Raw genomic sequence first — 72,089 nt, forward strand, 5'->3', positions numbered from 1 at the left:
CCGGAATTATATCTCCATAATTTACATTATTACCTAAACATATGTTAAGGAATTCACAACTTTGGACAGCTACTACTACCCTCTTTCTAATGTTTTAACAATGGTTGGCACCTTCAATGATTTGAAGCTATGGTTATGTATTAGCTTACAATTTCAGAAGCATCTTCCACAGTAATACGTTTAGAGTTTAGACCCTAATACGTTCAGTGAAGATACTAAATAAACAAAACACTAGATGAAAAAAGTTTCAAAATATGAGATGAAAATTTTCATTTTTAAGCAAGGTGGGAACATTTTAAGATAGCTTGAGGAGTTTTAGTTTAGTTTTTACAATATTTATTATAGCTATTTAAGATATTGTATTAAGAAGTTGTAAACTTGCAGAATGGGTAATAAGTGATTGTGCTTGCTGAATAAATGCATAGTGAGTAATGTTCCTTTGAGCTTGCTTGGCCCAACAAGTGCAAAGGTAGCTCATCTTGAATAAATGTTCTGTGCCACTGTTGTTGCTAAGCCGTATTTGTACATAAATTTATATGAGAGGTCAATACGTGATAATATAACCACTTGGCCAACTCTTTATTAGAAAAAAAAATCACTTAGCCAATTGATTAAAGGATCATGCAAGGAACATTTGAATCAAAGCCTCGAGGTGAGATGCCTAAGGCAAAAAAGTACTCAACCAAAAGAACAAATAGTATGACAAAAATTGATGGCCAAATCTAAAATAGTATATAGTCTAGGTGTTGAATATTTGGATTGAACTTAACTATTACCAACCACTTAAGTGAATGTTGGAATGATCTAGACTAAAAGTATGGTTAACTTCACAACTTACACGAATTAAAACCACCATTGTTATCACAAATAAAAATGCTAGTGCACTTGCTACTCAATTTGAAACACCATACAACTGTTTAAATAATAGAAATCCATTAATAAAATCCAAGAGTAAAAATAATTAGTTGTAAAGCCAAACTCAATTACTAAAGTGTAAAAATAGCAACCTACACTACTTATCAATTATACGATAAGCACAACCATATTTAATCTATCCATTAGAGTTTGTTCAGTTTCTCTGAATGTAAATTTTTTAAAACAATCGTAGTCAAATGCAAGTTACTGTTAGTAGCAAAAATGACTAATAAAACTAGTTTAGAAAAATAAAAACAACCAAACAAGTTTGTGTTCAAATGATCTCTAACAAAAATGTTAGCCCAAAAGTAAATGATCTAAAAAATAACATGTTCAAGATATTATGATCATATTTGATTTGCATAACATGCATCTTGACACTAGTCATACATAAGAGTTTGGATTTACTTAGAAGATCCTAACAGTTTGGATAGTTTCTTGATGTAGAATCTAGCTCGGTGCTACAGTAAACTGCAAATGGGCAAGTCAAAGTTCTTTACATAATTTTCTGTGAAACTTGGTAGGATAGCACAAAATCAACACCTCCCTCCCGGATCTGTAAATGGATTCAATTTCTTCAACGAATAACAATGATCCAAAAAGATCTCATTGATGGAATCTTAATCCGTGGCAGGTTTAGGGGGAGAAATTATGATTACCAGCTAATTTCTTCGATCAGTGAAACCAATAGAATCATCCATCACGGTTTAAAGAATTCTAGACCACCCTGGTCAATGAAAAACTGAAAACATTCCAATCAGTAAAGTCATATGGGAAAAAAACCACCAGCCAGATTAAATTTACGATAGCTGATATCTCTCACCGGACAAGAAATATCGTGGTCTGGAATGGGGACACAACTCAGAACAAAAGATCTTGTGAGGAAGATGAACGGAGATTATCCATCGCCAGAGAGGAGAGGAGACTTACAAGTTGCCCGCGCTGCAAGGGGAGAAAACAGATCGACCATTCGCGAGAGGAGGCGATCGCGTGACGTTCGGGAGCTCCAGAGAGGGCCGCTCGGGAGGAGAGCGACACGGGAGAGAAGGTTTAGGGTTTAGAGAAGGGCATCAGGATGACTCAACGGCTACAATTATTATGGGTCGTAACAGGATGACTCAACGGCTAGGGCGTAACGGCTACGACGATTCTTATAGCTCGTATGACTAACGGCTACAATTCTTAAACTCGATTTAATCATCTAATAACCTTAATGCCTAAATTCAACAGAGTTTAATTTTATCCGGATATTTTTATATAAACACTATTTTTTTAGATAAAAAAATTATCTCAAAATTTATAATAAAAATATTTTTTTTAGCACACAGTTATTATGAATATATACCATATAATAAAATAGATATAAGTTATATTCGACCCTCATAGGTTGGAGTTGAATCAGTCCCCGTATGAACAATAAGTAAGTCAACAAATTATTTAACTGTTAATTCAATTGGACGAGTTAGAATTGTAATTAACTCATCTAGAGGGTCGCTTGGGTCGACACAGAGAGAAAAGAGCATCAGGATGACTAAAATTGGGGTTATAATTCTTAAACACGATTCAATCAATTTGGTTTATAATAACCTTAATGGCTAAATCAAATTCAACCTTAGAGTTTGATTTTATCAAAATCAACCCTTATACATCCTCAAGTAACTCTAATCAATCAAAAATATATTCACTAAACTCAATCAATACATTTAATATTATTTATTAAACTATGTTGTTATTTCCTTTTTTTTATATTGTAAAAAGTATAAGAGTGAAAAAAATATTTAAAACAATTTAGTTAAAATTAATTTGAACAATTTGAGATTTTTTTTTTATATAAATGTTAACTTATTTAATAAAAAAATATTTCAAAATCTGAATTCTTTGTAATGATAAAAAAATTAAATTTTTAACACACAATCATTGTGAGCCCATACTATATAATAAAATAGTATAACTAGGTTACATTAGGCCTCCACTGGTTGAGGTTGAATCATCTCAATTTGATCGTAAAAGGTGAATACGTTCGCCCCCGTCAACTCATCCCAGGGCCAACACGGAGGAGGTAAATCACAGACGGCTACTAGCCTTTGGAATAATGACTAGCACATAAGGGAGGCATTTACCTCGACTTTGCCGAGATTCGAAATCTCATGATGGAAACACTTCATGTGCTAACCATTGTTGACAGATTGATTAATCGTTGACCTAATTGGATGGGGTTAATCAGCCCATCTAGAGATGGGCTAGGATAGACGATTTATGATTTTAACTCAAATTTAAACATGAACTAATGGTTTAAATTATCGACTAAGAGATTTTTTTAAAAAAATAATTGTTGGACTGTTTGAGTGATTATTTTAATGATCAAAATTATTTGATTATTTTTCAATCAATAATTATATTTAATTAATCGTTGTTCTCCAAACTCTATAAATAAACTACTCTATTCATTATTTTTAAAACAAATACTTTATTCTTATCTCTCAATTTTCAAAGCTCAATTATTTTCAACTTCTCGTCTTTATTTCAAGTGATAGAAGCTCATCTTAATCTTAAAAAGGTAAGGTCGTAAGGTGAAGGTAATTTTAAAATTAAACCTTGATTATTGAATTTAACAATAATGTGTTATAGTTTCATTTCTAATATTTGAGATGCAAGAAAATATAAAAAAATTTCCAGGTTCAAGATACTCTCCCTTTTAAAATCATCTATTTATATTAAATATTTGAGAAAAAACACTCTTTTGTTTAGAGATACCTGCAAAATATAAATTTATAATGTATCTTGCAAATTTTAAATGAGTGTATGAATCATTAAAGCGACAAAACTAAGCATCCTATATTAAGTTTACAGTAAACCAGTTTCAAAAATAATTATTTAGATTTTTATCAAAAATATAGATGTACCTGTTCTAATTTATTGTAATATTTTAATATTGAATTAAGAGAATTATTAGTTATATTTATTTATATGGAATATCTTTCTTCTAGTTTTAATTTTAAATGTATATTTGAGGTGTTTTTATTACTATTGACAAACTCATTCATACGATATCAATTGATGTATTTATCTCTAAAATATTTTCAATATTATTCGATAATATTAATTTTTAATAGTGTAAGTATTGAAGAATTTAAATTTGTATACCAATCTACAACTATAATTTATATTTTAATATTTGATGTGTACGTTATGCTTAAATTTATGCATGCAAAATGGATTAAAAACATTAGAAAATCAAATTAAATAGTTAAAATTGTTATTTTTTTTTATGTATGGTCAATTTTAGTATGTTGAAACAATAGGTAGATATTATGAACTTAAGAGTATCTATATCAAATACTCTATTCAAAAACTTTACCTTAAATTTGGATATGCTAGATAAAAAATCTTTACATCAGCTACTCTATCCATTCCCTAAATATCATAGAAGAGAGAGAAGAAATAAAGAAGCTGATATATGGTGTATTGAAAAGTGAATATCCAAATTTAATAAAGTAACTTTTTTACTCTAAATTATGTATTTTAGATAGAGAAACTGATGTGGATGCTCTAACAAATAAGACCTAAAAATTTTCAAATGATGTGTAAATACATATATATTATTATAAGATTCATTCGATATATATATTTGTATTTTTTTTTAGAAAATGCTAATACTATAAATGTACATTTATTCTTGTACAAATGGAACATATGTAATAATATTTATGACATTTTAAAAGTTTTAGTTATTATCCTACTTCTTATTTAGTTGTAATGAATTTTTATAATATAATTTAAATTTTAAATGATTGTAGCACTAATGATTTTTTATATTGTAGTATGTTAGCAACGAAAGTAAAATAAGAAAAATATTTTTATTACCATCTTAACATTTATTTAGTTTCATTTACTTAAATTAGATATTTTACATGAAAGGTTAGTTATATATTATGATGATTTAATATCATTTAAAGATTCTTTTTTTTCCCTGATTTGGCTTTTATTTTACAAAATATTAAACATAATTTATATGGTATTTTCAAAATTATATTTTAAAATATAAATTAGAAAGTAATGGGTATGGATAAAACACCGAGTATTAGTCACAAAAGCACAACTTCTATTATAAGAATGGACAAGATGTCCATGAGTTTCTAAATTTTAGATAAAAATTTAATGATTATTTTATAATTTCCTTAGATTTCAGTAAAATAGATAGTGAGTAAGGTTTTGATATTCTATGATAGTGGTCATATAAGATCCAAAGTTATCTCATTATCTCTATTATAGCATAGAAGATTTCATCTTGTTTAGTGTCAACCATTTTAAAATAAAAATTTAGTCCTAGGGATAATATCTTAGATGAAGGATAATTTGAAAGAAATTTTTTTCTCCTAACTGCATGAATTCTAGGAGCAAAAGGAATTCATACAGAGAAAACATGGATTTAGTTACATCGAAAACATAGTATAATAACATGAAGCATAAAACTTAATTGAAGAGTTATCATTGTCTTTAGCGTTGTCCCAGCAATCCAAAAATCCTTAAGGAAGAAGAAGTAGTGAAAGCAAAGAGAAAACATCTTCCAAGAGAATTAAGGAGTGGCGGTGCCGCAAAACTTTTTGTTGATAGGGAATAAGAAGTTAAGTCAAGATACCACCCTTGGGAACCAATCCTATATATAGTGTGTTGGGCGCTACTTGGAATACCATTCTGTTTCCCCTGAAAAAAATTTATACATGCACAGAACTTTTCCTACCAACCCATGTACTCTTCAGAAGTTAAACTTGGATTGGAAACAAAACTTAACATTTTTACTCCAAGTTCAACCCTTGTGTTATTCAGAAGTTAAACCATATTATTACAGAAGTTGATTAAATATTTATTTCAAGAATTGGCTTCCAGGTCGTTGGTGAGACACTAGGCCTTCTTGGTTATGAGATCATCCACCACTTTCTAGACAAAGCTTTTCAAAGAAATTGAATATTAAACTTCTCACAGTAACCTTAGGTTTAACTACAGAGACCTCAATCAAAGCATAAGATCGAAACTCAAAATCAAAGGACAAAAATGAAAACACGAAATCGCTAGCCTCTTGTGTTGGTATTTCAGGATCCATACAAAGAAAACAAAACTAGTTGTGATGCGGAATAAATAACTAGTTATACCTTTCTTTGTAGACAAAGACCTCTTGATCTTCTGCCGTATTCCTCTTCTCTTCTATGACGTCGTGTGGGCGATGATCTACCAAGACAAAAACACATGAACCCTTTTTGTTTCCAAGCTGCCTACCACCAAAGGATGCAAAGAAAGGAACGCCTCCTCCTTCTTCTTCTCCTCCAAACTGTCGGCCAGCAAGGTGTTTCGTCTCTTCGTTTTCTTTTCCTCCAAGCTCCGGCCACCAAGAAAAGAAGTGGGGTGATGACCCTAGCGGAAATAAAAGAAAGAATGGGCGCCAGCCTTAAGGGAAAGGAGAGGGTTTTTGGTTGTAGAGAAAAACTTATCAATTTTTAATTGATTGATTTTTGTAGCATAACCTCCTTTCCTTTTATAACCCTTTGCCCCAGATAAAAAAGGAGAAAAAATAATAGATTTTTGTTTAGAAAAAATCTCTAGAAAAGAATTAACATAATTCTTTTTAGAAAAATTTCTTAAGAAAGAATTAGTATAATTCTTTTTAGAAAATTTCTAAGAAAGAATCAACATAATTCTTTTTAGAAAAATCTCTAGGAAAGAATTAACATAATTCTTTTTAGAAAAATTTCTTAGGAAAGAATTAATATAATTTTTTTTAGAAAATTTATAAGAAAGAATCAACGTAATTCTTTTTAAAAAAATCTCTAATTCTGTTGAGAAAAAATCTCCTCCTTTTTTTTTTTCTTTTTCTTTCCTTTTCTTTTGGTTTAGCCGACCCCTTGCTTGGGCACCAAGCAAGGCTTGGCCGGCCCCTTTCTTGGGTAGGAAGCAAGGCTTGGCCGGCCCCTTTCTTGGGTAGGAAGCAAGGCTTGGTCGGCCCCTTGCTTGGGCACCAAGCAAGGATGTGGCTGACCCCTTTCTTGGGCAGGAAGCAAAATCAAAACGGATGAATGCGAGTCTTTATTGAGGCTACAACAGGGACTGAGAGAAGAAATTAGTTTTGGCCTCCTGATGGACTTGAGCTTCCTGTGTTCAACCTGAACACCCAACTCAAGTTCATCAATAATAACTCATACTACTAAAGAGTTATTATTGAACTACCACACCAATCTCATATTACAATATGGGCTCCTTCTTATCATGAGTGCGTTAGTCTCCCTGTGTTTAAGATATCGTATGTCCGTTAATTAAATGAGTTACTGACATCTCACTTTAATTAACATCTAGCTCTAAGAGTAGTGCCACTCAACGTTATTATCATGTCGAACTAAGTCCACCTGCAAGGTTTACATGATAATCCTTATGAGCTCCTCAAGGGGACATCATCAACCTAGATTACTAGGACACAATTTCCTTTTATAATCAACAACACACCATATAAATAATATTATTTCTCAACTTATTACAGTCTATTGATTTAACTGAATAAATCTCACCATTTGATAAATTAAAAAATAAATATTAAGTATATGTGTCTGTTATTATATCGAGATTAAGAGTACGCACATCCAAAATAACAGAGGTTTTATTCTTTTATGTAGTCAGTATAAAAAGAAACAACCTCAAATGGTCCTACTCAATACACACATAGTGTACTAGTATAATTTTATAGTCAAGATAAACTATTACCAAATTTCACTACAACCATTCCAATGTTTATCCCTATCCATCTCGGTCGTGAGCTACTATTTATAACTCATAAGGAACTGATAACATGATCTTCTGTGTAGCACCACACACCATGTTATCTACAATATAAATTAAATGGACAACTGTATTTAACTAAATGCAAACATTTGACCAATGCGATTCTCATTTCAAAATAAATGTTCATACAAAGCTAGATTTTTAGTATACATTCTAATAATCTCCCACTTATACTAAAAAACTATGCTGTCATACATCTAATTCTCATCCCCTCAACATGCCCATCAAAAGCTCTCGCCGGAAGAACCTTAGTGAAAGGATCTGACAGGTTATCTGCTGATGTAATCTTGGCGACAACAACTTCTCCTCGCTTTACGATATCTCGTATCTGGTGGCACTTGTGCTCAATGTGTTTACTTGTCTTATGAGCTCGTGGTTCATTCAAGTTTGGTACTGCACCACTATTATCACAATAAATTGTGATAATTTTGAGCAAACTAGGAATCACATCTAAGTCCATCAAGAAGTTTCTGAGTCATACTGCTTCTTTGGCTGCCTCAGAGGCTGCCACATACTCAGCTTTCATGGTGGAGTCTGAAACGTATTTCTGCTTAACACTCCTCCATGCTATGGCTCCACCTCCCAAAGTAAACACATACCCCGAGGTTGATTTACAGTTGTCCCTATTTGATTAGAAGTCCGAATCCGTGTAACCTACAGGGAGCAAATCATATGCCTGGTAAACTATCATATAATCTCTAGTTCTTCTCAAGTACTTTAATATATGCTTTAAGGCAGTCCAATGTTCCTGTCCTGAGTTACTTTGATATATACTAATCATTTCCATGGCAAAATAGATATTTGATCTTGTACATAACATTACATACATTAAGCTTCTTACAGCCAAAGCATAAGGAGCTGCCTTCATCTCCTCTATCTCCTTTGATATTTTAGGACACATCTCTTTAGATAAAGGTACTCCATGCTGAAAAGGTAAAAAACCTTTCTTGTAGTTTTGCATACTAAAATGAGCTTGAATAGTATCGATGTATGAAGCTTGGGATAAGTACAACATCGCCTTGATATACGACGAGAAGTAAAAATTAATCAACCCCGTACCATGAAAGTTGCCTTATCCTTTGCATGACTACAAGAAGAGAAGATCAATGAGGAAGGAAGAAGAAATAACAAGGTAATTCATGAAAACCCATCACATTATTCGACACCCCGTAGATTGACAAAAGAAGAGATCAAGGAAAGGATGACAAAGGGATTATGTTGGCATTGCAATGAAAAGTGGCATTGTGGTCATCAATGCTAGCAAAAGAAGATATTGATTATTGAACCAATAGAGAACTTTAAGGAAGAAGATGATTTTGATGAAGGTGAAACACAAGATAATATCAACGAAGTACAAGATGACTCTATGACAATATCAATACATTATACATGCCTTAGAAGGACTATAAACTCTGTAAACAATGAAGGTAAAAGGATTCATTAAAAAGCAACCAGCAATGATACTTATAGATTCAGGAAGCATCAACAATTTTCTAGACTCAACCTTAGCAAGGAGGCTTAAACAAAAAATAGAGCGAGCATCTACATTTAATGTTAAGATGGCGGATGGAAGATCACTTGCAAGTCTAGGAAAATGCGATAGTATTAAAATTTTCTTATCAAATTATGAATTAATCACAGATCTCTTTCTTTTACCTCCTAGATGGATATGATGTTGTACTTAGAGCACAATGGTTGAGAACATTAGGAGACACAATATGGAATTTCTCTAAACTAACAATGTGCTTCCAAGATCAAGGAAAAGAAGTTTGTATCAGAGGTAAGAGACAAAATACTATCACATCAATCAGTAGTCATTAGACAGAGTAATTATTAAAGAAAGATTACTCCATTTTTCTCATGCAACTCTCCATCAAAAAAGATCCTAAAGCAAATGTTAGGACTTATCGCTACCCTTACATACAGGAGGAAATTGAGAAGAGTGTACAAGAGATGCTTCAGACTAGTATCGTTTGCCTAAATGTAATTCCATATTCTTCTTCAATACTATTTGTACGAAAGAAAGATGGAAATTGGCGAATGTGTGTAGATTACCGGACACTCAATAAAATTACAATGAAAGATAAGTACCCCATCCCCATCATTGATGAATTACTTGATGAATTAGGAGGTTCCTCATTCTTCTCAAAGTTAGATCTTCGCTCAGACTTCCATCATATAAGAATCCATCAGCCAGATATTCCAAGAACAACCTTTCAGACTCATGATGGTCCTTATGAATTTTTAATCATGTCTTTCGATTTAACTAATGCACATTCTACATTCCAAAGTTTGATGAATGATATCTTCAGGCCTTACCTCTGTAAGTTTGTTTTGAATTTCTTTGATGACATCCTTGTTTATAGTTCATCGTTCATCGTTCGAAGATCATGTGCATCACCTTTATAAAGTACTTACTCTTTTGCATGAGCATTCTCTTTCTGTGAAAAGAGCTAAGTACAGCTTTGGGGCAACTAAGGTGGAATATCTTGGTCATATTGTAAGCCAAAAAGGAGTAGCTACTGATCCCTCAAAAGTTCTAGTTATGATGGAGTGGCCCACCCCAAAGAGTATTGATGTACGTACATATTATGATCGTTTATGCATATTTTAATGCACATTCACTTGCTTTATTTGCATATATTTTTTAATAATAATCTCTCTTATTTTTAATAATCATCTCTCTTATTTTTAATCTGCATTAATTACTCTTTTGTCAGAGATATGCTCTTTGTTTGGTTTTGTGTTGACAGGAATAACTTTTGGAGTGAAAACGAAGATTGTCGATGCACCAGAGTAAAGCAGGGAGCCACTTGACATCGGTCGTGCAACCCTGCACAACCATGTGGCCATTCCCGAGAGAGAGCATCACACGACCGAGCAACCTCGCACGACCGTGCCTCACGACCAGTAGCCAAGAATCACATGGTCGTGTGAGCCTCACACGACCGTGCAATGTAGACCCGAGCTGAAGGAAGACACGGATATGCGGATCTCGCAAGGTCGTGCCACTCAACCCGAAGGGAAGAGGAAGTTGGCCATGCAGATCTCGCATGACCATGCCACTCTACCCGAAGAGAGGGAGGAGCTACCCGTGCGGATCTCGCACGGCCGTGGCATGGGTCGTGCGCACGCCCGTGCCCTAGCCTATAAAAAGGGCCTTTAACCCTTCTTCAGGGGGGGGTGAGTCATCAGAGAGAGATATACCTTGGTGTCTATCCACGCCGTCCCGGACCTCTATTCGACGATCCAAGATCCCCTCCATCATCACATCAACTCCAGAAATAAAGGATTGGATCCGAAGATCACTGGATGACATTGAATAAGCATCTCTTTTCCCTCTCTCTTCTTATTTGGGGATTATATGTTTAATTATACTATGTCTTCGGATTTTTCTCCTATGTCTATGGAGTAGATTCCTTGTTCTAGGATCAGGGAGTTGCTGTGGATAGGTATTGATGTAAGACTCATGTTTATGCCTTTTTCTCATTGAATGATTTCGCTTGTCTTGTTTCTATTTGATATGCATGAAACTTGCTTCAGATTACCATGTCGTATTAATTGATTGTGTAGGAATTGTTAATTTTGTAAAGAGAGGATCTTAGATCGTATACCCGAGGGGCCCTAGTGATAGGGGTAACCCGTTCACGGACATCTAAGATACTATCTTGAAAGGAGCGACAATTCTTAATAAGGAAGTAGGAAACTAAACCAAACCCCTATCTCTATCTTTAATGATACCGATCAGATTTGCATTCTTGTGATCTACCGAGGCGCCCTAGTGACAGGGGTTAATCGTAACAGGATTTCACAAGAATCTTCTCCGTTTAGTGCTTAAGGGTAGTAACTTGAACTTCCGATTAGTTCATGTTGATTGACAATGAGGAAAGGATAGAACATAATACATCAACTACCACCACAACAAATCGAACTCCTAGATCTCTTCCCAAGCCAAGTAAAACTCTCTCTCTCTCTCACTCTCACTAGTTCTCATATCTACTTCCCAAGTTCTTTTCTTCTTGAGAAATAGTTCACCTACAACCATCAGTAGTTTAGCTAATTCTACGTGAACAATCGCTAGTGCTTATAACCAATCCTCGTGAGATCGATAATCTTTTATTACTGACGACGTATCCGTGCACTTGCAGAAGCGTAACAAGTATCAAGGCATTACGTGATTTTCTAGGTCTCACAGATGCATTTAGATGATGCCTTGAAGCAAAAAAGGTATTCCAAAATTTAAAGGAAGTTATGATGACAACACTAGTTCTTGCACTACCTAATAAGCAATTTGTCAATGTATCCGAAGATAGAATCGGAGCAATACTTATGAATTATATGATGTCATTCAAGAAAATGTTCCAGAGTTTATTGCTAAACAACTTGGGGACAAGGTTGTTTCGAAGGGCGGTGGAATGATAGGATCCTTTAATGAATCTATTCAAATAAATCCTCTAACTTATTTTCTTTTCTAAGATAAGTTTTAGACCTTTTCCTTTTATAAGACAAGTTTTAGATAAAACATTTTCTCTTGAAAATATATTTTTATTTTATTTTTATTTTTGTTTTAGACCTCTCATTTGAAAAGGTCATTTAGTTGTCTATTTAAAGAGACGTTATGTAATTTTGGAAGACAAGTAATTTTCCTTTTAATTAATCAATTTCATTTGATTATTAGAGGTCGATCCCCTCAAAGTGATCATCCTATCCTCCTTCTCATTTTTCCCTTTTGATTTTTCCACGTGATAGGCCCCGGGGTTCCTATTAGTGTTGCTCCCGCCGCCCCCTTTTCTCCCGCGCCTTCGATCTATTCAAGCAGATGCAGCAGCGTCGGGGTAGCAGCAACACCCAGGTGTGTCGGCCATCCATAGAGACCTATTCGATGCTCCTGGCTGTGGTGCTCCGTCGGATCAGCAAACCACCGGTCTCATACGTGTATCTCCACTCCGTTCGCTCGCTGGTGCGGCAGATGAAGTCTTCGAGCATGATCTCGGACACCTTTGCGCTCAACCTCATCATCAAGGCCTATGCACGGTGCTTGGAGATGGAGGAGGCCATCCAAGTGTTCAGGGAGATGGGGCTCTACGGGTACGAGCCCAACGAGTACTCCTACAGTTACATCGTGCAAGGGCTTTGCCAGAACGGCTGGTTGGAGAAGGCAATGAACTACTTCAAGGAGATGAGGTCGAAGGCACTATTGCCCACGACGACTATATACATGGCGATGATCTGCAGCCTGTCATTGGAGCGGCTATTAGAGGCGGCGATCGAGGTGGTATACGATATGTTGGAGAACTGCAAGGCACCGGACATTCTGACCTACCGGACCTTGCTGGAGGAGATGTGCAGGGAGGGGTGATTGGAGGTGGCATATGTAACACCCCACCCTCCTCACTACTGGACTGTGAGGGCGGAGCGCTACTGGACTACTAACTTTACTTAACTATCCTTGTTCACATGTTGAGATTAATACATAAACTCTAAAAAAAAACTCAAAACATACAATTAACTAGCAGCGAAAGACTAAATAACTCATCTAATACATTCTACTCAACTCTTTGTTAATAAAGTCTTATGCTAAATCCCCAGGCTTCTATAGTCCAGGCATCACACATCCATCCGCACCTCCTTGTCGCCTTCCTTTGCTATAACTTTTCCTTTCCTTTATCTGTAGTAAGAGGAAATGCAACTATAAGCAAAATTGCTTAGTAAGCGCTATCTAACTCACAAAACTCGAATATGCATATAACTGGAAGAAATCTAAAACTGAATGCTCAGAAAGAAATACTACTCATGCTCATCTAATAACAACAGAAAAATATTGAAAAGAAAATCTATACAATCATGCTAGCATAAAGAACTAACTTGCTGAATTTTTAAACTTATGTGAAGCTTATTTCACTTGTTTAAAAACTTATACTTTAATACTTCAAAATAATAATCAACTTTTTTCTTGGGCCCAGGCGTAGTACCATCTTATGCGCGTTCCCTAATAGGTTGGGGTAGCGAGCCACCAATCCTAAAAGAGCAGACCTCGATCTACCAGGGCCAAGACCTCGGAATTGGACACCTGGATTTGTTTAACGACAATCTTGGAAGTCGGGTACTAGCCTCTTAAATAAAGTAAAATACTTGTTATCTTTTATTACTTCTAATATATAATGCCTCGGCATTTTCTTTAAGCACCTTGTGTGCCAAAATCTCTAAAGTCTTGACTTTGGGATCTACTTAAGGCCTTGGTCTTTTTCTTTCTTTTCTTTATCTTGCTTATACTTGTTAATACCTCTATTAAAAAGGTGTCTCATACAAAACTGCACTAAATGCTTATTAACTCTTTACTGAAATGCTTAACAGAATTGCATGAAAATACTTAATAGAACTGTACTGAAATGCTTATTGAAACTGCACTAAAACTAAATCTGCATACAAGCGTAATCAAATCTGCCTACTAACTTAATCAAAATTCTGCACTATAAGCTTAATCAAAATTCTGCACTATAAGCTTAATCAAAATTCTGCACTATACGTTTAATCAAATCTGCCTACAAACTTAATCAAAATTCTGCACTATAAACTTAATCAAAATTCTGCACTATAAGCTTAATCAAATCTGCACTATAAGCTTAATTAAAATCTGTACTATAGGCTTAATTAAAATCTGCACTATAAATTCCACCAAAAAATCTGAAAGTAAAGTTTCCATATATCCTTAATTTACGTCATCAACATTTGATCATCATCTTTTCTGAATCTAATATTCCCTTAAATTTATGCATTCTCTTCCCATAAATTAGTCAATATGATATCTGTCTCATGCTCACGGCATAACAAAACAATTTATTCCTTTCCAAATCTAAATGAACTAAATTTAGTTTTATGGTAGCAGCACCAATCAAACAATAAGGAATAAACTAAACCACATATTCAAATTAATTAAAACCTCTTCTCATCTTCTTTATGAAACTCACGGCAGGAAATCTTCAAAATCATTAATCTTTGCGGCATGCGTCGGAAATCAAGAACACATGAATCCGAAACTACTCTACTGCAGGTGAGGAAGCACTTACTGTCACACCCCAGAGGAGTCCCTGTCCGAGAAAATTTCGGCAGCATCTCCCCTGTACGGTGGACAATCTGAAACTTTTCTACATCTCACAAATACCTCAGCCACAGGCGGCTGGAATAATAACAGTAAATAAAATCAATCACCACGCAGTTTATATATGTATTCAGCCTCTGGCTGTCACAACCACGCAGTTAATAAAATAAACAACATAGTAATACTCTGACTCGAAATCAACCCTACTCAAGTACACTCGTAAAGCCCAAAATCCGATTTTTCTTACCTCTTCTGCCGTCCAGGCAGGCATGTAGTAGAGTAAATCCAAATCATACTAAAAGTCCATCCAACGGAAAGATTCCATACAATATCCATATGTAAGTCCAAAACAAAACTAAAACAAAGTCTGATAACGAAAAACTAAAATAAAACAACTACTCAAAAACCAGCAGAGGAGTAGCACTACGTGCAGTGGGGACTAGCGACTGAAACTCCCTCCTGACAGCATCAACCTGAAAATAACAACAATGGAGGCGGGGTGAGTCCAACACTCAGCAGGTACAATTGATATGCAAAGTAAAGAAACAACACCTAGCACAAATCATGCGTACCCTGATAAGAAAGATAAAATGCATCTGAAGTAAACAGGAGAATTATAAGTCCAATAGGTCGTCAGACCAAGAGTATAGGGATCCTGGATGCATGTCAAACATAGGTATCCAAACAATATGCAAGATATAAATGCAGCCACAAACACAGCAATAAATGCATCATGCATATGATGCCAATGATGCGCCCTGGTCACCCCCAGTCGATCATCTCATACAAAAGTGAGGCCGAGTGGGTAGGGTGTGACAACGTGCACTCGTCACTACTCCCGATGAGTGACCGAGTGGACGGATCTTGTCGAGTACACCTATCCTCCTACCCCAAATCATAGATGGGGGAGCGCAATGCTCTCAACTCCCGGTACACGATGACGGGGAGGAATCCCTGCCGGATAACTCGTTGTGTCACACTACCCATGAGCGGACCAACGGTGCCTAACAGAGTCCCTGCTACAACACACTCTGCCTGAATCGACCACTAACCCATGAGTGGTGGTGTGTGCTGATCCATGTAACTGGCAATGTGCTCAACAATAATGGAGCGGACTATCGCACAGCATGCAATCATGCAAATGATGCATGGTAATAACCATATAAACATCCTGACCTAATCCATATATATAGAAAAGTGCACCCTAGGTCAACGAATCATATCAAATCAAAGGTACACAGAAGGTATAAAAACCTAGGTCCTGAACATGGTGAAGCATGGTATATCACTACCCGTATAAGCATGTATAGACAGGTAAAGTATACATGGGATGCAAAACAAATCAATCAATCAAACATATATCAAGATTTGGGTAGTGATTAACCGAAACAGATAAGAAACGCAATTGATGCAATATGTTAATTTCATTACTAAGCATATCAAAGACAAAAAGTCAAAAGTACCCACCTCCGAAAATAGAAAGGTCCAATCTGACTCCGAGATACTCGTCTCGCGTCAAGGTCCTGTAATATTTATAGTTTCCAGGTTTAGCTAATTTCATATAGATAAAATAGCTAAATCAAATCCACGAGAAGCTAACATAAATCCAACAATTAACTAGGGTTAATTTACCTTAACCCTAATCATAACATTAGATTAAAAATCTAAAGCTATTCCAATCTACATAATCCTACTAATCATGTAATCCATATTTATACTAATAACAATGTATTTATCTCAATCCAAAACTCACCTAGATATAGTGATTTCTCCGCTGGTCGTTGTGGGAAGAAGTAGCTGCTGGAAACTCACGTAACAACCCCACAACAAATCCTACTTCACCTCACAGCTTTAATTAAATATTCACAGCACAACCTTGCTGAAATCTTTCCCTACAGATCAGATCAAATTGGTATCGTTAAGTGGGGATCACAAATCAAGCAATAACCTACCTAACAACCTCTAATCAACATAATTCCAAAACTCATCTTACCCCAATCCAGAGACACCCTTGTTGACACTCAATCGAAGAAGGTACTGGCTAGAAGTTACAGCCGGAGTTGTGCGAGCTGCTGCCCTCTTCGATGAGGCTGCGTCTCAGGCTTGTTGGCGAGGCTAGAGGGCAAATCGAGGGATGAGAAGACCAGGGAACACTAGTAGGTCATGTGTGGCGTTGGCTGTAGCAATCGGCCCAGGGTTCGTTGTGGTGGCTCTGTGCCGGGCAGAGGAGACTTCGGCTCCGTGCTCCTTGCTCAGGAAACACCAGGGCTCGGTCGAATCGGCGGTGGTTCGGCAAACCTGTGGCCGGCGCTCGAAGAAGAGGATCGGCTAGGGCAAAGAGAAGGGGCTCGGCTGGCGACGTCGCTACCAGCGGTGGCGACCCGAGGAGATGGGTGTCGCGGGCTGAGGCCAGGGCACGCGGTGGCCAGCGCTCGGGCTGTGGAGTCGCAGGAGGGAAGAAGTTGCCGAGGGGGAGGAGTAAAACCGCCATGGGCGGTTAGGGTAGGCGTCGGCGCGAGAGAAGGGCTCGGGGAAGAGGGAAACGGCGAGGGAAGGAAAGCAAATAAGAAAAAGGAAAAAGAATTAATTAAATAAATCTTTTCCTCACTTAAATGGGTAGCCTAAACAGGCTTTTCCGGACCCTGTTTTTATCCCCGTCAACTCGTCCGTGCGGGCTCCGAAAAATTCCTGAAAAATTTCCAAAAATTCCGGAAAATTCCCTTATTAATATTTGTCTATTTCCGGTATTTTACACTTACCTTGCTTCTTGGACTCACAACCGAACAAGAAGGGCTTCTAGGACCTTGGCCGGCCACCGGAGACGATGCTCTAACTCTCTTTTGTTTTCTGCCCGAGCTCCACCGTCGCACGCTGAAGAGAAGGAGAGAATGGTTTAGGTCACGGGAATAAAACCCTCTCCTAACTTATCCCTTTTATAATCTAGTATTTCTGTTAACTCCTTAAATAAATTTTTCTTTTTTTTTCTAAACAGAACCGCCACTAGGATTCGTGGTCAGCCAAATCTTTGACCGGGTCAGAGGTCGCATGTTCGATCCCTCAGCCGAACCCTTTTTCTCCTATTTATTTCCTATTTATTAACTACTGCTTAAATAAATTTGTTCCTTCTTTTAATCAGCAACGCTTGCTGGAACACTTGGTCAGTTGCGCTTTGCTAAATCTTGAGGTTGCGGGTTCGATTACTCAACTGCCCCTTTATTCCCATTTATTTTCCGTTTCCTATTAACTATTACTTAAATAAATTTCATTACCCTTTTTAATTAGCAACATTCGCTGGGACACTTGATCAGCCGCGCTTTGCTAAATCTTGAGGTCGCGGGATCGATTCCTCAGCCATCCCTTTGTTCCCGTTTATTTTCTGTTTCCTATTACTTAAATAAATTTCATTACCCTTTTTAATCAGCAACGTTCGCTGGGACACTTGGTCAGCCGCGCTTTGCTAAATCTTGAGGTCGTGGGTTCGATTCCTCAGCCGCCCCTTTTATTCGTATTTATTTTCTGTTTCCTATTAACTATTAGTTAAATATATTTCAATCCCCTTTTTAACAACGATCGCTGGGACACTTGGTTAGCCACGTTTTGCTTAAGGCTTGGCTCGTGGGTTCAAATCTCGGCTGCAACCCTTTTCTTCCTATTATTTCCTGTTATTAACTTCTACTACTTAAATACATTTCATGCTTCTTTTAATCAGCAACGCCTGCTTGGGCTCTTGGTCAACCAAATTCGCTTAAGAATTGACTCGGCCGGAGGTCTCCGGTTCGAATCTCGGCTTGGACATTATTTTTGTAGAAACTTCTTTCATTTAGTAAAAATATCAAACGACCTCCAAAAATTACATAAAAATACTTTAAAAATTTCTAAAAATCTTTAGAATATTTCTAAAGTATTTCTAAATATTTTTAACCACTATTAGGACTCATAATGAGGAATTTTGAGTTGTTACAGCATATGATCTGCTGGAGGAGCTCCGGCAGAGGAAGGGCGCCATGAAAGGAAGGATGCAATCCGACTTGTTGGCTAGCTTGCACTGGGTCTACCAGCCACGACATTGATTGCTTACTCTTGTTTGAAGTAAAGTTTGGCCCTTTCTGAGCATGAACCATTCCAAAATCATTGAAAAATGTTTTTTTTTCATTTTAATTATGCAAATGGGGAGAGATCACACACTGCATTCGATCGGCAATAACAGTTCTTTAGAATGCACACTAAAGATTATGGAAATGATTATCTTATAGCCAGTTTATTACAATCACAATTTTCAATCATTTGGAGAGATATTATTTTTATGCTTTCAAGTTGATCATCATATGTATAGAAAGGTATATATATATATATATATATATATATATATATATATATATATATATATATATATATATATATAAGTTGAAGCTCTCAGGGCCTACAAAAAGTAAAACAATAGTTTTCAGGACTTGTCGCAACAAGGAACTATCAGAAATTCCAAGAATGATAGCTCGGCCTCTAGTGTTGAATAAGGTTCATCGTCGGATCCAACACCAGCTTGTGCAGAAGACTGGGAATCATTATCAAAGAATTGTGCTATAAAGTCCATTATCTCTTTGTCGAATAGAGGGTCGCAAGGCAATGATGTGTTTCCTGAAGCCAGCTCCTCAACTTTATTAGTAGATAAACTTTAGTCCCAACACTTTCAGGATAGATGAATTTTCAAAAGGTGATGCAGTTGGAGCTAATATTATTACATAAGCATGGTGAAGGAGTGTCTTGTGAATCAAAATGAGGTGCCCTCCCGAAAGAATCCTGTGTTTCCGTCTTATTGGAGATTGATGATGTTGCAAAAGGGGGACACTATTCGTAAAAGTTGGAGAAAGTGGTTCTAGAATCATCCTTAATAACATCATTAATATGGCTTTTAGAATCACTTCGATCTTCCAAAACTGAGTACTGAGCATTAAAGTAAGGCGATTCTAATATAATATCAGGTTACTCACTAAGTAGCTTCAAATGAGGATCACAGTCGATCAATTGCTCAAAATTCTTGCTCAACAAGGTCTGGGGACATTGAAGTAGATGCCTCCTGCAACATCCATTTGGTGAAAGTTATAATATAGACACAATCGAACACGTAAAATTCTGATTTATCTATGTTTCAAAAAATTTGAGATAGGCAACAAACATATATATCTTCAGGCAAAATTTGTTTTATCACATCAAGCTTAGTTTAAATAGGTTTAATCAAATAATAATATGACATTTGAAGCACAAACCGAAAGAGTCAAGGAAGGCAACATGCCATAAAGGATATGCTTTACATTGTAGATCATCATATAAAACTTAATATTAATAATATTCATAAAAAAGGTATAGTTTAACTAATTTAATCAAATTTAAACAATTGACAAGGAAGCAACTACAATATTCAAAAGGGAAAGGCTTACAATAGACTCCAAAAAATATATACTGAAGATAAAACCTGATTATTTTTTACTGGAGTACCAATAACAAGAACCACAGATTAAATGATAATATCACTACCAAAGCTTAGATTTTACGCCAACTTGCAACAAAAAAGGTGAATTTTAGTATATGAGGGAAAAATATAATTTACATCTACCTGTGTATGTATTCTTGGCCATTGATAAAATCTCGAGTTGCTTGCCACAGTGTATGCTTCCTTGGTTGAGGATCAGTCGCTCGGAAGAAAAGAGGTGGTCTTGCCAACTAATAAATAATTACCAACACGTTACCCTTAAGAAATGACCAATATATACCAACACAAATTGAGAAAAAATAAATCCTACCACAATATCCAAAGTCCCATGGCCACCTTCAAAAAATACTGCCTTAATTGCAGTAAAGTTGGACCAGTTGAACTCAACCTTGCTCTTCAAGCCACCTTCGAGAACTTCCCATACAAGTTTACGTTTGGCGAAGTAACATTTTGCCACTAAATCACCTTCATATCTAGACACTCACTATTTGCCAATAAAACATAGTGAACTTCTCTACAAACTTAACTAATCTGGTAAAGGAGATTACTTGACAAAAACATATGAGAATTAGAATGCACTAGATCACCCATAAAGAATTCATGAAATCCACCTTCAAGGAGAAAAGACAGTGACTGGAAATAAACTATGTTCCAATTGTTGGTGCAATATTCCCTAGGTCAAGGTTGACTTGGTTAACCAAGCCTGAGTCTTGGTTTGGGTTTCGATGTTTGACAATATATTGGGTTTAGATGATATGGACAATGCAGGTGCAGTTGTTCATTTGGGGAGATTGTTGATACAATTCCCGTTTGGTCAAAGTTGACCAGTTAAGATTGTGAAGGAAAGTCAAGTAGGTCAAGGTTGACTGGATACTTGACTGAAAGTCCTGGTGAGTGAAGCTAGGCAGAAGGAAGTCATGGTGAGTGAAGCCAGGCAAAAGGAAGTCCTAGTGAGTGAAGCTAGGCAGGAGGAAAATCCTGGTGAGTGAAGCCAGGTGAAAGACCTAGTGAGTGAAGCTAGGCAATTGGGAAGTCCTAGTGAGTGAAGCTAGGCAGGAGGAAAATCCTGGTGAGTGAAGCCAGGTGAAAGACCTAGTGAGTGAAGCTAGGCAATTGGGAAAGTCCTGGTGAGTGAAGCCAGGCAGGAGAAATCCAGATGGGTCAAGGTTGACCAGACATCTGGTGAGAGTCCAAGTAGGTCAAAGGGATTGACCGGATACTTGCCACGAGGAAGAAAAGTCCAAGTAGGTAAGAGGGATTGACTTGATACTTGGCAAGAAGAGAAAAGTCCAAGTGGGTCAAAGGGATTGACCAGACACTTGGTGAGAGAGTCCTAGCTGGTCAAGGGTGACCGGATGCTAGGTCTTATGTACCAACAAGTCATGGTTGACTAGATGTTGGTTTAGGGGGCTTTGGACTTGATTTTGGGCAAAAACCAAGATATGGATTGATCAGCCGATTGATCCAGCAGATCTGGATCGATCAGTGGATCAATCCAGAAGATCTGGATCGATCGGCCGATCGATCCGGTGAGTCCCCGCGAACAGAACCCCTCTGGATCGATCGGCCGATCGATCCAGAGGTCCCAATCGATCAGTGGATCGATTGGGAGTTGCTGTTTATGCGCGATAAGCCCTGGATCGATCCACTGATCGATCCAGGCTATTCCAGAGAGCACAGAGGCACTCTGGATCGATCGGTTGATCGATCCAAAGCCTCCCCGATCGATTGAGAGCAATCCAATCGATCGGGATCCGACCGTTAGCGTCGATTTAAGCCGCAGGCGTTCGTTTCCTTCGGTATTGCTTGCACTGTTCACTCCCGATACTCTCCAGCACCTCCATAGCTCTCTCCAAGCTCCAGATCGCCAGTTCTTGAAGATTCTTGGAGGCTCTTCCAAGTCAAGAGGTGGATCAAAAACAAGAAGAAGAAGTTTGGGTTAGGGTTTTTATTGTACATCTTATAAGCTTTTGCTTATCTTGTATTTCCCTTTCTTCTTCTTGTATTGAGAGTGTTGTAGGGCTTCTCCGCCTTTGGTAGTTACCATAAAGGAGTGTTATTCATAGTGGAGGGTGCGTGAGTAGGTGTGGATCCTTGGACTAGTCACCTCTTGTGAGGTGGATACCAAGTAAACCATCCTTGTTAGCGTTGTGTGAGTTTGTTTCTTGTATATTTCCACTGCACATCTTTGAAGAAACAAGCAACGCCGACCACGAGCACGCGACGAGCTATTCACCCCCCCTATAGCTACTTTTCGGTCCCAACACCAATGACAGCTCCTTCGTTGATAATTGTAAGTGAAACTCAGCAATAAAGGCAAGTAAAATTGTTCATCATTTTCTTTTTGGTGGACCGTATCACAGAAAATTACAAACACAAATAGGAGGAAAAGAATCAGCAGAACAATTCTGCGCAAAATAGAAAGATTGAATAGATTGCAAATACAAGAATAGAATACCAGAATAATGCATAGACAAAAACTTCTACAAGAACATACAAATAATAACAGGAAGGAGAGATGTATCATTTACGTAAACCACCAAATTTTTCCTTATAAAATCCTCACCTCCCATGTCCCAATCCTCAATAATGACGCAAGAAACTTTGAAGTTTTGATCTTGCTCAGTGAGCTCGAAGAAGCTGAGAAGTCTGATTATTCACCAATTTCCGAGCCCTTCGAGCTAGTGAAGCATAAAGTTTTACCTGTCTTTGCTTGAGAAAGCATCATCTGAATCATATTAGCTAGAGACGGACTCTTCCTGGAGCTCAATGAGACAAACATAATGAGAAGAGAAAGTGAGGGATCTACCTGCTCACACAAAGTGCTCACGTCCCTGGCCCTCTTGTGGAGACGTACACGCTTCTCGTCCAAGGGTTCCTCCACTTCTAACTTCATCGTCGGAGGAGGCGGAGTCGAGTGCGGGGTGGAATTAGCTCGGCGCTTGCCAGAATCTGAAGACCAAACCATTCCGCCAGAAGATATCCAAAGTAGGAACCCTAGAACGCCCAATTTTACCCACGTGGCAATCCATTCATCAGAGTATCCCATGGGACATTTGGGAGAGATATATTTCTAAATATTTTCTACTTTTAAATATCCCGGGTGAAATGAGATATTTTTTTAAAATATTTCCTATTATCAAATATTCTTTTTGGAAGGTGATACTTTCCTAAATATTTTTCAAATTTAAATATCCCTGTTGAAATGAAAATATTATAGAGGAGATTTGAACGTATCTCTGGTTTTAAAAAATAAAAAAAAAAAAAAACTTTATATTTATATGAAATTTGGGATATTTAATAGGTGGTTATGTCAATATTTAATTTATGGAATATTTAATTATAAAATTTAAGATATTTAAAAAATGAAATATTTAATTAATAATGCAAATGTAGTTACCATAAATAAAATGTTATTATCCTACGATGTGTAGAATTAGTGTTATTATCCTACAATATGTAAAACATAATATCTAACTTATATAATATATTATCACCTGTGATTTTAACCTAATTAAATAATATTTTAACTGACATGCTATATGACATTTATTATATTTGAAATGAATAAAATCATGCGCATATAAATTAGTATATAGCTTTTAATTACAATTTGTAGAAAATAGTGGATAGTAGAAGCTAAAGGGTAACTTTTATAATAGAATTAATATGATTTTTTTTTCTAAGAAAAACATACGTTCATATGATGTCTCCTAATTTGAAATGCTCTTTTGATTTATATATTAAAAAAAATACTTTGAGTTCGATCAAATAATAAAAAGAGCACTTAATACTTGTCTATATACTATAATTTTATCCATGACACATAATTCATCCAAAATTGAACTTTGATTTAATATTATTTTAAAAATATCGATACGTGCATTAATTTATGATTAAAGAATAATAATAATCTCGGTTAATGTACTATCTTTAGGATGATCGACTCGATTCTATAGAAGTTTTACATCGACTATCAAAGTAAATTTAAAAACACAGGCAGCGACCAACTCAGAATCCCAATATTCTTTAGTTGTGCCCCCCATTTAGAAAAAATTCCTATAAATACATCATAGCTAGAGATCGAACCACGAGTACCTAGATAATAATTTGGATGTCCTGCCTAGGGATGGCAACGGGTCCGGATCAATTAAAATGTAAAATACCGGAAAAGGGCGAATAATAATAAGAGAATTTTTCGAGATTTTTAGAAATTTTTCGGGAATTTTTCGGAGATCGTATGGACGAGTTTATGAGAATAAAACTAGGTCCTAGAAAAGCCTGTTTGGTTACCCCATTTAAGCGAGGAAAAGTTTGATTTCTTTTCCTTTTTGTTTTAGTTTTTTTTTCTTTTTCTTTCTTTTATTTTTCCCCGCCGTTTCCTTCTCCCCTCACGCGTGCCCTAACCGGCGGCGGTTACCTTCCTCTCCTTCTATTTCACCCTTGTTGGTTGCTACTCGGAAAACCTAGAGGTTCCACTGTACAAAATTTTGTACAAAGGTCTGAACCTTTTCCTAGCTACCATGTGTTCTTTTAAATTAAATTTTGGATCGCCTGCGGAACTTAACACGTTTGATCCAAAACTTAATCTATTTGTTCTTTTAGGTTTTGACTTGGATCTCCTGCGGAACTTAACACGTTCGACCCAAGTCACCTTAAGTTATTAATTTCATTAAATATTAATTTCCATAATTGGTTCCCAGTACTGACGTGGCGAGGTACATGACCTTCTTGGATATGGGAGCAACCACCACCGACTAGACAAAACCTTTTATAGAAAGCTAATATTTAATTTCCTAAAATAACTTTAGGTTAACCGAAAGGAACAATCAAATCACAAGGAAAAGAAAAAACAAAAGAACACAACATCGAAAAATATATTCGAAATTCTAGAATCGTAAGCCTCTTGTATTTGGTATTATTTCGATAAATAACTAGTATGATGCGGAAAAGAAAAATTACTAGTTATACCTTCTAGAAAAACCTCTTGATCTTCTACCGTATTCCTCTTCTAACCTCGGACGTTGTGTGGGCAACGATCTTCCAAGATGAGAAACCACCAATCACCTTCTTCTCCTCCTAGCTAGGTTCGTCCAAAACAAAAGAGCTTCACCAAGGAAGAAGAAAAACACCAACCAAGCTCCAAGGGATGCAAGCTTTCTCTCCTTCTTCTTCTTCTTCTCCAAGTAGTATCCGGCCAACACAAGAACTCCAAGCAAGAGGGAAGTTTCGGCCACCACAAAGAGGAAGAGAGGGAGAGGATGTTGGCCGGCCACACCAAGGAATAGGAGAGGGAGAATAATAGAGGTTGTCTCCCATGAAGACATCCCTACCCCTTCTTTTATATTCCTTGGCTTTAGCAAATAAGGAAATTTATTTATAATAAAATTTCCTTAACTTTCTTTGACAATAATTAATTAAGAAAATTTTAATAAATTTCTTAATCAACTAATCATGGTCGGCCACCTCAAATAGAAAAATTAGGAGAGTTTCAATCAACAGTTAAAACTTCCTTATTTGTCTTTGAAAATTTTAAAAAATAAAATTTCCTTTTAAAATCCTTTCATGGTTGATAAAAAGAAATTTCTATAATTTTAATTTTCTACATGTGAATAATTTTCAAAGAGAAAAAATAAAATATCTTTCCAATCTACAAATAAGGAAAGAAATCTAATATCTTTCTTTTAATCTTTTGTAGATCTTTTTAAAGAGAGATATTTTAATTTTAATTCTCTATAATAAATTATATCTTCCACATAATAAAAATTAAAATTAAAATTCTTTTTTAATTTAATGTGGCCGGCCCCCTCTAGCTTGGGTTCAAGCTAGGGTCGGCCACCCTAAACCAAGCTTAGGCCGACCCTAGCTTGGTTCCCAAGCTAGCTTGGCCGGCCCCTTTAGGTGGGTATAGAAGGTGGGTATAGGTGGGTATAGTACTCTATAAATAAGAGGCTACGATAGGGACCGAGAGGAGAAATTGGTTTTGGTCTCCCGATAAAATTAAGCATCCTATATTCGCCCCGAACACACAACTTAATTTTATCAATAATAATTCATTCCACTAGAGAACTATTATTGAACTACCGCACCAATCCCAAATTACATTTTTGGGCTCCTTCTTATTATGAGTGTGTTAGTCTCCCTGTGTTTAAGATGTCGAATGCCCACTAATTAAGTGAGTTACTGACAACTCATTTAATTAATATTTTAATCCAAGAGTAGTACTACTCAACCTTATCATCATGTCGGACTAAGTCCACCTGCAGGGTTTAACATGACAATCCTTATGAGCTCCTCTTGGGGACATTATCAACCTAGTATCTCTAGGACACAGTTTCCTTCTATAATCAACAACACACACTATAAGTGATATCATTTCCCAATTTATCGGGCTTATTGATTCATCGAACTAAATTTCACCCATTGATAAATTAAAGAAATAAATATCAAATATATGTGCTTGTTATTATATTAGGATTAAGAGCACACACTTCCATAATAACTGAGGTCTTTGTTTCTTTATAAAGTCAGTATAAAAGAAACTACCTCTAATGGTCCTACTCAATACACTCTAAGTGTACTAGTGTAATTATATAGTTAAGATAAATTAATTTCTAATTACACTACGACCTTACAATGGTTTGTTCCTTTCCATTTTGGTCGTGAGCTATTGTTTATAATTTATAAGGTACTGATAACATGATCCTCTGTGTGTGACACCACACACCATGTTATCTACAATATAAATTAATTGAACAACTACATTTATCATAAATGTAGACATTTGACCAATGTGCTTCTTTTTTCTAGATAAATGTTTATACCAAAAGCTAGACTTTTAGTATACATCCTAACAACCCTTTCCTCCCGAACCCTCACTTCTTCTAGTCGCCGCCGCCGATGTCCTTCTCCCCTCTGTGCTGCCATCGACCCCCCACAGCCGACGCCTACCCTCTGCCCTAGCGCCGGCCGCCGTCGCCTATACCCTAGCACCGCCGGGTGTCGCACCTCAGACCTAGTTCTCCGGCCGACTCCTCTGTGCGCCGCTCACCACCGCTGTTTCCTCCTCGCCGGCACTTGAGCGCCGACACCTGAGTCCTTCCCTTGTGCCACTGTGCCCTAGTTCTCTTTTCTGACGACTCTGATCAATCATGTGATGACAAAGCCGTGCCCTAACAGTGGTCCTTAAGGTAGGTGTTTTATCAAGCTGTGGATTTGAGTTCTTGGTCTCTATGTTTATCTGATCAATGATCCTCCTGCTTGCTATCATTTGGTGTCATTTGGTGAAGGATTTCCAACAGAAAGGTTACACTGCTAGATCCATCTGATTTGGATCACTATTAGCTGTTGAAGAAGACGAGGTAAGAGGAATAGGGAGGACGTGCTGTTGGGTTTTATTGGATCCGGCAGTCAATCTTTCCAGAACCAGCACGACTGTGAGTTGAGGTAAGGGATAGAGGACTTGTTTCAATTGTAGTAGCGTACACAGGAATTTGATATGTTTTGTAGTTGGACGATCATGTGTATGTTGATTAGGTTTATGTGTTTTTGAAATTAGGGTTTTGCCCTAATTTAGGGTTAAAGAATTTATTTAGCTATTTATAGGAATTTAGCTAAATAATCGTATATCTATTGGATACAGGACTTTGACGTGAGACGAGTATCTCAATGTCGGATTTGGACATTCCTATTGGAGGCGGGTACTTCTGACTTTATGTCGTTTGATATACATAGTAGTGAATTTAACAAATTGTAATAATTATGTTTATTATCTGTTTCGGTTAGTCACTACCCGATACTTGTTACATGCTTGGTTGATACTTGTTTTGCATCTCATGTTATTTCTTACCTGCTTATAGATGCTTATAGGGGGTAGTGATATACCATGCTTCACCATGTTCAGGACCTAGGTTTTATACCTTATCTTATCTGTGTACCTTTGATTTGATTCATTGACCTAAGGTGCACCTTCTATATATATATATGTTTTAGCTCAGGATATTTACATGGTTAGTGCCATGCACCATTCGCATGATTGCATGTTGTGCGATAGTCCGCTCCATTATTGTTGAGCACATCGCCAGTTACATGGATCTACACACACCACAACTCATGGGTTAGTGGTCAATTCAGGCAGAGTCTGTTGCAGCAGGGACTTTGTTTGGCTTCGTTGGTCCGCTCATGGGTAGTGTGACGCAGCGTGGTAGCCAGCAGAGATTCCTCCCCGTCATCGTGTATCGGGAGATGAGAGCATTGCGCTCCCCCATTTATGATTTGGGGTAGGAGGATAGGTGTACTCCGACAGCATCCCGTCCACTCGGTCACTCATCAGGAGCAATGACGACAGAGTGCACGGTTGTCATAACCTTACCCACTCGGTCTCACCATTGTGTGTGAGATGGTTGACTGGCGTCAGGGGTGACCAGAACGCATCATTGGCATCATACGCATTGATGCATTTATTTCTTGTGATTGTGTTTGCTACATTTATTTGCTGCATATTGGTTGGATGTCATGCTTGACATGCATACAGGATTTCTATACCTCTCGGACTGTTTATCCTTGTATCAGGCCCTGGTTAGTACAGTATTCTCCTGTTTACTTCAGTTTACATTTACCTTTATTATGTCAGGAGATTGTACGCATGATTAGTGCTAGACGTTATTTCCTTACTATGTATATCAGTTGTTACCCACTGAGGAGTTGACTCACCCCGTGGATATTTACTATTTTTAGGTTGATACTGTTAGGAGAGAGTTCCAGTTGCTAGTCCCCTGCAGTCCACGAGGACGAGCGTTGATCTTGGGGTTTTCTTTATTTGACTGTATTTAGACTTGTTACGTTATGATACTTAGATCTTGTGTATGGATTTGTATTTACTTATCGATGGGTTTGGATTTGGATTTGTTTTACTACATGCCTGCCTAGACGGCAGAAGAGGTAAGTGGATTTTATCGTCGGATTTGAGCTTTATGAGTGTAGTGGAGTAGGATATCGGTTTTGAGCTTTATGAGTGTAGTTGAGTAGGGTGGATTTTGAGTCTTATTATCATTGCTTATTAAACTGCGTTGATGTCTAAATGTTGTGGTTTGTTTATTATCGTTATTTATTTCAGCTGCATGTGGCTGAGGTATATGGTGATGTAGTAAAGTTTCAGATTGTCCGCTGTACAGGGGAGATGCTGCCGAAATTTCTTCGGACAAGGACTCCTCTGGGGCGTGACATAAAAATTAATTATCAATTTTTATTCAATTAATAATTAATAAAAAATATTATATGGGGTGGGTCTGGGATAGGTCTGATTAACCCATGACCCATCCCAGATCCACCTTGAGACCCGTTTAGACGGGTTTAAACTTGCCCCACCGAGGTAGATTTATTACTGTTGGTGCAATATCCCAAGGTCAAGGTTGACCAGGTTGTGTCTCCCCTTCTTGGGATTAATACCTTGGTTCTCCTTAGGTCTACCATTTCTTGAGTTATCATGAATGAGTTTCCTAGGGTTATGATCCACATTTACCCTACTCCTATCATGATATTTAAAATCAAAGTTATGAATGCGTAAATAATAATAGTTATTTCTAGCATGCATGGAGGAGTTTAAATTTGAATTAAACTTCAAGTTAGGATATACCACCCTTACCCTTAAAGCTCCCCCTTGATTTGAGCTCCTCTTCTTCTTCTCCCCCTTCTTTAAACACGCAAGCTTCTTGATCTCCCTCTTCTTGGTGCATTTTGTGTGGTAGTGCCCCTTCTCCCCACATGTGAAGCATACGATGCGCATTCTCCTTCTACGGGTTTCTTCATTCCTACAACCCTTCTTAATGTTTAAATTAACTTGAATGAGTTTAGGATTTACCTCTTTCTTACTCAATGAACATCGACTCTTGTAGTGTCCCTTCTCATTACATCCGAAATATATTATGTGGTCCCGTGACTTCACTTTGGTAGAGATGCTCACAAAGTTGGTTTCCAAGACTTCTTCTTCTTCACTTGTCTTGGATTCTTTTTCAATTCTTGAGGATGTAGATGATGTCTCATCTTCCTTCTCCCCCTCGGATGTTAAGCATGTTGGCACTACTCAGAATTCTGTTCTGTTTTCCCTGTACAAAAATTTGTACAAGCACAAAATTTTTTCTAGCAACCCATGTGCTTTTCAGAAGTTAAACTTGGATTGCAAACGAAACTTAACATTATTAATCCAAGTTCAACCCATGTGTTCATCAGAAGTTAAACCATATTACAGAAGTTGATTAAATATCTATTTCAAGGATTGACTTCCAGGTCGTTGGCGAGGCACTCGACCTTCTTGGGTATGGGATCTCCACCACTTCCTAGTCAAAGCCTTTCAAAGAAATTGAATATTTAAACTCCTTACAGTAAACCCTAGGTTAAACTACAGATACCTCAATCAAAGCACAAGATTGCTAGCCTCTTGTGTTGATATTTCAGGATTCATACAAAGGAAAAATAAACTAGTACACAGCGGAACAATTAACTAGTTATACCTATCTTTGTAGCTTAAAGACCTCTTGATCTTCTGCTGTATTAGTCTCCTCCTCTTGGACGTTGTGTGAGCGATGATCTACCAAGACGCAAAAACCACCCACGTCTTTCTTTCTTCCAAGACTTTCGGCCGCCAAGGGATCAAAGCTAGGAACACTACCTCTTGTTCTTCTTTCTTCCTTGCAACCCGCCGGTGACAAGATGGTTGAAGCCTCTTGATGCCGCTGGCCTTAGATGAGAAAGCAAGGGGAGAATAAGAATATGAGGGGGCCAACCACAAGGAGAATAGAAGAGGAATAAAAATTATGTAGATGATTATGTCCTCTAAGGCAACATCTATCCTCTTTTATAATCCTTGGTAATGGCTAAAAAGGAAAGATTTTAATAACAATTAAATTCTCTCTTTTAAATTTTCTTTTGTAGATGGCTACAAAAGGAAAGTTTTAAAATTAAAAATTCCTCTTTTAAACATTGTAGATGGCTACAAAAGGAAAGATTTTTACAATTAAAACCTCTTTTTTAAATCATGGTTACAAAAAAGGAAAGTTTTAACAAAAATAAAAATTTTCTTTTAAACCATTGTAGATGGTTACAAAAGGAAAGATTTTTTAAATTTAAAACTCTCTTTTAAAACCATGTGGATGACTTCTAAAAAGGAAAATTTTTAAAATTTAAAATCTCTCTTTTAAAACATTGTAGATGACTAAAAAAAAAGATTTAAAAAAATTAAAAACCCACTTTTAAACCCTTCTTGGCCGACCCCTTGCTTGGCACCAAGCAAGGGGTCGGCACCAAGCAAGGGGTGGGCGACCCCTTGCTTGGGTACCAAGCAAAGATGTGGTCGGCCATAAGGATGACTTGAGTGGATGCGAGGCTTTATACATAGAGGCTACAACAGGGACCTAGAGGAGGAATTGGTTTTGGCCTCCTGATGAGCTTGAGCTTCCTGTGTTCGACCTGAACACCCAATTCTAGTTCATCAATAATAACTCATACCACAAAGAGTTATTATTGAACTACCGCACTAATCCCATATTACATTATGGGTTCCTTCTTATCATGAGTGCGTTAATCTCCCTGTGTTTAAGATATCGAATGTCCATTAATTAAATGAGTTACTGATAACTCACTTAATTAACATCTAGCTCCAAGAGTAGTACCACTCAACTTCATTGTCATGTCGGAACTAAGTCCACCTGCAGGGTTTACATGACAATCTTTATGAGCTCCTTAAGGGGACATTATCATCCTAATAAATAGGACATAGTTTTCTTATATAATAAAAAATACACCATATAAATAATATTATTTTTCCAATTTATCGGGCCTATTGATTTAACGAATAAATCTCACCCTTTGATAAATTTAAGAAATAAATACTAAGTGCATGTGCTTGTTATTATATCGGGATTAAGAGTACGTACATCCATAATAACAGAAGTTCTGTTATTTTATGCAGTCAGTATAAAAGGAACAACCTCAAATGATCATGCTCTATATACACATAGTGTACTAGTGTAATTTTATAGTCAAGATAAATTAATACCAAATTACACTACAATCATTCCAATGGTTTGTCCCAATCCATCTTGGTTGTGAGCTTCTATTTATAATTTATAAGGAACTGATAACATGATCTTCTGTGTGACACCACACACCATGTTATCTACAATATAAATTAAATGGACAACTGTATTTAACTAAATGTAGACATTTAACCAATGTGATTCTGATTTCAAAATAAATGTTTATACAAAAAGCTTGGTTTTAGTATACATTCTAACAATCTTCCACTTATACTAAAAGATTATGTTGTCATATTTCTTGTCATACATCTGATCCCCATCCCCTCAACATGCCCATAAAAAGCTTTCGTCGGAAGGGCCTTAGTGAAAGAATCTGTCAGGTTATCTTCTGATGCAATCTTGGCGACAACAACTTCTCCTCGCTTTACGATGTCTCATATCAGGTGGTACTTGTACTCCATGTGTTTACTTGCCTTATGGGCTCGTGGTTCCTTCGAGTTTGCTACTGCACCACTATTATCACAATAAATTGTGATAATTTTGGACAACCATGAATCACATCTAAGTCCATCAAGAAGTTTCTGAGTCATACAGCTTCTTTGGCTACCTCAGAGACTACCACATACTCATCTTCGATGGTGGTGTCCGAAACGTATTTATGCTTAACACTCCTCCATGCTATGGCTTCACCTCCCAAAGTAAACACATACCCTGAGGTCGACATACTATTGTCCCTATCTGATTGGAAGTCTGAATTCGCGTAACCCACAGGAAGCAAATCATCTGCCTGATAAATTAGCAAATAATCTTTAGTCATTTTCAGATACTTCAATATATACTTTACGGCAGTCCAATATCCTTGTCCTGGGTTACTTTGATATATGCTAACCATGGCCACAGCAAAACATATATCCGGTCTCGTACATAGTATCGCATATATTAGACTTCCTACAGCCGAAGCATAAGGAATTGCCTTCATGCCCTCTATTTCCTTTGATGTTTTAGGAGACATCTCTTTTGATAAAGGTACTCGCGTTGGAGGAGATGTGTGGGGAGGGGCGATCGGAGGTGGCATATGATCTGCTGGAGGAGCTCCGAAGGAGGAAGGGCGCCATGAAAGGAAGGATGCACTCCGACTTGTTCGCCAGCCTGCACTGGGTCTGCTAGCCATGGCATTGATTGCTTCTTCTTGTTTGAAGTAAAGTTTGGCCCATTTTGAGCATGAACCGTTCCAATATCATTGAAAAATGTTTTTTTTCTTTTTAATTATGCAAATGGGGAGAGATCACGCACCGTATTCGATAGGCAATAACAATTCTTTAGAATGCACACTAAAGATTATGGAAATGATTATCTTATAGCCAATTTATTATAATCACAATTTTCAATCATATGGAGAGATGTTATTTTGATGCTTTCAAGTTGATCATCATATGGATAGAAATGTATAAAAATATCTTTCGAGATGAGAATCTCATAGAATTATATATATATATATATATATATATATATATATATATATATATATATAACTTGAAGCTCTCAAGGCCTACAGAAAGTAAAACAATAGTTTTCAGGACTTGTCGCAACAAGGAACTATCAGAAATTCCAAGAATGATACCTCGGCCTCTAGTGTTGAATAAGGTTCATCGTCGGATCCAACACCAGCTTGTGCAGAAGACTGGGAATCATTGTCAAAGAATTGTGCTATAAAGTCCGTTATCTCTTTGTCGAATAGAGCGTCGCAAGGCAATGAAGTGTTTCCTGAAGCCAGCTCCTCAACTTTATTCGTAGATAAACTTTAGTCCCAACACTTTCAGGATAGATGAATTTTCGAAAGGTGATGCAGTTGGAGCTAATATTATTACATGAGCATGGTGAAAGAGTGTCGTGTGAATCAAAATGAGGTGCCCTCCCGAAAGAATCCTGTGTTTCCTTCTTATTGGAGATTGAGGGGGACCCTATTCGTAAAAGTTGGAGAAAGTGGTTCTAGAATCATCCTTAATAACATCATTAATATGGCTTTTAGAATCACTTCGATCTTCCAAAACTGAGTACTGAGCATTAAAGTAAGGCAATTCTAATATAATATCAGGTTACTCACTAAGTAGCTTCAAATGAGAATCACAGTCGATCAATTTCTGAAAATTCTTGCTCAACAAGGTCTGGGGACATTGAAGTAGATGCCTCCTGCAACATCCATTTGGTGAAAGTTATAATATAGACACAACCGAACACGTAAAATTCTGATTTATCTATGTTTCGAAAAATTTGAGATAGGCAACAAACATATATATCTTCAGGCAAAATATGTTATATCACATCAAGCTTAATTTAAATAGGTTTGATCAAATAATAATATGACATTTGAAACACAAACCGAAAGAGTCAAGGAAGGCAACATGCCACAAAGGATATGCTTTACATTGTAGATCATCATATAAAACTTAATATTAATAATATTCATAAAAAAGGTATAGTTTAACTAATTTAATCAAATTTAAACAATTGACAAGGAAGCAACTACAATATTCAAAAGGGAAAGGCTTACAATAGACTCCAAAAAATATATACTGAAGATAAAACCCGATTATGTTTTACTGAAGTACCAATAACAAGAACCACAGATTAAATGATAATATCACTACCAAAGCTTAGATTTTGAGCCAACTTGCAACAAAAAAGGTGAATTTTAGTATATGAGGGAAAAATATAATTTACATCTACCTGTGTATGTATTCTTGGCCATTGGTAAAATCTCGAGTTGCTTGCCACAGTGTATGCTTCCTTGGTTGAGGATCAGTCGCTCGGAAGAAAAGAGGTGGTCTTGCCAACTAATAAATAATTACCAACACATTACCCGTAAGAAATGACCAATATATACCAACACAAATTGAGAAAAAATAAATCCTACCACAATATCCAAAGTCTCATGGCCACCTTCAAAAAATACTGCCGTAATTGCAGTAAAGTTGGACTAGTTGAACTCAACTTTGCTCTTCAAGCCACCTTTGAGAACTTCCCATTCAAGTTTACGTTTGGCGAAGTAACATTTTGCCACTAAATCACCTTCATATCTAGACACTCACTATTTGCCAATAAAACAAAGTGAACTTCTCTACAAATTTAACCAATCTGGTAAAGGAGATTACTTGACAAAAACATATGAGAATTAGAATGCACTAGATCACCCATAAAGAAATCATGAAATTCACCTTCAAGGAGAAAAGACAGTGACTGGAAATAAATTATGTGTCAATGGCAGATCCTTCGTTGATAATTGTAAGTGAAACTTAGCAATAAAGGCAAGTAAAACTGCTCATCATTTTCTTTTTGGTGGACCATATCACAGAAAGTTACAAACACAAATAGGAGGAAAAGAATGAGCAGAAAAATTATGCGCAAAACAGAAAGATTTAATAAATTGCAAATACAAGAATAGAATACTAGAATAATGCATAGATAAAAACTTCCACAAGAACATACAAATAATAACAGGAAGGAGAGATGTATCATTTACGTATACCACCAAATGTTTCCTTATAAAATCCTCACCTCCCATGTCCCAATCCTCAATAATGACGCAAGAAAATTCGAAGTTTTGATCTTGCTCAATGAGCTCGAAGAAGCTGAGAAGTCTGATTGTTCAACAACTTCCGAACCCTTCGAGCTAGTGAAGCATAAAGTTTTACCTGCCTTTGCTTGAGAAAGCATCATCTGAATCATATCAGCTAGAGACAGACTCTTCATGGAAGGCAAATAAAAATATGCTTCACAAGCTTAGTTTAAATAGGTTTTATCAAATAATAATATGACATTTGAAGCACAAACCGAAAGAGTCAAGGAAGGCAACATGCCACAAAGGATATGCTTTACATTGTAGATCATCATATAAAACTTAATATTAATAATATTCATAAAAAAAGGTATAGTTTAACTAATTTAATCAAATTTAAACAATTGACAAGGAAGCAACTACAATATTCAAAAGGGAAAGGCTTACAATAGACTCCAAAAAATATATACTGAAGATAAAACCTGATTATTTTTTTACTGAAGTAGCAATAACAAGAACCACATATTAAATGATAATATCACTACCAAAGATTAGATTTTGCGCCAACATGCAACAAAAAAGGTGAATTTTAGTATATGAGGGAAAAATATAATTTACATCTACCTGTGTATGTATTCTTGGCCATTGGTAAAATCTCGAGTTGCTTGCCACAGTGTATGCTTCCTTGGTTGAGGATCAGTCGCTCGGAAGAAAAGAGGTGGTCTTGCCAACTAATAAATAATTACCAACACGTTACCCGTAAGGAATGACCAATATATACCAACACAAATTGAGAAAAAATAAATCCTACAACAATATCCAAAGTCCCATGGCCACCTTCAAAAAATATTGCCTTAATTGCAGTAAAGTTGGACCAGTTGAACTCAACCTTGCTCTTCAAGCCACCTTCGAGAACTTCCCATACAAGTTTACGTTTGGCGAAGTAACATTTTGCCACTAAATCACCTTCATATCTAGACACTCACTATTTGCCAATAAAACATAGTGAACTTCTCTACAAACTTAACCAATCTGGTAAAGGAGATTACTTGATAAAAACATATGAGAATTAGAATGCACTAGATCACCCATAAAGAAATCATGAAATCCACCTTCAAGGAGAAAAGACAGTGACTGGAAATAAATTATGTTCCAATGGCAGATCCTTCGTTGATAATTGTAAGTGAAACTTAGCAATAAAGGCAGGTAAAATTGCTCATCATTTTCTTTTTGGTGGACCGTATCACAAAAAGTTACAAACACAAATAGGAGGAAAAGAATGAGCAGAAAAATTATGCGCAAAACAGAAAGATTGAATAAATTGCAAATACAAGAATAGAATACCAGAATAATGCATAGACAAAAACTTCCACAAGAACATACAAATAATAACAGGAAGGAGAGATGTATCATTTACGTAAACCACCAAATGTTTCCTTATAAAATCCTCACCTCCCATGTCCCAATCCTCAATAATGACGCAAGAAAATTCGAAGTTTTGATCTTGCTCAATGAGCTCGAAGAAGCTGAGAAGTCTGACTGTTCACCAACTTCCGAGCTCTTCAAGCTAGTGAAGCATAAATTTTTACCTGCCTTTGCTTGAGAAAGCATCATCTGAATCACATCAGCTAGAGACAGACTCTTCATGGAAGGCAAATAATAATATGCTTCACTAGCTTAGTTTAAATAGGTTTGATCAAATAATAATATGACATTTGAAGCACAAACCGAAAGAGTCAAGGAAGGCAACATGCCACAAAGGATATGCTTTACATTGTAGATCATCATATAAAACTTAATATTAATAATATTCTTAAAAAAGGTATAGTTTAACTAATTTAATCAAATTTAAACAATTGACAAGGAAGCAACTACAATATTCAAAAGGGAAAGGCTTACAATAGACTCCAAAAAATATATACTTAAGATAAAACCTAATTATTTTTTACTGGAGTACCAATAACAAGAACCACAGATTAAATGATAATATCACTACCAAAGCTTAGATTTTACGCCAACTTGCAACAAAAAAGGTGAATTTTAGTATATGAGGGAAAAATATAATTTACATCTACCTGTGTATGTATTCTTGGCCATTGGTAAAATCTCGAGTTGCTTGCCACAGGTTATGCTTCCTTGGTTGAGGATCAGTCGCTCGGAAGAAAAGAGTTGGTCTTGCCAACTAATAAATAATTACCAACACGTTACCCGTAAGAAATGACCAATATATACCAACACAAATTGAGAAAAAATAAATCCTACCACAATATCCAAAGTCCCATGGCCACCTTCAAAAAATACTGCCTTAATTGCAGTAAAGTTGGACCAGTTGAACTCAACCTTGCTCTTCAAGCCACCTTCGAGAACTTCCCATACAAGTTTACGTTTGGCGAAGTAACATTTTGCCACTAAATCACCTTCATATCTAGACACTCACTATTTGCCAATAAAACATAGTGAACTTCTCTACAAACTTAACCAATCTGGTAAAGGAGATTACTTGACAAAAACATATGAGAATTAGAATGCACTAGATCACCCATAAAGAAATCATGAAATCCACCTTCAAGGAGAAAAGACAGTGACTGGAAATAAATTATGTTCCAATGGCAGATCCTTCGTTGATAATTGTAAGTGAAACTTAGCAATAAAGGCAAGTAAAATTGCTCATCATTTTCTTTTTGGTGGACCGTATCACAGAAAGTTACAAACACAAATAGGAGGAAAAGAATGAGCAGAAAAATTATGCGCAAAACAGAAAGATTGAATAAATTACAAATACAAGAATAGAATACCAGAATAATTCATAGACAAAAACTTCCACAAGAACATACAAATAATAACAGGAAGGAGAGATGTATCATTTACGTAAACCACCAAATGTTTCCTTATAAAATCCTCACCTCCCATGTCCCAATCCTCAATAATGACGCAAGAAAATTCGAAGTTTTGATCTTGCTCAATGAGCTCGAAGAAGCTGAGAAGTCTGACTGTTCACCAACTTCCGAGCTCTTCAAGCTAGTGAAGCATAAATTTTTACCTGCCTTTGCTTGAGAAAGCATCATCTGAATCACATCAGCTAGAGACAGACTCTTCATGGAAGGCAAATAATAATATGCTTCACTAGCTTAGTTTAAATAGGTTTGATCAAATAATAATATGACATTTGAAGCACAAACCGAAAGAGTCAAGGAAGGCAACATGCCACAAAGGATATGCTTTACATTGTAGATCATCATATAAAACTAAATATTAATAATATTCATAAAAAAGGTATAGTTTAACTAATTTAATCAAATTTAAACAATTGACAAGGAAGCAACTACAATATTCAAAAGGGAAAGGCTTGCAATAGACTCCAAAAAATATATACTGAAGATAAAACCTGATTATTTTTTACTGGAGTACCAATAACAAGAACCACAGATTAAATGATAATATCACTACCAAATCTTAGATTTTACGCCAACTTGCAACAAAAAAGGTGAATTTTAGTATATGAGGGAAAAATATAATTTACATCTACCTGTGTATGTATTCTTGGCCATTGGTAAAATCTCGAGTTGCTTGCCACAGTGTATGCTTCCTTGGTTGAGGATCAGTCGCTCGGAAGAAAAGAGGTGGTCTTGCCAACTAATAAATAATTACCAACACGTTACCCGTAAGAAATGACCAATATATACCAACACAAATTGAGAAAAAATAAATCCTACCACAATATCCAAAGTCCCATGGCCACCTTCAAAAAATATTGCCTTAATTGCAGTAAAGTTGGACCAGTTGAACTCAACCTTGCTCTTCAAGCCACCTTCGAGAACTTCCCATACAAGTTTACGTTTGGCGAAGTAACATTTTGCCACTAAATCACCTTCATATCTAGACACTCACTATTTGCCAATAAAACATAGTGAACTTCTCTACAAACTTAACCAATCTGGTAAAGGAGATTACTTGACAAAAACATATGAGAATTAGAATGCACTAGATCACCCATAAAGAAATCATGAAATCCACCTTCAAGGAGAAAAGACAGTGACTGGAAATAAATTATGTTCCAATGGCAGATCCTTCGTTGATAATTGTAAGTGAAACTTAGCAATAAAGGCAAGTAAAATTGCTCATCATTTTCTTTTTGGTGGACCATATCACAGAAAGTTACAAACACAAATAGGAGGAAAAGAATGAGCAGAAAAATTATGCGCAAAACAGAAAGATTGAATAAATTACAAATACAAGAATAGAATACCAGAATAATGCATAGACAAAAACTTCCACAAGAACATACAAATAATAACAGGAAGGAGAGATGTATCATTTACGTAAACCACCAAATGTTTCCTTATAAAATCCTCACCTCCCATGTCCCAATCCTCAATAATGACGCAAGAAAATTCGAAGTTTTGATCTTGCTCAATGAGCTCGAAGAAGCTGAGAAGTCTGACTGTTCACCAACTTCCGAGCTCTTCAAGCTAGTGAAGCATAAATTTTTACCTGCCTTTGCTTGAGAAAGCATCATCTGAATCACATCAGCTAGAGACAGACTCTTCATGGAAGGCAAATAATAATATGCTTCACTAGCTTAGTTTAAATAGGTTTGATCAAATAATAATATGACATTTGAAGCACAAACCGAAAGAGTCAAGGAAGGCAACATGCCACAAAGGATATGATTTACATTGTAGATCATCATATAAAACTTAATATTAATAATATTCTTAAAAAAGGTATAGTTTAACTAATTTAATCAAATTTAAACAATTGACAAGGAAGCAACTACAATATTCAAAAGGGAAAGGCTTACAATAGACTTCAAAAAATATATACTGAAGATAAAACCTAATTATTTTTTACTGGAGTACCAATAACAAGAACCACAGATTAAATGATAATATCACTACCAAAGCTTAGATTTTACGCCAACTTGCAACAAAAAAGGTGAATTTTAGTATATGAGGGAAAAATATAATTTACATCTACCTGTGTATGTATTCTTGGCCATTGGTAAAATCTCGAGTTGCTTGCCCAGTGTATGCTTCCTTGGTTGAGGATCAGTCGCTCGGAAGAAAAGAGGTGGTCTTGCCAACTAATAAATAATTACCAACACGTTACCCGTAAGAAATGACCAATATATACCAACACAAATTGAGAAAAAATAAATCCTACCACAATATCCAAAGTCCCATGGCCACCTTCAAAAAATACTGCCTTAATTGCAGTAAAGTTGGACCAGTTGAACTCAACCTTGCTCTTCAAGCCACCTTCGAGAACTTCCCATACAAGTTTACGTTTGGCGAAGTAACATTTTGCCACTAAATCACCTTCATATCTAGACACTCACTATTTGCCAATAAAATATAGTGAACTTCTCTACAAACTTAACCAATCTGGTAAAGGAGATTACTTGACAAAAACATATGAGAATTAGAATGCACTAGATCACCCATAAAGAAATCATGAAATCCACCTTCAAGGAGAAAAGACAGTGACTGGAAATAAATTATGTTCCAATGGCAGATCCTTCATTGTTAATTGTAAGTGAAACTTAGCAATAAAGGCAAGTAAAACTACTCATCATTTTCTTTTTGGTGGACCATATCACAGAAAGTTACAAACACAAATAGGAGGAAAAGAATGAGCAGAAAAATTATGCGCAAAACAGAAAGATTTAATAAATTGCAAATACAAGAATAGAATACCAGAATAATGCATAGATAAAAACTTCCACAAGAACATACAAATAATAACAGGAAGGAGAGATGTATCATTTACGTAAACCACCAAATGTTTCCTTATAAAATCCTCACCTCCCATGTCCCAATCCTCAATAATGACGCAAGAAAATTCGAAGTTTTGATCTTGCTCAATGAGCTCGAAGAAGCTGAGAAGTCTGATTGTTCACCAACTTCCGAGCCCTTCGAGCTAGTGAAGCATAAAGTTTTACCTGCCTTTGCTTGAGAATGCATCATCTGAATCATATCAGCTAGAGACAGACTCTTCATGGGGCTCAACGAGACAAACATAATGAGAAGAGAAAGTGAGGGATCTACCTGCTCACACGAAGTGCTCGCGTCCTTGGCCCTCTTGTGGAGACGTACGCGCTTCTCGTCCAAGGGTTCCTCCACTTCCAACTTCACTGCCGGAGGAGGCGGAGCCGAGTGCGGGTGGAATTAGCTCGGCGCTTGCCGAAATCCGAAGACCAAACCATTCCGCCGGAAGATATCCAAAGTAGGAACCCTAGAATGCCTAGTTCGATCCGGTGCTTCTCCGCAGCTTTTACACTTCGATCGTGTAGAGGTATTTCGCAAAAATATAGGTGGAGGTATCTGTTCGAGAGGAAGCAATACCAATTTCGCTGAGGATGACGAAGGGATTCTTTAATAGGGCATAATTTTGACCTAATTTAGCATGTGGCAATCCATTCATCAGAGTATCCCATGAGATATTTGGGAGAGATATATTTCTAAATATTTTCTAATTTTAAATATCCTAGGTGACAAGGGATATTTTTAAAATATTTCCTAATATTAAATATTCTTTTTGGAAGGTGATACTTTCCTAAATATTTTTCAAATTTAAATATCCCTATTGAAATGAAAATATTATAGAGGAGATTTGAATATATCTTTGTTTTTAAAAAATAAAAAATAAAAAACTTTATATTTATATGAAATTTGGGGTATTTAATAGGTGGTTATGTCAATATTTAATTTATGGGATATTTAATTATAAAATTTAAGATATTTAAAAAATGAGATGTTTAATTAATAAAGCAAATGTAGTTACCATAAATAAAATGCTATTATCCTACTAAGTGTAAAATTAGTGTTATTATCCTAAAATTTGTAAAACCTAATATCTAACTTATATAATATATTTTAACTAGCCGATTATATGACATTTATTATATTTGAAATGAATAAACCTGCGCATATAAATTAGTATATAGCTTTTAATTACAATTTGTAGAAAATAGTTGATAGTAGAAGCTTAAGTGTAACTTTTATAATAGAATTAAATGTAGAGGTATTTTAGGATAAAGGAGTTCATATGATTTTCTTTTCCTAAGAAAAACATAGGTCCATATGATTTTCTTTTCCTAAGAAAAACATACGTTCATATGATGTCTTCTAATTTGAAATGCTCTTTTGATTTTTATATAAAAAAAGTACTTTGCGTTCGATCAAATAATAATAGAGCACTTAATACTGGTCTATATACTATAATTTTATCTATGACACATAATTTATCCAAAATTGAACTTTGATTCAATATTATTTTAAAAATATCGATACGTGCATTAATTTATGATTAAAAATATCCCAGATCGACTCGACTCTATAGAAGTTTTATATCGGCTATCAAGGTAAATTTAAAAACACAGGCAGCGATCAGCTTAGAAGCCCAGTATCTTTTAGTTGTGCCCCATTTAGAAAAAAATTCCTATAAATACGATATAGCTGGAGATCGAACCACGAGTACCTAGGTAACAATTTGGATGTCCTGCCTAGAGATGGTAACGAGTTCGGGTCAATTAAAAATTAATTAACAATTTTTATTCAAATAATAATTAATTAAAAAATATTATATGGGACGGGTCCGGTTAAACTCGTGACCCGTCCCGGATCCACCTTGAGACTTGTTTAAACGGGTTTAAACTTGCCCCACCTAGGAAGATTTATTACTGTTGGTGCAATATCCCTAGGTCAAGGTTGACCAGATTAACTAAGCTTGAGTCTTGATGTTTGAGTTTCAATGTTTGACAATATATAGAGATTGTAAGTACAATCGTCCGATTGGAGAGATTGTTGGAGCAATTCCCCTCTAGTCAAGGTTTAACCAGGTTAATGTGAAGAAGAGTAAAGTAGGTCGAAAGTTTGACCGGATACTTGACTAGAAAGTCCTGATGAGTGAAGCCAGGCAGATTGGAATACCTAGTGAGTGAAGCTAGACAATTGAAAGTCCTGGTGAGTGAAGCCAGACAGATTGAAAGTTCTGTTGAGTGAAGCCAGACAGTTGGAAGTCCTGGTGAGTGAAATTAGGCAGTTGAAACACCTAGTGAGTGAAGTTAGGCGGTTGGAAATTCTGGTAAGTGAAGCCATGTGAAATACCTAGTGAGTGAAGCTAGGCAGTTGAGAAATCCTGGTGAGTGAAACCAGGTGAAAGACCTAGTGAGTGAAGCTAGGCAGGTGAAAGTTCCGGTGAGTGAAACCGGACAGTGTAAAAATCCTAGTAAGTGAAACTAGGTGAAAATCCTGGTGAGTGAAGGCAGGAAGATGGAAATACCTGGTTAGTGAAGCTAGGCACATGGACATCTAGATGGGTCAAGGGTGACCTGACATCTGGTGGAAGTAAGTCCAAGTGGGTAATGGAGGACTGGACACTTGGCACAAGATGGTAAGTCCAAGTGGGTCAAGGTTAATCAAACACTTGGCACGAGGAGAAAAGTCCAAGTGGGTCAAAGGATTGACCGAACACTTGGTAGAGAAGTCTCGGCAGGTCAAGGTTGACCGGATGCTAGGCATGAGGAGTTCCAACATGTCACGATTGACCAGATATTGGAATTGGGGGCCCTTGAGCTTGAGTTAAGCAAGTCATGAGTGGTCAATCGATCAGCCGATCGATTGAATTTAAGCCCAATCGATTGGGAGAGTGGTTCAATAAACAGTAGCTCAATTGATCGGTCGATTGATTGAGAGCTTATATTGCACGCACAGAAGCCTCCCCAATCGATCAGCCGATCGATTAGGCATCGCCAATCGATCGGTCGATCGATTGGGAACTGGTTTTCTCGCGCGATCGCGAGAAAACCTGAATCGATCGATCGATGCAGGTAGTTTCCAGTAGAGCACAGAGGTGCTCTGAATCGATCAGTCAATCAATTCAAGCCTCCCTAATTGATTAGTTGATCGATTGAGATTTGACCGTTGCGCAGGATATAGGCGATGGACGACTGCGATGGCTGGGATGTGACATGACAATCGATTGGGACGACACCCAATTGATTGGGAGCCGCAGGAGACATATATATACATAAAGTTATTTGATGCCAAATATAAGACGCATAATCTAGAAGGCTTGGCTAAGGAAGAATTGGAGAAATAACCTTATGAGATTTTTTTGGATTTAAATGGAGTCCGTATGATACGTTTAAAGGGGATGAATCGATTGAGCTTAGAGAAAGTCTATTTATGGTTTATTTCATTAACCTAGGTATATAAATTAAACCCTAAGGGCGTGTTTGGTTCAGGGTTATCATGGATAACCTTGGTTATCTGTGTACAGTTATCCATGATAACCGTATTTGGTTCAAGATTTTTTTGGATTCCAAAGTTTTTCTCAATTCCTACACGTCATCAAACGTCATCAATTTGGGCATCTTACCAGGAATCAGAAAACCTCCATCTACCTTGGTTTTTCTCGATTCCTGAGGTTAAGCAAAAACCTATTCCACAATTACCCTCTAAACAGAGCATGATCGGAGCGAGCCGAGGAGCAGTCGTCAAGTTGGGTGGTGTCGGATCAAAAGCGAGGCAGTGTCAAGGAGCAGGAGCAGGCGGCGGGAGCGGGCGATGGGAGCGGGAACGGGAGCAGGTGGTGGGAGTGAGAGCAGCTGGCGGAGCAGGCATGACGATCGGAGGTGGCAGCAGGGGGCGAGAGTGGGGGGTGGCGGCAGGCGGCTAGAGCTGTAGCGTGCGGTGGGAGTGAGAGCAGGCGTCGTGAGTTGGAGTAGGCGGCGCGAGCAAATCTGGAGGAAGAGGGAGAGGCGGTGTGAGCAAATTTGGAGGAAGAGGGAGATGCGGAGATTTTTTTTTTCCAACTTTATTATTTTAATTAAAATCTTATTAAATTAAGATAAATTAAATAGATTTAATTAAAATCTAATCAAATTATATAAAATTTTCTAAAATAATAATAATAAATTAAAATTTTATCCAATTTTATTTATTTATATATCAGTATCAATAATAATATTAAAAAAAATAAAATAATAATAATAATATTATTATTATTATTATCATATTTATTATTATTATTATATTTATTATTATTATTATTTATAGTTAATTTTGTAACTAAAATTAATATAGTAAAATATTAAACTAAGTTATTCATAAAAAAATCTTTTAACAAAATTTATTTATTATTTTACCTATATTGAATCAACAATTTAATTATATTTTATTCACCAAACGCACCCTAAGTTTATAATATCATTTTCCCTAATCCCTCTCCTCCGCCTCCACCTATCGCCGACTCTCTGCCTCTTCACCTCTTCGCAGCACCACTCGACGCAGCAGATCGGCGCTAGTCGGCTGCCGGCCGTAAGCCGCTCGAGTCATCCCCATGTCTCCTAGTTCTTCCCTTCTGCTCCCGACTTACGTCGCCACCCGATTCGCTGAAGTCGTTGTCTCAAGATCGTCGTCGGCCCTTGCTTCTCTCGATCGATCGACACTACCACGTCGATCCCCCTACGCTGTCGGACCGACATGGATGTCGCCCCCTCCTTGCAAGCAACTAGAGCCAGCGTCGTCTCCCTTTCTTTCCACGCACGCTGGATCCGTGCCCTAGCGTCGACCCGTCACCATCGCGCTGCCACACCACCCACCCTTGGAGTCCCTATTCCGGACTGAGGGGCCATCACCCTAACGCCTCCGCCCCGTGGCCAGTATAGCCGATCGTTGCCGCTCTACCTTCGCTCCGGCCACCACCATTCGAAGCTATAAGGGGAGAAGAAGAAAAGAGGTATAGTAGCAAGGAGTCGAATGCATGTTCCTTACTTTCTTGATGCTTTAATTCTTCCTATGACATGTAGAACTATGGGTTAAGTATAGGTAACATCCTAGGCGATCTACTCAGTAATTTAAAGGACACCCAAATGGGATTGAATGAAATAAGTTTTATTTAAGTTTTCATGTAGAACAAATTTAGGTTTCTATATTTCATGTGCATGTTCTCTACTTGTGAATTTGCTTTAGTTAGTTCTATGGTTTGGTGTAGATTTCAGATACTATGGGGTTAAATTCCAGATTTTTCTTGTGAGCACTCGTTTTAGTTTTAATGCAGTTTTCATGTGCAGTCATCTATGTTTTAATGTAGATTTGTAAGCAATCGTTTTAGTTTTTAATGCAAGTTTTGTGAGCAATTATCTTGGTTTTTAATGCAGTTTTTATGTGCAGTTATCTTAGTTAATGCAGATGTGTAAGCACTCGTTTTGTTTTAATGCAGATTTTGTGAGCAATCGTTTTGGTTTTAATGCAGATTTTTCTTATGAGCACTCTTTAGTTTTAATGTAGATTTTGTAAGTAATCGTTTTAGTTTTAAATGCAGATTTTATTGGCAATCATCTTGGTTTTTTTATGCAGTTTTCATGTGCAATCATCTTAGTTTAATGCAGATTTTGGGAGCACTCATTTTAGTTTTAATGAAGATTTGCGAGCAATCGTTTTAGTGTTTGTAAGAGGGAATTTTCGAGACTCAAACTCATGACATCCAGATCACATGGCTAAGACTCCCCTTCATTAAAGAAATTATAAGAAATTACAAAAAATAAGAACAATGACTAACAAAAAAAGAACCAATGGCTGAGAAATATAAATGCACTATGATATCCAACATTGTTTAATATCTTTCTATATATCTACTCATATAACCAAGGAAGTACATGGATGAAGCAAACTACCTTTGTTATTATCCCATTCATTAGTGTATGATGCAAGCTAGCAATAGTGAGACAATGGTATAGGTGGAGTCAATGAAACTTTATAAATAGAGAAATGATTATGGTATCTAGTGACGGAAATATACATTCAAATCTTTATAGATAGAGAAATTATAACCGACAGAAAATCTATGAGACAATTTACGAGAATAGTTTCATAGTTGTGCAAAGGGGGATCTAGAAGATCCTCCATAATAGGAGCAAGTACTCTGATGAAGATATATATTGTCATCTATGCAAAACCGTTGACATGATGATTGCGATGATCTCCACGTGTTATGCATGCATGCCTTGTCAATAACTGCCCATCCTTAGCCTACAAGAATGCAATAATACTGAGTTCACTATTCCAAAAAGACAAGAATACATAAGAGCAAGGACTTTTCTTTTTCCCTTCTAGTATGAGAAGATATAGAGGCTCAATTGTAGTAGTTGACTCCAATTTCCATGCCTGATTGTGACTTGATCATTTGTCATATTCCAAGCTTCCTACATTATGAAAAGGAAAGGATGACAAATGAAAAACCATTTATATAGTAGGATATCATTCACATTAAGGAAATATCTATCTATAGTGCTGACCACTTACCAAAATTTCTTAAAGCGTCTATTATATTAATGATGAGTATTAGAAGTACACTATCTTCAAACCATTCTTTTAGTAAATATCTGTTAAAATTATAGCAAAAAATTAGGTCAACATAGATACGTGTAGCTAGGTATGGGCATACTTTCATGCTGAGACTCAGGCTTACTATAGTGAAAGAGTACTAGAAAGAAAAAAACTCATTTCCTATAACAAATTAACCTTGTAGTTAGTTATGAGTCTAAAGTTTGTCAATCTAAATACTAATTTTTCTAATTTAATCTCAACCTAACTGAAAGTTTCATTGGGGAATTCAAAAGAACAAAGAAAAACAAAAGACGCACACAAAGAACATGAAGATGAAGATGAAATTGTTTCTCAGAATAAAACAACTAAAGTGAAGATGACAACAACTTGTTTAAGAGTCAAGTTCACCTAGGTAAAGAAGGATAATGCAAATAAATATAGACCAATTGAAGTACACAGGTCCCATAAAATAAATTTTAAATTGTTAATTTTATTTTATTGTTTCCAGATAATTTAGTTTATGTTGCGCTATGTCTCAGAATATGGGATTATTAGATCCCTTATATGAGGAACCTGTCCTTTATTTTGGATAATTTATTTAATTAGAAATCAAAATTTACTCCTCCATAATTCTTCTTTCCTAGCAAGGCATTTATTGAAGCACCAAATTGTTACACAGAATACCAATTCTACCTAGTCAATCATGATTTGGAGCTTCTGATGGAATACGATCCAAAATACAAAAGAAAATCCAGATATGTATCCTTAAAACCATTTAAGTGAAGCCCAAAGAGGAGTACCATCACATATATCGATTAAATTGTTACCTAAAGCAATTCTAAAAATCTTAGATTTCAAAAAAAGCAAGCTCCCAAATCACAAAAGGTCAGGCATGAAATTACACCTAAAAGCTCCAATAGCTCCATGTATGCATCCACTAGAATCAATACCATAATTTCCAGCCCTAAAAATATCTCTATAGTTAATCAATGTTGAAAACTTATGTAATTGTTATGCTGAGCAGAGTAAAAACCATCAAGGATCTTCAATCAACCACCGCAAAGGGGGCCAAATGATGATTTATTTTGTTGAATAAAATTGATAATTTTGTGATGGGGCATGGTATTTAGAAATGTTATAAACATCATTTTCAACTATTAAAAGATTTCTAAATGAACTATGAGAAACTTGCTAAAACATATTGGAAGAATCATCACTTGTGTCAACTCATCTAGTCCTTGAAGAAAAGCCACACAGGGCAACTCCAGAAACATTGCTAAAACCAACTCAAGCATTACATCTATTACAACACCAAGAAAGCCACAACACAAGAATCCTCATCACTCCACTTTGCAGTAGAGATTTTGTAGTCAAGGGCTACAACTTTAATTCTGGTCTCGAATCCTACCAAACTACTTGACTACCCACATTGGATGTTGTAGTGAAAGGTTGCCTACGGTTAGCAGAAAATTAGCTCCAATATTTTCTTTTTAGTTGATCTTTTAGTATGAAGGGGCAATAGTAAAGTTGCCCGACAATTCCCCTGGGCCCGCATTAATGGGAGCTTCATGTACTGCCTCACAAATCATTCCACCAATAGTAGACATCTATGACATTAGAAGAGAGAACTAACAACCCAAGTTTAAAATTTAAAGTCGTACCGTTATTTTGGCCCTGAACTTGAACAATATGGCTTCAAAATCGTATTATGTTGTGTCAATACTATTTTGATACTTTTTTCTTTTTAAATATAAGTATATATTAATTTAAAAAATATTTTGGTTAATATTTGAAAAGGGAATCCTGGTATAATGGTAAAGTTGTTGTGTGACCTAAAGGTCGTGGGTTTGAGCCCAGAAATAGTCTCTTGCAAAGTTGGATAAGGCTGTGTATAATAGATTCCCTTCCTTGAGGCCCGCATAGACGGGTGCAATTAAATTTTTTCGAATGAATATATAACTAGAAGAATCCTAGATTATAACAGCATAATCATTTGTCTAACATAATCCTTTGAAATATGATAAAGGGTAGCCAAGTGCACGAAGTTCCTACCATGCGGGGTCTCGGGGAAGGATCCATTGTACATAGCCTTACCCTGCTTTTTATAAGAGGTCGTTTCCAGAATTCGAACCCGTGACCTTTAGGTCACAAAACAATAACTTTATCGTTGCGTCAAGACTCCCCTTCAATCCTTTGAAATAGGATCCTAGAAAAATAAAGAGAGAGTTCTAAAATCTTGAAGTAACAAGACGACAATTGAATCCATGGATTGTGACACATTCAACCTTATACCTGTAATGAAATAACTGGTTAGAGGAGCTTGACAATTATGTCTAACATATAGATTATCATTCAAATTTCAAAGATGAAATAACTGGTTAGAGGAGCTTGACAATTATGTCTAACATATAAAGATTATCTTTCAGATTTCAAAGATGAAATAAGAAAATGAAACACCTGCAAAGTTCCAAAGAAAATAACTTGCACAAACAAAGCAGATTAATAGCAGTTCAAAAATAAAATAAATTTACATACTGTCTCCATTTGTCTGACATCTTCCTTAGCTTCCTTACTAATTGAGGCATTCTCACAAGTTTCTTCTCCATTGATCTCAATGCTTTCCAAATGATTTATGTTTAGGATATTCACAGCCAACTCCAAAACCGCTTCAGTTAGCCAACCTTTACCCAAGCTTCTTTTTGTGGTAATTCAATCACCCCTACATAGCCAACCTTATTAAAGAAAGGATCCATTAAGGTTGCATTAAGCCTTAAATATGAACACAGGACTGAAAGTGTTGCACCTACGACTTTCCTCACTGGCCTCGGTCATATCATTTATAAGATTATTCTTAGCAACTTTACTATCTAAAAGAAAATTAACTGTCTTTAGGAGACATTTAAAGATGAAATATTAAGTTAGATTAATTATGTCAAAACAATAGATAATCTTACAACAGATAACATCTCAAAAAGAACCATCATTATATCATTCTAGCGTAATTAAGAATCTTTATATCAGTAAAATTAACTTGTATCAAGCTAGAAAATACTGACAAACAACTAATAGTAAAACATGCCCCATGCCTTAAGTAGCATTATTAATTTTTGACTGGAACTACTAGATGTGGATGCTCCAACTTCTGAAAGATGGCATAGGCATGGGAGTAAAAGATGTATGTCATATGAATAGATCTTAAAGTATATTTTTTGGAACAACTATTTAGGTTTAGTCTAATTTGCCCTTGTATAAAGAATAACATAGGTGTATAAAGAATAGCCTGGTCAACACATATAGTGTCAACTTTGTACTGAGCTGGACAACACAGATGTTAGTCTTATGATAATTGGAAATGTTGTCGCCAAGATCCTTGAAAAACAATAGGAAAGCAGATATCTATATTAATAGATTTGAAAAAAAGGATTGTTTTTATATAAACACATCTGTTTCTCCATTGATAAACATCATCAAGCCACATTTGTGGTCAGCTCTACAGATCTTATTTCTCCATTGAACTCCATGAATTGACATAGTATTAGTCATATTTAGAAATAGTGCGACTAGAAGGATACAATAAAAGTTGATGTTTTGCTAGGAAAAAAATAAAGATAACCAGGTGACAGTTTATTAACAACACAACTATTGCTAAAAAGCACATAAAAAACAAATTAATGGAGCAAAACCTACTATAACATACTTGGGCAGATGGATGGCTCATATGATCCAATAATTATTCCAAAAGTTGGCAATGGAAGTGAAATTCACCAATGGGCATTGTGGGTGGAGATATTTCAGCAACTGCAAAGCATACCTTTTTGAAACTACACTAGTAGATGTCGTTTGGGGTAAAGGTGCTATTAGGCAGTCTAATATTTGCTTTCTCAATAGGGGAATTCTTTTGCCATGTCCCCTTTTCCACATAGCATATTTAAGCTTCCCAATCGGGTATGGTCTCTATAGGAGACCACCATAATCTTGTGAAGTTGATCCATCAGCCACTTATTCCATTCCTCGGAAAGGCCATTAACTTCAGAATGAAGAATACCAGCCATCACTTCAGCAGCAACACACTACTTTGGTCTCTCTTTTGCATTAGAAAATTCATCTAAAGTTTGTTAGAAGGCCCTCATCCCACACTCCTATATCAGTCGTTTAAAAATTATTGCAAAGTATGAGTAAGAACTATCTCCTCCATAAGATGATATCCAATTTGTTGTTCATTGCCATGATGCTAAGAAATCAAAATAGAAAACAGTGATATCTTTATCAACAATGCTTTGAAAGGATGACTCTCCTGGGCTCTCTGTGTTCATCATCTCATCAAAATCCATCCTCCATTAGTATTTCAGTCAATACTCCTCCAGTAGTTCATAGCAGCTCATGAATTGGGATTTTTTGAGGTGAGCCTTGCAATAAAGTGTTTTAAGGCAGATACTCCAAGTATTCTTAACTGAGGAAGTTTTGACTTTTCAAATTTCTGAGAAAATAACCTGTAGTGACGATATTTTACATATACACAGATTTCAAGTGCAAAATATATTAGGCACAGATGTTCAAATTATACTAAGTAAATAATATTCATCAGGATACCATATCAATTTTAGCAAACAAAGTTTCCAATTACTGACCTGCAATTTCTCCTAAGATTTTTAAAAGTAGATGTAAATCACTTCTAGAAGACAAAGCAGGCATAAGGAATACTCTGTATACTTGAAACATTTAGCATACATACAACAATGAAAAGGAAATGAGAATATGATTAAGATTTTCTAAGAAATAAATGGCAACATGAAAACACAATTTTTGAGGTAACAAAATCATAATTTTTGAGACAATCATAATTCATAGCACAAAAAATGCTCATCAAATAAATTTGTAAAGAGAAACATAGCCATTACCTCCAATGCAAGCCTGTGTTCTCAAAGCCCAAGGAATGGATTTGGGATATTAACTTAATAATTTCTAACTCGCATGATTCAGCACCTGAAACCTTGACAAAACTTCTCGATATTCCAGAGAATGATTGTTGTAGTTAGCAAACAACTGAAAGAATGTAAAACTTGAATTTGGGGGAAAATATAAATGCATTAACTTATGAGATGCCCAATCGGCCTATACCTCAATAATAGCTTTTTGAGCTTTCAATGACTCGTGGTGGGAGCTGCATAGATATGCAGTGTAGGTGAGATTCAAATACTGCAGCAGTTAAAGTCAGAACTTGGGGAAGATATAATATTAAAAACTAACCTAGTTAGCAGACCAATGATAAATGTTGTGAACGAAACTGAATATACAGACATAAGTGAAGTAATGAATGTGCATGGTTAAAGCAATGTATTTAAGACAAACAACATAAACAAGATAATAGAAGAATACACAATCACTGCCAAATGCCTGGAAACAGTTTCAGTTGAAAGAACTGAGCAACAACCTAGTACTATATGTTTTGGATCTTTTGAATCCTGCAATTTTGCAGTCGGAGTGAGGACAAGCTTGGAAACTAATGATGGCCATCGCTTCAACATTTTTGAAAGAGGTCTTCTAGCAAGCCTAAAAATTAGAAAACACTGAAAAAAATTAGATCATCAGTCAAATGAGAAAATCACATTCTCCTGCTAAATTTTAGAAGTGCCAAGACACAACAAATAAAATAGTCTGAACAGAAATTAATGAACTAATAAACATAAGCACTTCAACTAATAAGGGTTTACTTTACATTGTACTCTTCATCTACCCACTATCATACTCGTGTTAAATGGTTTTTTTCCTTCTAGCATGAGAAGATATAATGAAGTTACATGGAGGCTAAATTGTAGCAGTTGACTCCAATTTCTATGCCTAATTGTAACTTGACCATTTGTCATATTCCAAGCTTCCTACTATTATGAAAAGGAAACGACAACAAATGGTAAACTATTTATATATATCAATAGGATATCATTCTCATTAAGGAATTGTTAGATATCTATCTATAGTGTTGACCATTTACCAAAATTTCCTAAAGAGTCTATTATATTAATGATAAGTATTAGAAGTACACTATCTTCATACCGTTCTCTCATAAAATAACTGTCAAAATTACAGCAGAAAATTAGATCAAGATAGATACACATATCTGCTACAGCCTTCTCCCTCACTTCAACACTACCAATATTTTGTCCGACAAATACAAAACTATCACAATCAACTACTTTGGCTTCTCTATTTTCGCAAGAAGGGTGCATATCAGGCAAGCATGACATCATTACACCTTGCAAAGGAGTAAATACGTAATAATGTCACATTCAAATGTTGCTTCTCATCCCCTTGCAACATATACTAGCCATATTATTATAATGTTCAAAGAATAGAGTCAAGAAACAACTTCCGGACTGAAGAGTAAGGTACATTAGATATATATATATATGGCTTGTAGGGATCAGGATACGGAATTCAAATTTAAGTCATCAACCTTAAAAAAACTTGCGTGAATATGATCAAAATGCAACATATAAAGCAAATTCCAATGACCAAAATGCCAACAATCGAACTTTATATACACGAGAAACAGACTGCAGCCACCAGAACCAAATCCAAAGAAACACCATACCAAAATCTTGCTCTAAACAACACATCATACCAATTTCATAGAGAGCCCACCAGTTTCCATTAACCAAACAGTAATTCATCCATTACGGAAGTAAAAAATTAAAATAAAAAGTCTTTCAGATACAGAACTCAAACTTCGACACCATAACAATTGAGCATAGTAGGATGAGTTAAATGCCAGTTAACCAAAATTTCAAAAAACGTTTCCTCCAGAAAAATTCCAAGCAAGTAGACTGAGTTCAATTCCAAGCAAAAGAAATCTAGTGCATATCCAGAAAAATCATATCACAAATATCAATCAAATTGTTACCTCCAACAGTTACAAAAAACTAAGATACCAAAAGAAAATTTCCAAAAATAAAAGGCCTAGCCATAAGGCCTGCAAGCAATGACGGAGTTAAAAATTCTCATCACAGCATAAAAACAACTCCATGCATGCATCCACTAGATGATCACATTCCAAGAGTACCACAATTAGACACACTACATCAATATTCAGCACAGAGTTTTCATCTCTTACAATTCAACAGCCAAGGAAAACTCAAAAACTTTGCAAAAAAACCAACTTAAGCAAACTACAACACCCAAGAAAGCTAAGCAGAATATATAGAAATCAACATGAAAAACTAGCTTTGTGTGACATATTAATTCAGTGCTGAGCTTGCAATTCCGGAATATGAGCATTACAAAAGATATAAAGGAGTGAATATCACAATACCGTTGAATTTGCTAATTCATCATTTCTCAAATTCTATAAAAAAATAGTGAAAGTGGCTGGTTCTAGAACACAAAATGCACAATAGCAGGTTGAAACAATACAGATTCTACCTAGTCAATCAAGATTTGGAGCTTCCTATGGAATACGATCCAAAATACAAAAGAAAATCCAATGTATCCTTAAAACCATTTAAGTGAAGCCCAAAGAGGAGTACCATCACATATATCAATTAAATTGTTACCTAAAGTAATACTAAAAATCTTAGATTTAAAAAAAAAAAGAAGCTCCCAAATCAAGAAAGGTCAGGCAGGAAATTACACCTAAAAACTCCAATAACATCATGAAGACAGTTCCATGTATGCATCCACTAGATTCAATACCAATATCTCTATAGTTAAATCAATGTTGAAAACTAATGTAATTGTTCTGCTAAGTAGAGTAAAAATCATCAAGGATCTTCAATCAACCGCCACAAAGGGGGTCAAATGATGATTTATTTTGTTGAATAAAATGGATAATTTTGTGATGGGGCACGGTATGTAGAAATGTTATAAACATAATTTTAGACTATTAAAAGATTTCTAAATGAGCAATGAGAAACTAGCTAAAACATAAAGGAAGAATCATCACTTGTGTCAACTCATCTAGTCCTTAAAGAGAAGTTACACAGGGAAACTCAAAAAACATTGCTAAAACCAACTCAAGTATTACATCTATTACAACACCAAGAAAGCCACAACACTAGAATCTTCATCACTCCACTTAGCAGTAGAGATTTTGTAGTCAAGATAATTGAGTAACTTCTTTCTCTTTTGGTTATAACCCTCTACAAGTCAAGGGCTGCAACTTTAATTCTTGTCTCAAATTCTACCAAAGTACTTGACTACCCACATTAGGATGTCGTAGTGAAGGTTGCCTACAATTATCAGAAAATTAGCTCCAATATTTGCTTTTTAGTTGATTTAGTATGAAGGGGCAATGTGTGAGATTCATGCATTACTTCACATGTCATTCCACCAATAGTATACATCAATAACATTAGAAGAGTGAACTAACATCCCAAGTTTAAAATTTAAAGCAATGCCGTTATTTTTGTTCCCAAACACAATATGGCTTTAATATCATATTATGTTGTGTCGATACTATTTTGATACTTTATTCTTTTTAAATATAAGTATATATTAATTTAAAAATGATTTTGGTTAATATTTGAAAGGGAGTCATGACACAATGGTAAAGTTGTTGATGTGTTGCCTAGAGGTCGCGGGTTTGAGTCCTAGAAAAAGCCTCTTGCAAAGCTGGGTAAGGCGAGTACATTCAATTCTTCCCCGAGACCCATTGGCCGAATCAATTAAAATTTTTCAAATGAATATAACTAGAAGCATCCTAGATTATAACAGGATAATAATTTGTCTAACATAATCCTATTCAATAGGATCTTGAAATTCTAAAGAGAGAGTTCTGAAATCTTAAAGCAATGGGATGACAATTGAATCCATGGATGTGACACATTCAATCTCATACCTGTAATGAAATAATTGTGTAGAGGAGCTTGAGAATTATGTCTAACATATAAGATGATCTTTCAGATTTCAAAGATGACATAAGAAAATGGAACACCCACAAAGTTCCAAAGAAAATAACTTGCATAAACAAAGCAGATTAACAACAATTCTAAAAATAAAATAAATTTACATACCATCTCCATTGATCTCAAAAGTTCTAATTGAGGCATTCTCAAAAGTTTCTTCTCCATTGATCTCAATGCTTTCCAAATGATTAATGCTTAGGATATTCACAGCCAACTCAGAAACCCCTTCAATTAGAACATTTATCCAAGCTTCTTTTTGTGACAATTCAATCGCCCCTACATAGCCAACCTTATTAAAGAAAGGATCCATTGAGGTTGCATTTAGCCTTAATTATGAACACAAGACTGAAAGTGTTACACCTACAGCTTTCCTCATCGACCTCAGTCATATAATTTATAAGATTATTCTCAGCAACTATACTATCTAAAAGAAAATTAACCGTCTTTAGGAGATATTCAAAGATGAAATATTAATTTATATTAGTTATGCCAAAACAAAAGATAATCTTACAACAGATAACATCTCAAAAAGAAACATCATTATATATCATTCTAGCTTAATTAAGAATCTTTGTATCAGTAAAATTAACTTGTATCAAGCTAGAAAATACTGACAAACAACTAACAGTAAAACATTCCCCATGCTAAGTAGCATTATTAATTTTTGACTAGAATTCTGGTAACTCCGCCTACTCAATACTAGATGTGGATGCTCCAACTTCTGAAAGATGGCATGGCAGAAAAAGAGGTATGACATAGATCTTAAAGCATATTTTTTGGAACAACTATTTAGGTTTAGTTTAATTTGTCCTTGTATAAAGAATAACATAGGTGTATATAGAATAGCCTGTTACCAACACGTGCGGTGTCAACTTTGTACTAACCTGGACAACACAGATGCTAGTCTTATGATAATTGGAAAGATGCATGCAAAAATATCGCCAAGATCCTTGAAAAACATTAGGAAAGAAGATATCTATATTAATAGATTTGAAAAAAGCGTGTTTGTTTTTATATAAACGCATCTGTTTCTCCATTGATAAACATCATCAAGCCACATTTGTGGTCAGCTCTACAGATCTTATTTTTCCATTGAATCCATGCAATGACATATTATTAGTAATATTCAAAAATAGTCCGACTAGAAAAATACAATAAAAATTGATGTTTTGTTAGAAAAACAAATAAAGATAACCAGGTAACATTTATTAAAAACACAACTATTGCTAAAAGCACATAACAACAAATTAATGGAGCAAAACCCTATATTACTGTTAACTATAACATACTTGGGCAGATGGATGACTCATATTCTCCAATAATTATTCCAAAAGTTGACAATGGAAGTGAAATTCACCAATAGGCATTGTGGGTGGAGATATTTCAGCAACTGCAAAGCATACCTTTTTGAAACTACACTAGTAGATGCCGTTTGGGATAAAGGTGCTATTAGACAGTCTGATATTTGCTTTCTCAATAGGGGAATTCTTTTGCCATGCCCTCTTTTCCACATAGCATATATAAGCTTCCCAATCAGGTATGTCTCTACAGAGGGGGCCACTATAATGTTGTGAAGTTAATCCATCAGCCACTCATTCCATGCCTCTGAAAGGCATTAACATCATAATGAAGAATACCAGCCATCACTTCAACAGCGACACACTGCTTTGGTCTCTCTTTTGCACTAGAAAATTCATCTAAAGTTTGTTAGAAGGCCTTCAGAGCTAGCATCCCACACTCCTGTATCGTTGAATAGAAACTATCTCCTCAATAAAATGATATCCAATTTGGGGTTCATGGGGAAATGATGCTATGAAATCAAAATAGAAAACATTGATATCTTTATCAACAATGCTTTGAAAGGATGACTATCCTTGGCTCCCTCTGTTCATCATCTCATCAGAAGCTATATGGGCATGAGAAAGGTTGCTAATTATGTCATGGAAAAATCCATCCTCCATTAGTATTTCAGTCAATACTCCCCCAGTAGTTCGTAGCAGCTCTTAAAACTTGGGATTTTCTGAGGTTGGACTTGCAATATAGTGTTTAAGGCAGATACTCCAAGTATTCTTGACTGAGGAAGTTTACTTTTCAAATTTCTGAGAAAATGACTTGTAGTGAATTTCAAGTGCAAAATATATCAGGCAGTGTTCAAATTGTACTAAGTAAATAATATTCATGAGGGTACCATATCAATTTTAGCAAACTAAGTTTCCAATTACTAACCTGCAATTTCCCCTAAAATTTTTAAAAGTAGATGTTAATCACCACTAGAAGATAAATCAAGCATAAGCAATACTCTGTATACTTGAAACATTTAGCATACATACAACAATGAAAAGAAAATGAGAATATGATCAAGATTTTCTAAGAAATAAATGACAACATGAGTAATCAAATCAAAACACAATTTTTGAGGCAACAAAACCATCGCAATCATAATTCACAGCACAAAAATTGCTCATCAAATAAATTTGTAAAGAAACATAGCCATTACCTCCAATGCAAGCCTATGTTCTCAAAGCCCAAGGAATGGATTGGGATATTAACTTAATAATTTCTAACTCACCTGATTCAACACCTGAAGCCATGAAAAAACTTCTCAATATTCCATAGAAATGATTGTTGTATTTAACAACTGATAGAATGCAAAACTTGAATTTGAGAGAAAATATAAATGCATTAACTTATGAGTTGCCAATCATTGTAGGTGAGATTCAAATACTGAAGAAGTTAAAAGTCATAACATGGGGAAGATATAATATTAAAAACTCATTTAGTTAGAAGACCAATGATAAATGTTGTGAACGAAACTGCACCCTAAGCAATGTATTTAAGAAAAACAACAAAAACAAGATAATAGAAGAATGCCTGGAAACAATTTTAATTGAAAGAACTGAATGTTTTGGATCTTTTGAATCCTGCAATTTTGCACTCGGAGTGAGGACACACTTGGAAACAAATGACGGCCATCGCTTCTACATTTTTTAAAGAGATCTTCATGCAAGACTAAAGATTAGAAAACAATGAAAAAATTAGTTGAATTGTTTGTTTTATCTTAACATCAACAAGATTGTCAGAAAAATAAGAAATCACATTCTCCTGCTAAATTTTTGAAGTGCCAAAACACAACAAATAAATTAGTCTGAACAGAAATTAATGAACTAATAAACTTAAGCACTTCAACTAGTAAGGGTTTACTTTACATTGTCCTCTTCTTCATCTACCCACTATCATACTCGTGTTCAATGCCAACACTCAAACAAAGACTCCAAGTGGATACTTGATATCACTATTGATCATGTTTAAGAATTTTAAGAAATAATTGTGTAGAGCAATTGGATCCACGTTTGTATCAAACACTAGTACCTGAGTCCAAGTAACATAGCCACCGGGTGGTAAGCTCAATGATAATAATTTCACACTCCTTGACTGTTAATAAAAACTAAACGATTCCAACTCTATCAACGGTCAATTTCTAACCATCAATATCATTGCCATGATTATTCTGACATATAGGCTGTTAGAGTGATTCTCTCGCCTTATTTTCATTTTTTAAATTTCTCAACAACTATAAGTACACAAAGTATTAAGTTTAGGCGAAGATAAAAAATATAAAAAAGATTTTTTTAATTAATAGCAAGTACTTGGATGGAGATATATGTCATCCGTGCAAAACCGATGATATGATGATTGCGATGATCTCCATGTGTTATTCATGCATGCCTTGTCAATATGTGTCCATCTTGGCCTACAAGAATGCTATAGTATAAGTCTCAATAATATTGACTTCAATATTCCAAAAAGATAAGAATACATAAGAGCAAGTACCATTTTTTCCTTCTAGTGTGAGAAGATATAATGAAGTTACATGGAGGCTCAATTGTAGCAGTTGACTCCAATTTCCATTCCTGATTGTGACTTGACCATTTGTCATATTCCAAGCTTCCTGCATTATGAAAAGGAAACGACAACAAATGGCAAACCATTTATATCAATAGGATATCATTCTCATTAAGGAATTGTTAGATATCTATCTATAGTGTTGACCACTTACCAAAATTTCCTAAAGAGTCTATATATTACTGATAAGTATCAGAAGTAGACTATCTTTGGACCGTTCTTTAAGAAAATTTCTATCAACAACAGAAAATTAGGTCAAGATAGATACACATAGCTAGATATGGGCAAACCTGCATGCTGCATGTATAGCAACCCTCTCCCTCATTTCTGCACTACCAATATTTGGTCCAACAGCCCCAGTAATACAAAACTATATATCAAAATCAACTACTTTGGCTTCTCTATTTTTGCAAGAAGGGTGCATATCAGGCAAGCATGACATTACACCTTGCAAAGAAGAGTAAATACTTAATAATGTCACATTCAAATGTTGCTTCTCATCCCTTGTGCGACATATACTAGTCATATTATCATAATGTACAGAGAATAGAGTTAAGAAACAACTTCTGGATTGAAGAGTAAGGTACATTAGATATATATATATATATAGATATGGCTTGTAGGTATCAGGACACAGAATTCAAATTTCAGGCCAAATTTAAGTCATCAACCTTAAAAAAACTTGCTAGAATACAACCAAAGTGCAACATATAAAGAAAAATCCAATGACCAAAAATGCCAACAATCGAACTTTATATACACGAGAAACAAACCATAGCCACCGGAACCAAATCCAGAGAAACACCATACCAAAATCTTGCTCTAAACAACACATCATACCAATTTCATAAAGAGCCCACAAGTTTCCACTAACAGTAATTCATTCATTACAGTAGCAACAAATTAAAATAAAAAGTCTTTCGGATACAGAATTCAAGCTTCAACACCATAACACAATTATAAATGCCAGTTAACCAGAATTTCAAAAAAAGTTTCCTCAAGAAAAATTCCAAGCAAGTAGACTTAGTTCAAATAAGGTTTGAAATCCCACTACTTTCATCTCTGATTGCCCCATCCGGTAACATTCCCGACCGAGTGGCAAATGAAACTGCCCAATCCTCCAGAGTGAGGAAAACATCGATGGGAGTGGGTCTACCTCGAAGCCTCTGCTCAGCTAATTGGTTAAAAATACCACATTCACAAGATATTGCTCAAGGGCATGCTTTATATGTTTGGGTTGAGTCTCATTCGTGCTTGACCGCCCGACTCCTTTGGTGAGAAATTCTTTCCTCTATTGTTGGATCTAATTGATTTTTTTTTTCTATTTTGTAGCTAAAACAATGTGGAAAGCCCTGCTAAGTGAGTCCACCAAATTGACCGATGAAGAGATTAAAGCTCGGGGGGAGGCCGAGCTGCAGAGTCATGGGATGCCATCGATCGGCCCGTCTGAGGAGCTGATCGGCGAAGGGGAAGCAAGCCAAGTTGTTGAAAGTGATGCAGCCACAAACACTAAAGAGCCCCCCCCCCCCCCCCCCCCAAGCGCAGCCCTCCTTGCTCCCCGTCGTAGTTCCCTTCGAGTCCACAACATCCGCTGAATCTACTCCATCACCAATGACTCAAGATACACCGGTCGACAACCACTGTCAGATCGGCGACCCCGACTCCACAAACATCCGTTGCTGCGCCGGGTGTACGACCGCCATCTAAACGGGGAGAAAGCTCTACCTCCGCGGTCCCTGAGGTCGCAGCCGATTGGCCTACTCCAACTTCGTTCGAACAAATTCCTTCACTATTTGAGTTACCGTCCGACATTATCCCCACATGGCCAATATCTTTTCTGATGTCGTCGTCGATCGAGTCGGTGCGACCCCTCTCAACCATACATTCTGCCTCCCTCTCCAAGTCCAAGTGCAAATCTAAGTCCAATTCCACCAACCCGAGTGAACCACGCAAGCAAAGACGAGTTCGGGCGATCATTTGGCTGCCCAATCATGATCTTCTATCTATGCACTCTGCCGAGTCCCTGACCCCGACGCACAAAATAACTATACAGGGTCCCTTGGCCCAAACTTGGGCGGATGCACGAGCTCGAGCGGCCACCAATTCCTCCGAGGAACTAGTTGACTACTTTTGTCAAGGAGTCACTAGGGTAAGCTTATTTTATCCCCGTATATTTGTTTATCTCACGCGCTTCATTTAACCTTCTTCTTACTTTGATAGTACTAGGTGGAGGGCTTAGTGCATTGCTAGAAATTGTCTAGATTGAGCCATGAACAAAAAGCTCTCCAGGCTTCAGTCAGTGAAGCCGACACTTCACATGGCGCGGTCGAGCGGCTATCCAAAGAGGTAACCTAGTTAAAGAAAGAATTAGAGAGTCAGGCGAAGATATTACCAACGGCCGAGCAAGCGCTTTCAGTAGAAAAAAGATAAAAATCATGATCAGACCATCCAGCTCGAGAGGCTACAGAAGCAAGCTCAAACTTATGATTCCCGTCTCCAGTCGGCCAACGCTCGGAAGCTTAGAGACATAGATGACTTAGACCTCAAGAACAAGGAGGCTCGAGCTTTGGCCAAGAAGTTAGAAGAAACTGAGGCCAATCTTCTCACAGAACAAGCTAGCCAAGAAGCTGAGCAAGTGGCCAGGGAGCTTCAGGTCGAGGAGCATCAACAACTCCTCGCTGCAAAAGATGCTGAGTTGGAGGCGCTAAAGGCCGAGCTAGAGGCCTCAAAAGGAAAGTTTGCTAAATACAAAGAGGGAGAGCCCAATTAGCGTGAAGCTTTTAGAGAGGAGTATCTGCATTCACGGAACTTCAATCAAATGTTGGCCAATCGGACCAATAAAATGTTCGGCTATGGCGCTAAGGGGACCATCAAGCAGCTGAAGGATGGAGGCTATCTAAGTATAGATGTTCCCCAAAATTTCATTAAGCGTTAAAAGATTTTGGAGATCATTCCTGACGACGCTTTTGCCAACCTTGCTTAATGCTCTTTTCAAGTTCTTCTATGGTTCTATAAAGACTTCAACAGTTAGTATATATTCCCCTTTGTTTTGGGGTATTCAACATTTTTATGCCTTAGCATTTTGCAATGCTCCTTACTTCCTTTTACTTGTCAAGTTCATTTGTATGCTGAGAATTTGAGACTTAGTTGTGGGAGTCAACTTACTTATAACTCAGTAATTCAATGTGAGAGTCTAGGACTTGGTCGTGAAAGTAAGCTTACTTATAACTCAACTCTTCGGCAAAAGAGTCTGAGACTTGGTTGCGAGAGCAAGCTCATTTATAACTCATCCGTTCGGTGTGAGAGTCCAGGACTTGGTCATGAGAGCAAGCTCACTTATAACTCAGCCATTCGACGCAAGAGTCTGAGACTTGGTCGTGAGAACAACCTCACTTATAACTCGGCTGAATAGTCCGAGAATCTGCGACTTAGTCACGAGAGCAGACTCATTTATAACTTGGTCGTTTGGCAAGAGAGTCTGGGATTTAGTCGTGAGAGTAGGCTCACTTATAACTTGGTCCTTCAACGCAAGAGTCTAAGACTAGGTCGTAAGAGCACACACACTTATAATTCGGCCGTTCGACGCAAGAATCTGGGACTTGGTCGTGAGAGAAAGCTCACTTATAACTCTGCCAAATGGTCTGAGAGTCTGAGACTTTGTCGCGAGAGCAAACTCACTTATAACTTGGCCTAACGGTCTGAGAGTCTGGGACTTGGTTGTGAGAGCAAGCTCATTCATAACTCAATCGTTCAGTGCGAGAATTTGAGACTTGATCGTGAGAGTAAGCTCACTTATAACTCGGTCGAATGGTCTGAGAGTTTAGGACTTAGTAGTAAGAGCAAGCTCATTTATAACTTGGTCGAATAGTTCGAGAGTCTGAGATTTGGTCGTGAGAGCAAGCTCATTTATAACTCGACTGAATGGTCCAAGAGTTTGAGACTTGGTTGTGAGAACAAGCTTACTTATAACTCGGTCGATCAGCGCGAGAGTCTAAGACTTAGTCGTGAGAGCAAGCTCACTTATCACTTGGTCGATCGATGCGAGAGTCTGAGACTTAGATATATCAATTTGAACCCGCTTACATTCATTGAGCATATAAGCTTTTACAAACTACTTAAATTTAGTACAAATGTACCTTTAAGGCTGATAGGGTTGTAGATGATTTCCACTCCAAGGTCGGTCTAAGTTTTTCCTGTTTGTATCTTGCAGGTAATAGGAGCCCAAGTTGAGCTTCTGCACCACCTTATATGACCCATCCCACTGTTGTTTTGCTTCATACGCTGTCAGTAGGCCATCAGCAGAGCGACTGCCTTGTCTCTGATTTTTTCTATAAGATCCAGCTCCATAAGACGACGATCAGAATTGTCTTCATTATATAATTGTCTCCATATAAAACTCAACGTCAATTTCCACTGGTACAACTGCCTCTCCTCCATACACTAAATGAAAATGGGTCATGCCCGTGGCCTCCCGAGGTGTAGTGCAATAAGACTATAATACACTGGAAGTTCCTCAACCCAACTTCCTCTGAGATAGTCAAGTCTAGTTTTGAGTGGTCTGATAATTTCTCTATTAGTGCCTTTCGCTTGACCATTGCTTTATGGATAAGCCACAGAAGTTGAAGCTTGCAGAGTGACATAACTTGCGCACTATTCTTTTATCCTCTACCCTTAGAACTGCCTTCCATTATCAGAGATAATCTTGTAAGGAATACTGAACCGACACAAGATGTTTTACCATAGAAACTTGATGATCATCTACTCTGTTATTTTAGCTAACAGCTCAACTTTTACCCACTTGGAGAAGTAATCCACTACTATAAGGAGGAATTTCCTCTGACCGAATGTCATTGGAAAAGAACTTACGATGTCCATGCCCCACTAGCGAATGGGCAAGAGACAATTGATGTCTTCAATAATTCAGTGGGTTAGTGCGGTACGTTTTGATGCTTTTGACATGATAAACAAGTGATAGAAGTTGAGTCGAGTTCGTTTGTAGAGTTGGCCAAAAATATCTAGCTAACAAAATCTTCTGGGCGAGTGACCGGCCGCTCAGATGGCTTCCACATGAATTCTTATGTACTTCTTGCAAAATGTACTGGATATCGTCCGATTCGATACACTTAAGTAGCGGTCTTGAAAATGCTCTCTTATATAAATGATCTCAATAAATGTGAACTGATCGACTCTTTTTTTTATCATACATGATTGCTCCCGGTCGACTGGTAAACTTCCCTGTTGGAGGAACGTAATCAATGGTGCTCGCTAATCACTTTATATTTCTGCTATAACTGGTCGTTCGATATGAGCTACCAATAGTGTTTGCTCGATTGGTTTATCCATTGACTAAGGGCTTAAGGAACTAGTCAACTTAGCTAGCTCATTCGCATATTGATTCTATGTTATAGAAATTTTTTGTAACACCACCTCTTAAAACCCCAACTTCAATTTTTCAAATGTAGAAGCATACGACTTTAGCCATTCATTATTTATCTCAAAATTACCCGAGAGTTGTCGAGCTGCTAGTTGAGAATCCGAGTAAATTAGGATTTGGGCGGCTCCCATATGTCTCACCGCCTACAGATCGACTATTAGTGTCTCATGCTCTGCTGTGAATCGATAGTCCAGTCGAACAAACAATTGCATTCTATCTTCATGCTGTGATATCAAAAGGATTCGAACTATACTACCCTATCGAATGGATGATCCGTCCACATAAAATTTTCAAATTTTCTCATGTTCAAGATTTTGCATCTCCATCACAAAATTAGCTACGGCCTGAGCTTTGATGGCTGCTCGGGATTGGTATTGTATGTTATATTCCCTTAACTCTGTGGTCCACTTGATTAATCTTTCAGATACCTCTGGATTGATGAATACTCGGCTTAGTGTGCTGTTAGTTAAAATAATTATGGGGTGAGAGAGAAAGTAAGGGCATAACCTTCGAGCAGCTAAGATCAGCCCATATGCCAATTTCTTGAGAGTAGTGTAGCAGTATTCAACACCTTTAATAAATGACTTAAAAAATACACCGGCTATTGTTCATTGCTGTCCTGCAACACCAATGCCGACCCGACAACCATTTTGGTGGAAGACAAGTATATCCACAATGGCTCACCGGTGAAGAGCTTCTTGAGTACAGATAAAGAAGATAAGTAATTATTAAGCTCCTCTAGTGCTTTATCACATTCAACGTCCCATTGGAATTTTATGGCTCGGCAAAGTACTTTGAAGAAATGTCAACGCCGATTGAATGACTTCGAGATGAACAGGGAGAGAGCCGTAATTCGTCTGGTTAGATGTTGAGCATCCTTTAGATTGTGTGGCGGGGATATCTTGGAGGGCCTTCACGTTGCTTGGGATGGCTTTGATTCTCGACTCAGTCATAATGTAACCGAGAAGTGTCCACTCTTAGCCCCCAATAAGCATTTGTTGGGGTTGAGCTTGACTTCGTATTTCCTCAAGGTCTGGCACGTCTCTTCAATATTTGCGCATAAATTAGCAGCTCAGAGGGATTTAATTAGTATATCATCAACATATACTTCCATATTTCTACCGATCTATTTTTGAAACAGTTTGTTCATAAGTCGCTGGTATGTTGCTCCTGCGTTATTCAGTCTGAATGGCATGACATTATAACAGTATGTTCCCTCCGTGGTGATGAAGCTAACTTTCTCTTGATCTTCTTTGGCGAATGAGACCTGGTGGTAACCTTGATATGCATCCAGCATGCATATCAACTTACAGCCAACAATCGAATCTACCACTTAATCAAATGCATAACAATGGGTAATAGCTTGTTGGGTACACCTTGTTCATATCTCTAAAATCAACACAGATTCTCCACTTATTCTTGGGTTTAGACACCAGTACTACATTTGCTAGCTAACTCAGGAACTACACTTAAGGAATATGTCTGGCCTCGAGTAATTTGTCCACCTCTTCTTGGATGATTCAGTTCTACTCTGAAATCCTTCTTTCTTTGCTTAATAGGTCGTGTGTTTGGTCAAACGTGTAGTGAGTGTTCTATTACTGTCGGTGAGATACCCGGGGGCTCATGGGTGATGCAGGCGAAGATGTTGTTATTGCGTATTAAGTAGGAGATCAACTTTGCTTTATTCTCTAGGCTCATATCGGCAGCTATTTGTGTGATTGCCTCCGGTAGGCTAGGGTGGATTTGTACTTCCTCATTCTCTTCATAAACTAAGGTCGAAGGAGTTTCTTGAATTTCATTAACCTCCACTCGTTGAATCTCTCGAGCGGCGCGAGCCTCGGTCTTTACTACCTCTATGTAGCACTTACGTGCTACCAGCTGATCTCCTTTAACCTCGCCAACCAAGATATCCACTGGGAATTTTATTCCGGATAGAATATGGAGACGACAGCTCTGAATTCATTTAGCAACAATTGGCCTAAGATTGCGTTATATGCCGATGGTGCATCCACCACAATGAAGTTCAACCAGCGAGTTCTCATGAGTAGCTGGCTCTTCTCCCAGAGAGATAAACAACTAGATTTGTCCGATCGACTTCACCTTATTACCTGTGAACCCGTACAAAAGTGTAGTCATTGGCTGGAGCTCGCTTTTGTCTATCTGAAGTTGCTCGAATGCCTTCTTGAAATTAATGTTGACCGAGTTGCCTATGTTAACAAAAGTACGATGAATATTATAATTGATGATCACAACTTTAATAATTAACGCATCATCGTGGGGTATCTCCGCCCTCTCTAAGTCTTTAGGGACAAAACTGATCTCTAGTCCTTGCGCTTTCTCTTGGCTACACTCGACCGTGTAGATCTCCAGCCTACATACATGTGATTTTTTAGCCTGATTGGAATCACCGTCGGTCGGGCCACCTATTATCATACCAATGTCACCTTGAGCGACATTGTTATGATTTTCTTTCTCCTGGGCGGGTCATCACAAAGACCGCTCGATGGATGCCCGAGCCAATGCTTGGTTATTTCTTTGTTGGGGTTGCTACTGGTTTTTGTCAGCTCTTGCAGGGTTCCGACCTGGGGGTCCGTTCGGTTGGTAGTGACATTGGCGGTTAGAAGAAGGGGATAGTTTGCAAAATCCCTGATTAGCCGGTCAGTGCAACTCTTGATTATAATAGTAGCAATCTTCTATATTATAAGTTCACGAGTGGTGGTAAGTACAAAACATAGGAGTCCGTCGTCGGGGCTCGAGGAAGCGCATGCGATCGACCTCTACATGTTGAACTACGTGCGGCCTTGATTCATGATAATGTGGAGGAGGGCTCAGTCGAGGCCCTTTTGGAGGCAGGGCATTGGGGGTCGCTCGGCGATCGGGAGCAGCGACGGGAGCAGTAGGAGCCACCTCTTTTTTCCGAGTGGACTGAGTTTCTTCAACATTGATGTATTTGGTGGCTCGTCCGAGGAGATGATCAAAATCCCTCGAAGACTTCTTGGTAAGGAATCGAAAAAAATCACTATCAATGAGTCCCTAAGAGAAGGCATTCACTAAAATCTCCTGGGTGGTCGAGGGGACGTTCATGACCACCTGATTGAATTTCTTGATGTAGGCCCTCAATATCTCCTTGGTCCCTTGCTTGAGCGAAAACAGACTTATTGTCTTCTTGTGATAAAGATGGCTACTTGCAAAATGATGGATGAACGCCCAACAAAAGTCTTTGAAATAACATATGGACTCAGCTAGGAGTCGGTTGAATCATCACTGCGCTGAGCTGGACAGTGTGGTGAGAAACACTCGACACTTGACTCCGTTTGTATATTGGTGGAGGATAACATTTTCAAATTTAAGGAAGTGGTCCTCGAGGTCGGTTGCGCCTCCATGTTCCCCGATCGACAGGAGTCAGAAATGAGCCTTTATCTTCTAAGATTTCTTGGGAGAATGACATGCTCGCCCACTTAGGGGAGCTGCTGGTCATTGGCACCTGGCCTTTACAACGGTCCTAGTCGGGCGCATCTTCAAAAGAAGAACCTTGGGGCCTTTCCGCTCGACTCATATTATCAAGAGGCATTCGGAACAACGCTCAGTGATATGCAATTGGTGATGGGGGCATGAGTGGATGCCCAGTTGGCTGCACAGGTACTTGAAGGAAGGCGACAAGGGGAGGATGGATTAGTTGGAACCCCGTTGAGTCTTCCACTCAGATCCCTTAGTCAACCTACTGGCCAGTCACAGATACTACGGGGTCGTTCAGCAAAGGGCACTTGATTACCGCTTGATGTTGTTGTATCATCCTTGTCGCTCGGGTGGTGATCAATAGGTGCAAATCTTCTTGCGTCAGAGTCATAGTGGTGAGTCGTCCAGTCTCGTCCATCTTCACATTTCGAATGCAGGTAATGTTGGGTTTTTAGGGCCGTAAAAATCGCTTTTTGCGTTGCGGAAATCCCGAAATTCCCATGCCACCAGATCCGTGCGAAGAAATAATATTACGTAAAAACTTTCATGTACGAGTTTCTAAGCCTAGATCTACTTTAGATCTACAAGATAAGAATTTTACCCTTGAAGCGTGCCCTTCGCTAATCTTGGTCGTCCAAGGTTCGCCGGATCTCGAGAGTATCAAAGTAGTTACTCCTCTATGTGTATCCACACGAACAACTCGATGGAGAGAACCTCTAAGGATGTGCTAGCAACCTTAGAAGATCAGTAATGGTGGAGGAGAGGGAGAGAAGAAGAGAGCTTGAGGAAGAAGAAGGAGGTTTCAACACAAAATTGAAACTTCCACCAAGAGTAAAGTGGCCGGCCACCTTCAAGAAAAGCTTTTAAACCCCATGGGATATCAAGAGTCACAACTCTTGATCTCCCTCATGAGGTGGCACACACATGTGCTAGCCTTGATGATGTGCCACATCATCATTAGCCACTTAATGCCAACTCACCAATGAGGTGACAAATGGTCAAGTCAAACTTGACCCTTCATCTTCCTCTCAAGTCAAGTCAAACTTGACCACTTTTCTCCCTTGGTTGATCTAATCTAACCATTGGTTCAAGTCAATTTTAATTTAATGAATCTCTATTCATTGAATTAAATTAATTCAATGAGTCTAAGTCCAAATTAGACTCATCTAATACATGAACCAAATTGAGTCCAACTCAATTAGCTCAATTTGGATTACTCTTAATCCAATTTGATTCATCACATGAACCTAATCCTTTAGGATCATCATATGAACCTCATCTCCATCTAATTGCCCTTTGTGTGTGACCCTATAGGTTCTTATTACGTTGGCAATGCTCCTAAACCCATTTAGAAGCATAAGTAATGAGCGGTATCTGGCAACACATCATTACTACCCAAGTTATAAGAATGTTGAGATCCAACATCACCTTGTGACTACTAATTGTGACTCCTCACATTATATGACAAGTGTCCTTCTATCCTTGACATCTAGATTGATCAATGTGAGGCATAGACCGTGTCATCCTCTAATCAATCTAAATCTTGAATCCAAGTAGACTCACTCAATCAAATGAGCTCAATATCTCATATTGACTCATTTGGGCATGGCCATGCATTTAGTGGTCTCACTCTATCAAGAATATCGATGTCACTCCCGTCATATATGAGGGATAGATCCCATCTACATCACTCACATCCCTCTGCATAATTTGTTACATACCCAGTAATCGCCTTTATAGTCCGCCTAGTTACGGGTGACGTTTGTAACTCCTTATGTAGGGAACCATGGTGACTTAAGGTCCAAGGACTAGTAGTCATACTAATAGCCACATGAGAAAGTATATGACACTCGTATAACGATCCATGATACTTTCTCATGGAAGGTCATTCAGTATACATTCTCCAATGCATACCCATGTGTTAACTTGATATCTCCATATCCATGACTTGTGAGATCAAGTCATCGAGTTGACCTATATGCTAGTCTCGTCGCATTAACATTGTCCTTGAATGTTAATACTCGACTAGGAATGATTAAGAGTAGTGTTCCCCATATCATCTCACTATCGATTCAACCAATCGATTGATATAGGTAAGAACTTTCTACTTAAGGACATTATTATACTTAGTTATTTGACACCAATACAAGTA

General features: G+C 36.9%; 1 long non-coding RNA gene and 1 pseudogene across 1 annotated transcript; one reads left to right on the forward strand and one right to left on the reverse strand.

Annotated features, from left to right (window-relative positions):
* Positions 1–1,405: 1,405 nt before the first annotated feature.
* Positions 1,406–1,952, reverse strand: LOC121968385. Its single transcript, XR_006108111.1, has 3 exons — positions 1,739–1,952; positions 1,575–1,657; positions 1,406–1,471 (listed from the first exon to the last, which is right to left on the reverse strand). It is a non-coding gene; the product is annotated as an uncharacterized LOC121968385 (long non-coding RNA).
* A 7,864-nt stretch (positions 1,953–9,816) lies between these two features.
* LOC122054962 lies at positions 9,817–33,526 on the forward strand (annotated as a pseudogene).
* Positions 33,527–72,089: the final 38,563 nt, after the last annotated feature.

Source organism: Zingiber officinale, chromosome 3B (assembly GCF_018446385.1).
Source record: "Zingiber officinale cultivar Zhangliang chromosome 3B, Zo_v1.1, whole genome shotgun sequence".
Lineage (NCBI taxonomy): Eukaryota > Viridiplantae > Streptophyta > Magnoliopsida > Zingiberales > Zingiberaceae > Zingiber > Zingiber officinale.